General features: G+C 36.6%; 2 protein-coding genes and 1 long non-coding RNA gene across 3 annotated transcripts; 2 read left to right on the top strand and 1 right to left on the bottom strand.

Annotated features, from left to right (window-relative positions):
* The first annotated feature begins 4168 nt into the window (after positions 1-4168).
* On the top strand, positions 4169-5655 carry LOC111880207 (uncharacterized). The gene is made up of 4 exons (XR_002846400.3): positions 4169-4506; positions 4614-4674; positions 4877-5306; positions 5459-5655. It is a non-coding gene; the product is annotated as an uncharacterized LOC111880207 (long non-coding RNA).
* Positions 5656-35453: 29798 nt separating this feature from the next.
* On the top strand, positions 35454-42780 carry LOC111880191 (alpha-1,4 glucan phosphorylase L-1 isozyme, chloroplastic/amyloplastic). The gene is made up of 15 exons (XM_023876597.3): positions 35454-35957; positions 36496-36737; positions 37051-37152; positions 37262-37438; positions 37513-37788; positions 37883-38154; positions 38337-38454; positions 38847-39194; positions 39925-40077; positions 40416-40544; positions 40659-40895; positions 40978-41054; positions 41162-41348; positions 41447-41647; positions 42528-42780. Exons 1-15 carry the CDS (start codon positions 35741-35743, stop codon positions 42642-42644), a joined length of 2853 nt encoding a protein of 950 aa, XP_023732365.1. The 5' UTR covers positions 35454-35740; the 3' UTR covers positions 42645-42780.
* Positions 42781-44391: 1611 nt separating this feature from the next.
* LOC111880196 (uncharacterized) lies at positions 44392-44865 on the bottom strand. The gene has a single exon (XM_023876601.1). The coding sequence runs from the start codon at positions 44863-44865 to the stop codon at positions 44392-44394; it is 474 nt and encodes a 157-aa protein (XP_023732369.1).
* Between the last annotated feature and the right edge of the window lie 27224 nt (positions 44866-72089).

Here is a 72089-nt window from a genome sequence, read left to right as displayed (position 1 = left end):
GTATAACTCAGTTTCCCCCTGTTTTCATGCTTATAGTCCCTTAGAGCTCCATTAAAGTCCTTCTTGATCCATTTCCAAGCTTGGGTATGATTTAGGGTCCGTAATAAGCTGATTAACCTTTAGATCTAGCCATGATTGAGCTCTAGGAGCTCGGATCCACTGCCTTTATGAAGCCATATTGCATGAAAGCCCTAGATCTACTCTTTTAATGCATTTTGAGCCCTAAAACCTTCATTGGTGTTTATTTACATGTAAAGTTGGAAACTTTACGTGTTAATCAAGCCCTAAGAACCTATATCTATGTAGGGCATGAGCTGGATTCAAGCAAAATCGAGTAAATAGTATTTGCATGTGAAAGACTCAACGAGTCGTTCATCGGACTCGGCGAGTTGAGTTGCGAGTCCGCGAGTTTTCCCCCTTTTTGTGTTTGTTAGGTGGAGTAGTGAGTCATGGGGTGTAACTCAGTGGGTCGGAACCCAGACTTACTCATGAAGGAACTCGGAGAGTTCAAGACAAGCTTCTTGCCTCAAGAACAGACTCGGTGAGTTGTTCATGCAACTCGGCGAGTCTCAGCATAGAATGTTATTCGGATGAAGATGAACTCGATGAGTTGTTCATACAACTCGGCGAGTAGGATGAAGGACTATTGGACATCGCTTTAGAAGGAAAACTCGTCAAGTCAATGCCTAACTCGACGGGTAGAGACGGGATTATGGTCAATCGAATGAATAGGGACTCGATGAGTTGGCGAGCCAACTCGGCGAGTCGGGTCAACTGGAAGTTGACTTTGACTTTGACTCTTGGTTTGGTTAGGGGTAAATGGTCGTTTTACCCTGAGGTCGGTTAGCAGTATTTGACTGAGTGTTTTGTGGGAATTATAGCCGGAGGATTTCCAGGGCAGCAGCAGAAGAAGACAGTCAGTTCCCACGCAGATCAGCAGCTACTTCGAGGTGAGTTACCTTCTAGTAGCGGTGGGTCTACGGCCACAATGTCGGCCCACCAGTAGGAGTTGTATGTTAGATGATTGTCTTTGTGATGTCATCTAGGTTTGTTACTACCTGATATGTTTATACGCTGGCATGATATGTATATGTGATAGTAGTAGAGTTCGGTTGTTAGGACCGAAGGGTAGGTTAGACACCCTAGATATGTCTGACAGTATGCAATGATATGTTTATATGCTGGCATGATATATTATATGTGATAGTGGTAGTAGGAGGGGAATAGTTCCCAAGTTCGGTCGTTAGGACCGAAGGGTAGATCGGACACCCCATATATGTCTGATAATATGTTATGTTATGATATATGTGATAGTAGCAGTAGGGGGTGAAATAGTCTCTGAGGATCGGTTGTTAGGACCGATGGGTAGTCAGCACCCCAGAATGGCTTGACATGGGTAGTCAGCACCCCAGAACGGCTTGACACAGGTAGGTCGGCACCCTATAATGGTTGTACTGGGTAGGTCAGGCACCCCAAAATTGCCCGGCAGTATGTATGATATGTGATTGCATGGTATGTGGTATGATGGGGGAACTCACTAAGCTTCGTTCTAACAGTTTTCAGTTTTGGTTTCAGGTACCTCTTCTTCGAAGGGGAAGGAGCTGGCGCGGTAGCGGCACATCACATACACGCTTTGTATTCCGCATTATGAGATCTTACTGGGGGTTTGTACTCTGCATTATTATGTTTTATAAACTGGTTCTCAGACACGCGACATCTTTTATGAAATGATGTCATCGGTGAATGTTTTATTTTTAACGTTTTGCTAAGTATATGTTTTGAAAATGAAATTTTTGGCTCGTATTTTTGGGATGTTACAATTTTATTAGTCTCTCCATATTCAATTCGAGGAGGAAAATATGTAGTTGTAATAGGGGCAAGAAGAGAATTGTTTTGAAAAAGAAGATAATCTTTTGAAATTATCAGAGCACCATGGTCTTTCAAAACAAACTTAAACTAATAAAAAAATCAATGTTTCTTAGGTTTTGTTTATTAACCCATGTCTTGGGTGACAAAGTATATACTTTACTATAACCACAATTTGTATCAAAACATATTTTAGATATAGGTTTTAATATATTTTGATAAATATATTCCTCCATCCATTTGTTGGGCTTAAATAGGATCATTAATTTGGGTAACATAACTTTTTGGTAATAAAATTTTATCTATGGTGCAATTAGTACATCATGTATCAACAAAAGCTAAATAGTCTATTATATGTGTATTTATTCTTATTTTACATTTTACTTTTAAAGACGTTAAATTATCTGTATTACATATAGCTTGTGTATAAGAAGGTAATGTATAGTTTTGTTCTACAAGTATGTTTTCTTGAATAATATTTTTTCCTTTGATACTTTTTTCAAACACATCAAATGTTTTCTACATTAATGATAAATTATCTTCTATAACTTCAATTATTTTTCTTAAAATTTTTATTTCTTGTTTTTCAAATTCTATAAAATTTGGTTTTCCAATTTTCTCTTCTGTCTCAATAAGTTTTTTTTTTGTCTCTAAACAGTTTATATAGGCTTCTTAAAAATATGTTTCACATCGGGCTCTTAGATTTTTATGAGGATAAAATTTACAAATAAAAAATGAGATATTATCTTATCCTAAACTCTTTTGCCAATTATGGTTACATTCTTCTATATTCATTAATTCATATCCTTCTTCACTGGTTCAATCTTCATATTTTATATTTTCTGTTAAAAATTCTTTAATGGTATTACATCCTGTACTCTTCTTTTGTACCGGAATGGTTTCATCTATTGAGACTATACTATAATTGATTCATTATCACTAATACTTTCATCTACAGGTGTTAAATCTTCATTTACACATTCTATTAGTATACTATTTTTCTCATGAGTATTTTGTCTTTTTGGAAAAGTTCTAGCTAGATGTTCAGTACTATTGCAAACAAAACAACTAAGTTTGTTTTTATAATTTCTTTCTTGTTTGAATTTCTAAAATGTATTTTTTTCATCTAAATATGGGTTCCTTCAGTTAGATTTTCTTAAATAATATTTCTTTTAGTTAGTTTTCTTCTACTTTACATAATTATTGCTTTTATGTGGTCTGTTTCTTAATCCATAAGTTTGGGGTGTATATATTTCACTATAAAATTGTAATCAATCTGTTTTAGTTGTTTTTGTATTTGTAAATCTATGCATTTTTCTTCTAATATTTTTATTATAAATGGATCTCGTTGTGTTATAGTCCATAAATTAGTTGGATTATTTTTATCCTCTGGAAATTCATTCCATTTTGTATGAATTTCTAGTCCTAAGGGTACATGTAATTTATGAAATAATTCTTTTCCTATTTCTTTGTTACAAGTGTTTCCTGCAATAGTAGTTAGATAAACATAATGATTTACAAATTTTTTTTACATATAAGCTACTAGTCCAATTTTTTAAACTTAATTGTTTTAAGTCTCGCATAGCCTTTTTCTAGACTTTTACATGTCTTGAATTTAGATCTGCTGTAGTTGTTAAAGCAACTATTTTGTTAACAAAATTATAAGGATTACTTCCTAAATTTTTTAATTTTATATGTTCTTCTGTTTGTTCAATTTTATAAGCTTCATATATTGGTTTTACACTTTCTCCTAAAAATGTTTCTAAATATTTATATATTTCTTCTTATTCTAATTCTTGAAAATTTCTATAGTAATTTCCCATTAGAGTACTCTTCCAAACATTTATAACATTTGTCCATGTCTTGGGATCATGTGTTATTAGATTTTAAATATATCATGTCTTGGGATCATGTGTTATTAGATTTTAAATATATCATTTATGGTCTACTTGATACATTATTGGTTGTTCTAGGGGTCTTTCTACCCCTTTTGCTACATATTCAAAGTATTTTGGTGGATTTTTATATTTAGTATAATTTAACTAAAAACTTAAAATAGAATTTTTGTATTTAGTATAAGTTTTATATTTAGTATAATTTTTATATTTACAACGTAAATGTTCAAATATAATTTTTAAAATGTTAGAATATTCTAGTATTCTACTTGAATTGTTAGATATGTTAAAATATTCTAATATTTTACTAGAATTGTTAGAATATTCTAATATTCTATTGGAATTGTTTCAATATTTATAGTCTTTCTAGTAGAATATTTAAATATTCTAACAATAGGATTTTTCCACTGTTTTTTTCTAGATCCCTCCACCACCATTCCTACCATCTCAGACCTTACCTTCTGCTTTACCCCTGTCCTCCACTTCTTTTCTTCCACTAATTTGGACCGTCATTTGGTCGTCTCTGGTGAATCCGACCACATAATGTATTGGCTTCACATAATTCTCTACAAAAATCGAATTGTCGTCATCTCCATATGGAACTACCTCGACTGAAGCACCGTTTCATACTCTCTTATCTCCCATGCCCTAGTTGTTGAGGAAATCACCTCTTCCTTCCTTACTAATTTCGACCCATCAAATTATCTTGCTCTCTCCATCATCTTTGACAAAAGACAGTAACTAGGTATCCCCATCTTTCATTGTTTTCTGATTCCTCCTCTTACCTGTAAACAGTAGGTGTAATAGATTTATATGATATTTGACTTTATTCTTTTATGTACTTCGATCTAGGAAGGATTAGAGAAACATATGTTTCTTTTTCTATCCCCCAACTGCTCGGTATAATGTCAAGGTGAGTTATATTTTAATGTTTTGACTTTTTACCCAATAGATTGAAGATCATTAACCATAGCTGGTATATTCAATGAACAACTGATCATTTGAAGATAATATAAGAGATTGGTGTCATGTTTTATTACTAATTGGAATTTTAATGATTGGATCAACATATGTATTTGATATATGAAAATATGCTCTCACTTGCATATCCATAGGTACATCTGTTGCACGTGGACAGAAACAGAGAAGACGAATATGGGGAGCTACTGATAATGGGGGTGGTGATAAGGTGGCAGACGAGCTTTAGAATTTGGAGGAAAGATCGTTGGATTTTGGGGAATCTAGTTAAGATGTAGGGAATTTTAATGTTATGGCATTCAATGTTCTTTTCAAGATTGTTATTAATAGTTCACATGCTCCATCATCTTTCAATGGATTTAAAAGCAACTGTGACTCATCATGAACCTGTTAGCTCCTATTTTTTCTTCAAAAATGAAAACTGGAATCGTTGTAGTGAACTTGGACCATTTCTTTATCCAATTGTGATAAATTAATAACAATGTTTACTACATCAACCTCCCCTAAGATGAAGGCTTGCTCCCTAACTGTTGGTCACAACTATGATCACCATGATCCAAAACCCAGGTAATTAATGTCATTCTTTAAGTACAACACTTTAATAAGACAAAAAAACATAAAAGTACAATGTTGCAATAAAAAAATGAAAGTATGTTGCTATTTGTCGCATTTAAACCCTAAAAGAAATGTCTAAATTTGGTTGATAACATTTTTTGTAGGAACTGAGGAAACTAGTTCCTGGTCAAAATGAAGTTCGCTTCTTTTATGCCTTCATTTGGTAACTGAATGCTAAAAACAGACTTACAATAATGAAATAATTAATACTTTGAAATTAACATACCTATGGTTAAATCCATTAACTTCTATTTGTTTAAATGTATCATTTTCATATATCTTATGTAACGTCCTAAAAATACTGAGTAAAAGTTTCATTTTTAGTTAGTCAAAATCATTCATTCATCAACCCAAAGGATAGTCAGAGTAAAATTATTCTAGAAAACATCATAGTAAAATCATAAATAGACAATGCGGAATAAATCTCCAGGGAATGAAGTGCGATCAAGTTAGACCCATCCTTTTGAAACCAATATTACCTGAAAACATTTTAAACATAAATTGTAAGCATAAAACTTATTGAGTTCCCCAAAACACCACATATCATACATCATACATCCATATCATACTAAAGCATATAACGGGTCTATTTCACCTATGAGCCCCTTCCGACTCTTTGAGTCCCTTCCGACTCCTTTAGTATCTTTCAACCAGTACGGATCTATTTCACCCCTATAAATAGGCATACAATCATACTAGCAAGAGTCACAAAGACAACAAGCACATACAAGCATATCAGTAAGTGTCACAAAGATCACTACTATCCTACAACATAATCCAATGGGCTGACATTGATGCCTTCGACCTGAATCACAGGTTCCTATGACCCATTATTTCGAAACCATAAATTTGAACATCTCGATGATCCTCCAAGCATAATACCTAGTTCTCACCCATTTAGGTTTTGAACTACTACCAATTGGCATTGCAAACAAACCACATCTCAAACCGGTTCAACCAGGTACAAACCGGTTCAACCAGGTATAACATTACGCAAGATGATATTTCAGATAAAGGCCAAACAAACTCCAAGAGATACTGAGTCTCAGATGGAGACCTCAGAAACTCCCCAATCATAACCGCCTTTAACATCAAGAATCCCTTGCACATGTACAAGCAGTAATTTTGACAATCTATTCATAGCACCGGTCCTCTATCTAGAAACAAATGGGCTATCCCACACCTCGTCTACAAATCCATAGCCATTAATTCATTGAGAGAATCATTCATAAAACAAGAGGCATCATTCTCATATTTAGGATACATTAGAGACAAAAAAAAGTTGTCATTCCCAATCCACCTCCCTGATCACCAGAAACCATCAACTAGCACCTGACCTGTCTATATCCAAAGAAAACGGACCCTTGATCTCACCTCAAGATAACCATACCACAAGAATCCTCTTTGTGCATTCTCATACTGCCATACTTTCCGCCAAAACTGCCACCGTCTAACCCCATGTTGGGTCTACATCCCAACTCTGAAAATCACATGTATGCTCTCCCTTTCCTCAAAACATGGAAAACTGAAAGAACATAATGTCACACCTTCCCTTTGCTGCTGGCAAAAATGTCGAATGGTGACGGTACATAGATTACCCAAATCACAGAGCAGAAATGATGATTATCTATTAAACAAAACCTTTCTATCTTCGAGTTGATAATACTTCATTTCCTTATTCCTTACTCTATCCTAGGAACACATGTGATTTTGAAAACGTCAACTTGATGTTGGTGAGTTCACACGTTTTGAGATAAACATATAATAAACTTTTTCTGAAAACTTTCTAGAAATTTTTACGATTCTTAAATTTCTGGTTTTCTATGCTTTATTATATTATCTCTTGTCTTTTTATCTTTTCAAAATATTATGCTAATCCTATCTTATTATCTCTATAGGGTGCTTTACGAGTCCTAACTTACTATCTTTATAGGATACTTATCAATCCTAATTTACTATATTTGTAGAAAATTTAACGATCCTATCTTATTATCTTTTAGGATATTTTATTAATCTTAACGTGTTTTAACTACCACTCTAATGCATCCCTCTTAGTAGTCAGATCTCTAAGGTGTTTGTAATGTATTACCATGAGCCCCCATAATCGACACTGTTTGACTAGTGATTCCCTGCCACGACGCTTCATCGGAAGTCGAATAGTGATTAACAAGAAAGTTATCCTGTCGGGATTGTAGCTAGCAAATCATAGGTGGGGATGTCAATACCCATATATATATATATATATATATATATATATATATATATATATATATATATATATATGTACATTGTTGGGTTTTTTATACTACAACATCCGATGGTGCACATACAACTCTAAATGCCTTGGATCTATGTTTTCTCTAATTATACATGTAATAGTGTTTCCAAAAGCATTAAGCCTATAACTAGCATGCAAATAACATATGTATAATAAAAACAAGTTTTAGACATACCTCTTGATGTTGTTGATGTTGCTAGAAAGACTTTGGCCTTTAAGAACTTAGTACCCCAAGTGTTTCACCTCAAATGGAATCACAACACATCTAGGACAAAGGTGACTCTTGAGAGAGAATTTCCATGCACTAAAAAACACCTCCATGAACTCCAAGAACTAGAAGTAGTCATTTTTAGGTTTAGGAGCTTATATTTATATGTAGGATTCCAAGGGTCATGGGTATAACCCAAATCCATACCCATTGTTTATGATCCATGGTTCATGTGGCCCAACTCTTTATGTATCCATACATAAACTTAGTCCAATATGGATCATAAGCCCAACACATATAAATATAACCGATTACCATAATTAGTTCCCATAGATTTAATTAGTCTCGTTTGATCACTAAATTAATTCCAAACTAATTCTTTATCAATAGTAATTAAATCATATGATTTCATATTAATATATTAGAACTTATAATATATTAATAAATCATATATAACCTCTTCTCAAAAGTCCATCCTAACAAATTGTCTTGATGATATGCAACCCAAATGGACCATGCTACTCTCGGGTCGAGTACATACCAATAATATTTATGGGCTTAGACATCTAATCCAGCAGTCTCCCACTTGGATAAGTCTAAAACTATTATTGAAAATACGACTCCAAAATCCCGACTAGTAATCGTAGCTCTTAAAAGCCGTTGTCGAACTCTGACCTAGTCAATGAGGTATCCATTAGATAAGGGATCATATATTCCTCCATTGTAGATATCATATGGACAGAGACATGGATTATAATCCTTCTCTTTGTCCATCTATTGTTTTCCATATTTCCGATTTATGATGACCGACTAATTGAACAAATCAAATCAGTCCAGGCCCGACCGAGCACTTAGGGTTGTCATCAATAAATCATCGAGGGGCCCAGAGATATCGCTTTTATCCCTCCAAGGGTAAAAGGAATGGATAAACTTCGACTCATATACTTGCTCTATTTACTCATCAAATCACACACAACAATATGTTTTATAACACCAAGTAACTGGTGTTTTTTCACATTATCAATGTGCAACTGACTTGTAGACTGCAACTCATATCTCTTCGTTTGAAGAATATAAGATATTATCATTTCATGATCACTCGTGATAAAATCCATGAAGTGATTCAAATAAGCATGGGTTTAATCCAATACTCGAATCTTATTCCAGGAGCACTCATGAATACTGCAGCTATGTCTAAAACACCTAGACATACTACAGACCCATTCATGAAAGTATTACCTCAATACCTACTTCCAAAGTATGATCGACTGTGGATGGTTTCAGTAACCTAGTTATTCGGGAAGTCAAAACATGCAAAGTGAACACAAGAATAATACTAATCCTATATGGCCCCAAAACTTTTGAGTCATATTGATTACTCATTATTCATTGTATAATGTTTCAACTAATCAACTTAATACTTGAACTAAAACAAAAATTGCCCCATGCTACAAGCATGCACACTATGTTTACCTATGGTCCTTTCTTTGTGGAATAGATCAATTGAAAACATTTCAATGATGCTCATTTCATAATTCCAAATCCTTATGATAAATGTAAAAATACAAGATTCTTTTCCATTTACTAAAATTTGTTAGACTCTAAACTTATATGCAATGATCCTCGTGAAATGGCTATGCACAAAAGTCACAAAGACTTGGCAATAGACACTACAAAGTATTCCAATGGAGAGCTATTCCATGGAAATGAAGTCTCATATTCAAAGTACATTCCTTTGAACATCCTTCTTGCATTAAGTTTTCTAATCTTACACAGATTTAATGAATAACTTCCACCTATGGAAACATTTCCATATTCCCATTTTGACTATCACTTCTGAACAAGTATTGCCTCTTTTCAGAATATGTCAATATGGTCCTTTCAAAATTGACACTATACCTTCAACTGTCCATGAGCAACCAATCTTTGGAAAGCCTCAGATTGTCCTCGACAATTGCTTAATCATTTTAGTCATATCCAATTCTATTCCTTTTTCCCTCTAAATTCCCTAAGCATTTGGAAAAATTAGAACACATAGAAATATTATAGCATATTCAATTGATCCTATGCCCGAAGCATATGGGATATGATTCATAATGTCTCACATAAATACATGATCCTAGACCAGTCTTTTACTATAACTTTTCTATTTGCCATGTTCTCAAAATTGAGACTATGAAGAGGGATGCTGTAATCATAATCAAAATTTGAGAATGCAATTAATATTTGCATATACAGAATTTCCTTATGTTGAACCATTCCAACATAACATTCATATATACACTTGACTAAATTTGATTAAAATCTCAATCTAAGCTTTTAGAATTGGAATGAAGTATAATTTCCTCTCCCTTAATTATAGCAAAACAACTTTTCAAACCCTGCAACTTTGCAAATTGAAACTTTTTTTTTCTATAATTAACATTGCTAACTTGCAACACTTAACATAATAATCATTCTCCCACTAACAAGATAATTATATCCTTATCAGCATAACACTTATGCTCCCACCAGCTTTGACATGTATCCAAAAATCAGCTGGACTTCTAGAAATCAAGAATTTATTGACTTTCAATACCAAAGTTCAGGTTTCTGATACGAGAGGCTTCGAGAATACTTTATCTAAGCTTCTCAAACTCATACACCTTTCCTTAGACAACTTACTTGTGTGTCTAAACAGTTTTAAGAACTTACAGCAATAACTCTCAAATGTTTAGACTTTTTGCCATTCATCACAATTCGAATTATGAAAAGGGATGTCGTAATCATAATCGAATTTGAGAATGTAAATATCACAACTGCTATCTCCTTAAAATCTACTTAGTGAAAGCGTTTCCTCACCATCATTTTCATGGATCGAAGAGAATCCTTATGAAACTTAGATTTTGTGGTGTATGTGTTCCTATCCATGTGAGTTTGTCATAACCATAATCATAAGACAAGGTTAGTGACAAATCCAAACTCATATGAACTGAACTTGTTCAAGCTTAATTTCTTGTCGCTGGCAGCACAAGGGCCTACCATGTCTTCCAATTTGTTATGCAAACAATTGAGAACTCATAGAACTCACATGCATAGTCAACTTTTAACTGGAATGAGCACGGAAATAAGAATATGTCAACACGACAGGTTACAAACCTCAAGTCTTGTGCTAGTGATAAACAACAAGTTTTATTCTTGATTAGTTCTTGAGACCCTTTTCAAGATCATTAAGACTCCCACTGACTCCTTGACATATAAGATTCACTTTGTCAAGGAACATTACTTGACAAACAAATATTCAAGAGTTAGTGCGGATTCTAATCAAGACAAACACTTCACTCAATTGGCCTTAGTTGGTCTTTGTTTTATCCAAAACATCACAACTTACCAATTTCAAATGTACAAGAGTAGAAAACATTTTACTCTACATTTTACAAGTGTTATAAACCTTTCTTAAGATTATGTCACTCGAGTTACAATCTTAAAGTATGACTCTAAGACTTGTTTTTGGAACGAAGTATGACTCATCTTCTAACCATTTCAACAATTAACGATTCCTATTCTTAGCCAAAAAAATGCACCAAGATGTCCTTAGAGGATCAATTGTGATATGGCTTTCCATAATCTTTAAAATAATCATAAAACATGATACCGAAGTACTCTCCCATCTTTTCAGATTAGAGAAACTTTTATCTTTCTGTCACACCCCAAAACCGGAACGGCAGAAACGTTCTAGGGTGGATGACGTCATGTCAAGTATCACAACATATGCAGTATAGTAATCAAAGTACAACAACCATTGCATTAATAGTAATAATTTTACATAGGTTACATGTCATAGTAATATCAAGGTAATTACATAACATAACATATATGCAGCTCGGTACTAGGCTGACTTCGCAAAAGCTCCCGGGATGTACCTGTCTATCGATGACCTGTGAATACAAGTTATTTTGAAAGCGACTATTAGCATTTTATAATGCTGGTGAGTTCATAAGTATTTAATGACGTTAGTATAAATACACATTGATATTCAAAATAACTTCATGAAAATGGTAGTTTAGAATCTACAGAGTATTAGAATTCTTTCCAGAAAATCCTATATTTTTTAAATAAAAGCAATCTTCTACCAAGACCCGACAGATTTATGTTCTAAGGAGTAATTTTCCCCAAAATACTATAATTACCAAAATACGGTATTGACTTTAAAGAAAATATGAGAATATCACAAGTAAAAATACTAGGGGAAAAATAACATATACCTCAGCAGTAATACTGCTGACTAAGGCAAAAGAAATCATAGACTCCAGGAGAGTATCGAATGAATGATATGCCTGGCTCAGTCTAACGAAAGGAAGCACAGACTCCAGACATTATTGAATGAACAACACAGCTAGCAAAGTCTAAAACAAGGAAATACATACTCCAAACAGTATCGAATGAACGAAACAGCTAGCAAAGTCTAAAACAAGGAAATACAGACGCCAGGCAGTATCGAATGAACGACACAACTAGCAAAGTCTAAAACAAGGAAATACAGACTCCAGACAGTATCGAATGAACGACACAACTAGCAAAGTCTAAAACAAGGAAATACAGACTCCAGACAGTATCGAATGAACGACACAACTAGCAAAGTCTAAAACATCCGGTAATCCTAAGTGGGTTGTTTCAAAAATACCATGTTAATTCTTGTTACCTTAAGGCCATGAATTATAAGGTAAACATAGAGATACTCGTAACCATACTGATTGACAATCGAATACTTGACGCCCTGCAAGCGTCGGAATGAATGTGACATTTGTCACCCCTTGGCTTGGTCGGTCGGGGACTGTAGCTAGCAGTCAGGGTGTGGGAGTGTCTGTCTCGTATAGATCTATACACACAATGCCCGCTCTCTCTCCAGGAGACTCTGGTTACCAACTTGACAACGGTGAAATCCGTGTCCTGAAGATGCATCTCGTATTTCGAATTCTATTATAAGTATTGGAATAATGATATAGACTCACGAATGAACTGACTCCTTTGGAATTCTCCGTACTGGAAAGAGTACATAGAATCTCCTAACTATTCCTATAATAGTTACTAATGTTTCAGGTCTATGAATGATGAATGGAAGGACGCCCTTGCTACTCAAGGGAAATTAACTGGTCGATGGAAACCTTTATGTCTATACATGTATACATGATATATAGTTAATGTTTAAACGATCTTTGGACAGATAACCGATACCCACCAGACCACATCCCAACGAGGAAAAGGAAATAGGGCGAACTAGCCTTCCTAAGTCCTTTAAACATTATTTATATAACTATACAAATATAGGCATGCATTTAACGAAATAAAAGCATAGAAGAAAACTTTGATGAAAACTTTGGAAAACCTTTATACATAAGAGATTTACGACTTGGTGTCATTTTTTAAAACACGTTTTGAAAATCTTTGGAATCCTTTGAAAAACCTTTCATAACCGCTTTGAAAATGATTTTTATAAAACAATTTAAGTGAAGAAAACCTTTGATAAGAAATTACGACTGGATGTCTCTTTATTAAACAAACTTTGAAAAACTTTGGATAACCTTTAATGATCTAAAAAGGGATATTCATACTTTAACAAGATTTGAAAACATGATTTGGAAATCTTTAGCTGGATAAACAGTTTAATATGCAAAATCTATTTTGCTATACAGTTATTAATCACATGTAATTTATCTAATAACTGTACGGTTCAACTTGTAATCACCCCCTATAAAAGCAGTTAAAATCATTTAAAAGGTTATTTCAGGGGTATGAACTCACCAACTGCAAGTGGATCAGATGGAGGTGTCGGTTGGGTGCTCGGTGTCAAGTAAAGAATTGAACACACTTAATGACCTAATAACATATGAAGACATATGTTCACATATAATTAGTGATTATAACACTAATTAAACACGTATAAGCATCCTAATGTGCGGAAAAACACTTTGGTCAAGGGCTAGGAGGCTACTGGGTTACAATAAGGGGGTGTATAGCCTAGTTAGGGAGTTTACTCTTCAAGAGTAAACTCTTAAAGGAGATTTCGGCCCAATGACCATATCCCCATGAGTTTACGGTCGTAAACTAATGGGTGGTGTGTTCTTGGTTGCTCAAAGGTCTTATAACACTTGTGGAATTAGGCTAGGTTCAATTCTAGGGCATAGGAAGTGACTAAGTCCTCAAATGGACCATTTATGGGAGTTTACGGCTGTAAACATAGAGTTTACGGCCGTAAACTCTCACTTGTCTCCTCACTTCATGTTTTAAGGTCTTAAATGAAAGAATACAAGGCTCTATGCATTATTCCAAGCCATATGGGGAAGTTAGGGCATCATTTGACCTCCTTAAGGGAGTTTACGGCCCAGGGACCAATCCTTGGGGGGTTTACGGCTGTAATCTCCTAAGGTCATGGTTTCCTTGGTAGTTAAGGGTCCTACTTCGATGGTGGTTGGTTTAGACATTACCTCAAACCATAGGAGGTGTTTAAGGGGCAATTTAACACCTTAAAGGGTGTTCACAGCCTATGAAGAGGGGTTTACGGTCCAAGAATGTTCTTGGGTCGTAAACTCATGTTTACTCCTCAAATGACAAGGTTTTGGTGTTCTAAACTCGGACATGCAAGCCCTTAAGTCGTAGCTAAGCACTAGGAGTGATTTGGAAGGGTTTTGGGGCTTCAAAACCCCATTTATGGGTGTTTGCGGTCCAAGAGTGTTCTTGGGCTGTAAACACATAACTTTGAGGCTTTTGGATGATTTAAACACGAATTTGCATGTATAACAAGCTAAACAACAAACTAGGATAGATTACTTACGATTATGGAGCTTGAAAGGGGCGTTTTGGATCGAAATCGGCTTTGAAGAGAGGGAGTAGAGAGGGTGGAAAGGGTGTAAATAAGGTTCCCTCACCCTTATATAGGGGTTTGAGTTTGTAGCCTGGTGGAAATCTACCCGATACTGACGTTAAACGGGGCTTATGGTCGTACCCGATTAAGTGGTCGTAACTCGACGTGGTTGTAAACTAAAAACTTTTCAATTTAAATAACCTAATCCAAATGTTAACGGAAAGGTTTATAAGAACGAGTTTTATTAACGAAAGAAGAGGTTACAATGACGGGATAAATTTCAGGTTGTCACACTTTCTGCCTAATTTGATTCTTCACATTCGTCCTGCCATGCATTGAAACTTTTCCAATGTTTCATAATTATACTTAAATTTGTAAGCACTACCAAATTTACTAAACTTTAGTAAATCATGACAAGTAGCCTTATTGTTCTTTGTGGTGGACCTGATTAGCACACAACCAAGTGTACCCGATCTCCTAGTCCTTCACTTGACTCACATATACATGTGAACAAGGAATTAGTCTTAATTTCCCAAAGATGAAGATTCTCATTCATCATACAATACAAGTTGCATGATTCCAAGTTTCTATCCAACTGAAACATGGGTGATGAGAATCTTTCCTTATTTGGTAAATTATGACACTACCACAAACGAAAGAATCAAATCCATTTTCCAGTATTTCTATCAATGGAATCATATAAACAACAATTTTCACAAATGCCATTGTAAGGATACTTAAAATAAATAAAAACCTTTCTTTATAAAATTTGCAGAAAAGCTTTTCCTTATAATGCAATGAAAACTATGTTGTTATCTATTCCTAAGAAATCTATCATAACTCTTAAGCAGCAACTCAAAATTCTGATCTTCGAATCATGCGATCGAAATCCATCTTTGCGATTAAATTCAACATACTCTTCTTCTAAGCTTCCTCTCTTTTTTCCGATTCTACAAAACATCAAAATGTGACCTAGTCACATCATGTAATAAGAATCTCCAAATAGGAACTTAATAGATTTAGATAGTGGACTTACCTAAAGTAGAGTCAAACTTTTTGACTTTACCATCCTTATGATCTCTCAGGTAAATAGGGAAGCTTCGCAATCAATGCCCCATCTTTTGGCAATAGGAACATATGGACTGTTTAGGAATGGTACACATGACTATCTAAGACTTAGCCTTTCTCTTTACCATTTGGTCAACCGGGTTGACTATGACCGATCCCTTTCCATTGGGAAGAGAAGACTTTTATGGGCTTCTAATGTTTCCATTGTTAATGTCCATGTAAGTTTGGGAAGTAGATCTTCCAATCAAATTTGCTTTACCAGTGCTCCAAATCATTGCTGATTCAGCAACATCAAGCAAACAGGTAAGATTATTAAGGATCATGTCGTGATCTGTCATCAAGGAATGACTGAAGAACCAAGTCAACAACCAACTTCCTTGAGACTGCGACACCCAACTCTCCCAACTTGTCAATATGTGACTTCATCTCCAAGATGTGAGCACATATAGACATTGCTTGTCAGTAGGGATTGGGTGACCTTGAACTTTTCAAGAACTTGTGGGCTAGCGAGAATAATTGGAGGAAGTGGAGGAAGTGAAATATGATTTGTAGTTCCCATTAATGCACAACAAATGGATTAATCTTTCAACTTGATCTCCATTTGGGATATATTCAAAAGGATATGGAAGACCATAGTTGTCATAACTAGACATCTATGAGGGAGAAATTCAAGTTTAGTTGATTTAAGTCCTTAATATAACACCCAATATGAAATATTAAGGCTAGGACCCAACACAATATTTTATAACTTGGAAGAAGGATGCCGCAATCCAAGCTACACAATATTTGAAGATAGGTAAATGACGATTTACCAATTTACACCATGAAAAACGAAATTTAACATTAGGTTTTAAATGAATTGAAACTCCTAGATCTTTTGAGATTCATTGAACTATTCAAAGGCATGTTTAAATCTCGATTGTGCCATTCAAGTTTGTGACTGGGATGTCGAGGATCACAAACAAGGAGTGAATAACCATGCAAATTAACTTGGTACACTTAATGTTTCAACCACCTAATCAATGTGCCGGTTAACCACACACGCTCCATTGATCTATGATTAACATCGAGCTACCCTTTGCCACAAATTGTCAGTCCCAGATTAGTGTGTCGGTTAACCACACACACTCCACTAACGACTTAAAAAGGTGCAAAGTGCAATTTCATGGGTTAGCACCAAATTCACATTTTCCTAAAGTAAGTAAGATTGGGAATTTAATAAAGTTTAGTTACTTTATATTTATCATTATACTTTTAATGAAGGGATAATTAATGTCATGTCCTGCCCATTCGGCTAACGACCCTCCACCAGTTAAGGAAGCGGTGGGTGAGAGTGGACACCCATTAAACCACCATTTTATAGACAGTAACCTTATACCCCCCCCCCCCCTTATAGACCGGCTTCGTAAATGAGGCCTACTAACGGTAAGACTGATTTATTCTTATACATATATATAAATATTAAACCAATAATATTATAATAGTATAAGGATTGGATTTTAAACTATTAAAATTCTAAGGGTTTGAATTAAAGTATACATGGGAGGGTAACTTTACAAATTCCAAAACTTGAGGGCAAGTTTTGAACAATTTAAAAATTTTTGGTTTCCATAACTTATGAGTTTAATATGGTTTTTATGGAAGACTTTTCAAGTTCCATAACTTGAGGACAAGTTATGGAAGACATAAAACTATTTTATGATGACATTTAAAACAATATCTTTCATTTTTTTCATAACTTATGAACTTTAATGAATCTTTTTAAAAGAAAAACTCTTCATTTTCCATAACCTGAGGACAAGTTATGGAGTTCATAAAAACCATTAAGATCAATTATTCCAATTAACACAATAATCAAATAATTTTTCTATGATCTAGATTAAACTCATAAGTAAAGATAATTCACATTAACAATTTTCAAGAAATTAGCTAATCACATAAACTAATACAAATCTTGAAACTTTGACAATTATCCTATATTTAGATGAGGATAATCACTACCATAGCATCAAAATCAAATTTTATGAACAAAAACATTTTGTGGTAATGATATTAATCCAAAACAAGCCAAAAAACTCAAAAATCTGCACTCAGGACAGCCAACTCATCGAGTCCCTTGATGTACTCGACGAGTCCAAAAGTATCTTCAAGCAACTCGTCGAGTCACCCAGTAAACTCGGCGAGTCCTGCTGACAGAATGCAGAAAATACGATTTATTTTCTTCGAAAACCAATAATAACATCAAATATAATAGAAAACAACCTATGGCTCTGATACCACTATTGGGTTTTGTATACTACAACATCCTATGGTGCACATACAACCCTAAATGCCTTGGATATATGTTTTCTCTAATTATACATGTAATAGTATTTCCAAAGCATTAAGTCTATAACTAGCATGCAAATAACATATGTATAACAAAAACAAGTTTTAGACATACCTCTTGATGTTGTTGATGTTGCTAGAAAGACTTTGACCTTTAAGAACTTAGTGCCCCAAGTGTTTCACCTCAAATGGAATCACAACACATCTAGGACAAAGGTGACTCTTGAGAGAGAATTTTCATGCACTAAAAAACACCTCCATGAACCCCAAGAACTAGAAGTAGTCGTTTTTAGGTTATGGAGCTTATATTTATATGTAGGATTCCAACACATATAAATATAACCAATTACCATAATTAGTCCCCATAGATTTAATTAGTCTCTTTTGATCACTAAATTAATTCCAAACTAATTCTTGATCAATACTAATTAAATCATATGATTTCATATTAATATATTAGAACTTATAATATATTAATAAATCATATATAACGTCTTCTCAAAAGTTCATCCTAACAAATTATCCTGATGATATGCAACCTAAATGGACCATGCTACTCTCGGGTCGAGTACATACCAGTAATAGTTATGGGCTTAGACATCTAATCCAACATACATATCTTTCTAACTCTAGCAAGATTAACGATTACATGTTCGGGGTAGCAAAATTTAATAAGGATAAGGATGAATAATATCAGCTCACGAATGCATTAACCTTAGGTGTTTTATCTTTTATCTTTCTTACTTAGCGATCTGCTATAATTATCAAAATATAATCCCCTTTAATTTTATATTTGATAATTATATCTTTTAGATCTAATAATTATCTTGTTGATATATGTATATAGTTTGTTTTTTGATACATGTAGATAACCTAATTATGGTTAACATGATATTTAGGCAGAGTAACGATTAGGTACCATGCATATCCTTATATTTGACCAGGATTACTTCTAGGTACTATGTTATCCTAGGGAGTTGGCAATTATAACATCTAGGTAATATATCTTCCTAGACTATCGGGCATCATATCTCTTAGGCATAATATTGTAGCTTACAACTAGGTATAGTATTTATAACTACTTTATTCTAAGGTTTCAAGCTTTATAAAATGATTAATATTTACAAATATAAATATATATTCATAAAGCAGTTTGATAAGCATGTATTCTCCCTCGTAAAACTTATAAAACACTAAAATAGGGTCATGAACTCACTCTAGTAGTGAAATTTGAAGCATGCATCCGAAGGTTCGTGTCATTAAGAAGGCATTGAAATAGCCTGAGAGACATAGAGAGAGTTTTATGTGTGAAGAAATAAAAAAAAGTGATCACTTCTATTTATAGTGGTTATGCGGACGCATACTTCATGCATTTACATGCACTCGACTCGTGGCTCCATCCAAATTTTGCCACGTGTCACGCTTCTGATAGTCCACGTCTCTCTAATCTCAACGAATCTAAGTGTCAGATGTGCGCGTTGAGCATGGTGCGCACTTGGCGTATACCTATAAATATTTTATAAAAATTCATATCTTCCTTATATTAATCTTGTTTCTTACCCTCTTTATATATTTGTGTAGATCTCTACTAGTACTACAACTTTCCTTAAGGTTGCGTTGCCAAATTTTAGCTTTCATTTTTAATCGATATTTTATATTTTTCCAAAATCATATCTCCTTCATACGAACTTTGTTTTTGACCTTTTACCTTTCAAAGTCCTTATCTCTCAAAGTACTATGATTTTCCTTTTAGTGACGTTAGCCGAAACTCAACCGATTTATTTATACCATTTTGACGGTAATAACATTATTAAGGTGGTTAATTTTTATCTTCTATAAAATCATAACTCCTCCAATCTGAGTCAGATTTGTGCGAACTAAAAAAAACATGTGAACTTGTGAACTCATAATCAACTCATCATTTTTCAAAACCAAAACATCAATCTTCTCTAAATGGTGCGTCTAAGCTATACCTAAGATCAAAAAAGAAGATTTGACAATTTTATTTTTATATTTTCAAAATTTGTATGTATGCACAATCAGTTGTCATATGGACTGCTGATGAGCACAATCAACAGTCATATGGACTGTGAATGTGTAACATCATGATAATGAGGTATTTCCATTTTAAACCCTATGTATGACAAGTATTTTCATTTTTGACCTTAAATGATAATTAATTGCTAAATTGGACGAAATGGCATTTTCGTAATTATTGGGGCCTGCTTGCAAACGACGGGCATACGTGTCACGACCCCAAACCCTAATATTTAGGGTTTGGACCCTATTTAAGCTTCCTTAAGTCCCCAACATGCTTTCTTTCATCATCCTCCAACCCACTTTCGTCCCCAAACAAACTGTAATATATTGTAGACCCCTCTTGAGCATTTTGTGTGTGTGTTTTGGTAACCTTGAAGGAGAGAGGAAGAAGAGAAGATCATCTTGGAGGAGTGGGACTATTTAGATCTAGAATAGCAACATCATTTGACACCATTTGAAGGTATAAATCCCTGAACTCGATAAAGCATTGATTAGATCTTGTTTAACCATGAAAAATGTGTTCTTTTATTCCCATAAGCTTGGTATTATGATTATGGATTACTCTAATCCATACAAGCTACCCTTTCAGACGTTTTGGAGCATCTAGAAGCATAAAAATGTAATCTTGATTATTAGGTTCCTTCCATGCATGAGTTGTGGTGTCTTAATGAGTTAAGAAGTTAGGGTTTTTGTTGTTGGGCACTTCCTAGCCATGATATACCATAAAGTTAGAAACGTTATGGTTAAGGACGTAAGTTAAGACCTAGATCTAGAATATAAGCTAAAGAGCTTAAGGATTAAGCTCTTAATAGGAAGGAAGGTGGCCAGACGCGTATGTTAGGCGTACCAAAATGGTACGATGCACGTACGGCTAATGCCTCGCTTTTTGGTCTAGATGAGTACTCCCCACGTACAACAGAGTACGCCCACCATACTCAGCTAAGTTGACTCGACTGGTTTGTTGAATTTTGACCTTGACTAAGGTTTGATTAATTTTGACCAAAGGGTATTTTGGGTATTTTGATACTAAGTTAAGTTAGGAAATGATTTCATTAATAGGTGACGAACAGAGCCTATATTCGGAGCAGAGATTTATTCAGCTATCGTTCGAATTGAGAGATGAGTTTTCCTCAATGTACTTGTGGGTTGAAGGCACCAATGTTGGCCCACTAGGTTATGTATCCTGGTTTATAAGATGAGGTTATGCTAGTTAGACGAACATTTGTGTGAATCCAGACTCAAACTAAGGAACTGCAAAAATTTTAAAATGGATTTCAAAATTGTTTTCAAAAGTAACTAAGGAAGGATGCATTGTGTACGATCAGCCGAAGCAAGAAAGTATACCCTAAGTTACCCACACTATTATTTGATATAATGTTTATGGTATAACATCATGCTAGTGGTAGGATAGGGATCTTTAGGAATTGCATTATAGAATTCCTAATGTATGATGCCTGATAGCCTAGGAATACTTCTTATATGAAATTGGCATCATTACTTTAGTTGCTTACTGTGTGCATCATAGTTGTACATAACTAAGATTTTATAGCCTGAGAATGTTTGGTTTAGCCTTATTTCCATTTCTTGTCTGATTAAGGGCTTAGGGTATGATCAAGTATTCGACTATCTATAAGATCCAATGTTATGTATGAGTAGCATGCACAAGTGGTTGCAGGGTTGGTGGAAGTTTCATGGGTGAGTAGGTGTGAGCAATCGGTCAGGTGAGGCGTAATTAGCCACTCTCTAGGAAGTGAGGGTAGGATGTATGTGTGTCCTAGTTTTTGTATATATTTTGGGCAGTTGTGATGATCTTTGAGACAAATACAATTAGGTGTGGAAGGCAGTATCAGCCCGTACTACTGAAAGCACAGGACTCGTATGCATAGTAAAGAAGTCACAAACCCAAGGGTTTGTATGTCTGGAATGGCTTTTATGTTATGAATTATGAAATCTCTCATATATTATGGTTTATTTTCATTATGGTGTTCATGAGGGGATCAGGTTTAGGAGCCAGAGCGGGTGGCCAGGACAAGCCAAGATTGATTGATGAGTAGTTTCGATAGATGAATGATGCTGAGGTGGCTATTGCTGTCCGAGGATCGATTTCATAGTTGTTTGGGTCTATCAAGACCACCATGATTGAGCTTTTCGACAATCGACATGTTGTACTTTCTAAGGATGTTGTTTCTGCAACTACCATGACTGTTGCTACTATAGGGGTTCGAGGGGAAAGAACTTTCCAATACTGGTACTTCGACAATATGAAGCCTCTGTGGTTTGATGGGGTCTGGGACCTAATTGTGGAGATAAGGTGGTTGTGTGATGTGGAGGGTTGTTTCTTCACATGTTCATTCCCTACTAACCAGAAGGTCAAGTGCGCCTGAACCTTCTCTGGTTAGGTGCGATGGATTTGTGGAGATTGGTGACTAGCTGTTACACTCCTTAACAGAGGGCTATTGTTACTTGGGTGCAGTTCTCTGAGATGTTCCGCATGAGGTATACTCCATTATTAGAGAGGGAGACGTTGGCTTAGGAGTATGTGGATCTGAGACAGGGGACTAAGATGGTGACAAACATTGCCAAGATATTTACTGAGGGGGCTCCTTTTTGTCCTGAGTTTGCTCCTTTTGAGTGAGCTCAGATGACCAGGTACTTGAGCATGCTCAAGACGGATATCCGCCAGTTTGCGTCCACCCAGTGTTATGGTACTCTCACTGAGCTATAGGAGGTCATGAGGAGGCGGGAGATTGAGATAGAGCTCTAGGCAAGGGAGTTGGGGCAGGCTACTATAGTCACAGCCTGCGGCAAAGCGGTTCAAGCTCGATGATTCGAGATATGAGAGACAGAGGGGTCGCACTTGTGTCAAGTGTGGCAAGGTTCAAGATGGTGCTTTTCAATCTTCATCCAGATGCCACAAATGTGGCAAGGAGGGGCATTATGTCAAGGATTATTGTTAGCAGGCCCCAATACCGATCACCATGATTTGTTTCCACTGTGAGCAGGTTGGCCATATTAAGACCAACTATTCCTTGCTCACTGTGAGGCTGGAACAGGCTCCTGCATCAGCTACCTTGAGCATCACATATGGGCGCCAGGGTAGGTCGAGCCCCTGAGGGCTCAGGTTCGTGCTTTCCAGCTCATAACAGAGGAGGCCAGGGCGACACCAGATGTTGAACTGGTATGTTTCTATTTATTATTCTGTCAATTATTTTTAGTATGCTTATGTTTATGATTATTCTAGGTACCTTCTTAGTGAATACCTTGTCTGCTCTTGTGCCTTTTGACTCGACTGCAAGTCGGTCCTTTATATCTCAGTCTTTTAGTAGGGGTTTTGATATGACTCTTGGATAACTGGAGTGTCCATTACGGGTTTCTATCGCCAACGAACACGGGATTTCTGCATCGAGTGTTTTCCAAGGTTGTGTCTTGGAAATTTTTGGGGTGCCTTACTCGATTGATCAAATCCTTATTCCCATGGGAGATGTGTGTGTGACTGTAGGGATGGTCTGACTGAGTAGATTCAGGGCTATGATCGATTGCGAGAGTCAGTGAGTAGTAGTTCAAACCCTAGATGGGGGAGAACTGGTTATTTATGGAGAGGGAGAATGGGGTCAGCTTTTTGTTCTGCTGTCAGGGCTCGGCAATATATTCAACATGGTTGTATGGGTTATCTTTCCTATCTTTCATATTACGTGATGATGGTCATTTTTACACACACACACACACATGACACCAGAGCACATTGGGTGGAGGAATTTCAAAGGTTTTTGCGAGGATTTAATCGGTTATCATTTGGAAACATTATTTCCCTTAATTATAAGGTGTAATTGCACATCATTTCCATCTTTACAACTTGTGATTTTGTTCTGGCCATGTGTGGCTAGAACCCTAGTTTCTCCAACTTCATGTCTTGACTTCTTAGTTGTGATTTTAATCATATGACTTGATGTTTGCTTTTAATTTCTATCTAGTGAATTTGATTTTGCTTTAATCGAATGTTTGATTCCAATTGTGATTCTTATTGGCCATTTGAATTAGGATTAGGTCATTCAAGTTATCTCTTTTACAAAATCTGTAACTGTTTTGTGAAATTGAACAAGTAACAAGCACTAAACTGATTTCCATTGAATGAATTTAGTATAAATCTTATTCACACACTCTTACGCTCCCGAGCTTGTGAGGAGTATTGGGTGTTGTTGGGAACATTCACATAAAGTTTAATGCAATCTTTCAATCTAATTCTAAGAGCTTGTTTAGATTAGGTTAGTAAGGTTAGGTTTAATCAAAGAACTTGTTTTGGTTAATTAATGTGGTGAATGGGAAGTGTTAGAGCTTGTTAACACTTTCAAGTACCAACTTAGATAGAATTGAGCAAATATCATGTTATCTTGGAATCGCATTGCTAAGTTGTCATACATAGAGTTGGAGTCCTTACAAATTTTGAATTTAATTCACTCATTTAGTTGATTACTTATGTTTTTAATTGTTTGTTTAATCATAACATTCTAAACCCCCATCTATTTACTATTGGTGACCATAGTACCTTGTGCAAAGAGGTATAGACCAATTGTCCCGTGTCTCTATGGATCGACCCTACTTGCCTTGTACTACCTTTTAGTGCAATATAGTAGTGTTATAAAGGAGTATATCGTACCCCTTTATTTGTTGGGTCTGACACGCCTAACAGGGGGTGTGACAGATTGGTATCAAAGCATGGTTTATAGTGAACTAGTATATCAAACCATACAAGATATACAACTATAAATATAATGGGACTAAAACACTCTAACTAAAAGTATACTTTAAAAATATAAGTATTTCATAAAACTGTACATACATTCATGCATATTAGAAAAATAATGTTATAATAAGAAGTTTTTAGAAGAGTTGGACATCGCGATTAAATATGGATAGTTATGTAATCATATATAGGATAAATATAGCCTGATTAACTATATTTATTCAAGATATGACCAACATGTGTTTATGAGTGGTCGAGGTGGACAACAAATCTGAAACTTACCAACCTTATATTAAAAAGCCCTAAGAAACAAACATAAAAGAATTAAAATACTATAGGAGTATTTTGGCACATTATAAAACTTTCATGTACTTCTCATACTTATATTCTCGTACAGACACAATGGCAGGTTTCCATGCTCTAGGAGATCCCTACTTCCCCAACCAGGGGAATGGAGGATGGATAGAGGAGGATCCCGAGGAAATCGTAGAAGAAGAGCCGGAGGAAGAGTTTAAGGAGGAGGCAGAGGAAGAGAAGGCGGAGGAGGATGAATCAGACGCGGAGTCCGAAGTCATCGATCCTCCCAACATTGCTAGAGTACCCGCACATCGTTGGGGCTATAATGGCCCTACACCCCGATGGGCAGAGGACCTCAAGAGACGGAGCCGACATCAGAGGTAGCGCCCACCATTTGGTATGGAGCGAGGTTTTTATGACCTCAGAAATGGAGGACCTGCTGACCGAGCCCTTCCCGTCATGATCCTGTGGATTTTGGACATTGATGATCAGACGCAGGCAACAACCAACCGAGTTTTGGAGATGAGAGCTGCTGTAGAGGTCACAGATGCACACACTCGAGACCTCGAGAGGGATTACTATCCCATGGACCGACTCATCGAGGACCTTACCACCACCCGAGCATAGGTAAGGGAATATTAGGAGAGGCATGCAACACTAGAGGAGAGAGTGCTCGTCGCCAAGCGTCAATTAGCTGAACAACAGGGAGCCTTTACTTCATCCCAAGGACCACAGTGGACTACCTGTCATGAGTAGGATACATCCTACTAGCCAATTGTCATAGACTAGGTTTATGGGTATGCGTTGGTGCTACCCCTTTTCTATTTCCTGTATGTAGGATCGACCCTATATCTAAGTGACTACAATATTCGGAGGATCGTTATGCTGCAAAAAAATTCTTTTGATGTACTATAGACCTCCTTAGAGGTCAGTTTTCCCCAAAACATACGTACTAGCACCTTGTATTCAATGAAACATATATGTATTTCATTTTCTTGGATGTTGTTATCTGCTATGTCTTTTCTTTTCATTTTTATTTGGTATGGTCAAATTTCAATTATAAAGTACCAATGACTCCCAATAACAACTAGATTCAATACAAGCGAGGTGTTCCATTACAGTAGTGTATGTACCATAATTCATATCAAAAACTTATCATCATTTCACCTTGTGGCAGAAAATGTCTCCCCCGAAGATACAATAGGCGCAAGAACAATACATTGGCACCACCACCATCGCCGCCTCCCCCGCAAATGGATATTGCAGTGTTCCAAGCTGTAGTGACCACTGTCGTGGCTCAAATAAGTAGTAGCAAAAATGGAGGAGGAAATGGAACAAACAATTCCAATCAAAGTGAAAACCAAGGGCACCCAAGGGAATGCACTTATAAAGACTTTGCAAAATGCAAGCCCAAGCCCTTCAATGGAAGTGGAGGCGTCATTGCTCTGACGTGGTGGTTAGAAAATACAGAATCAATATTTGAAATTTGTGTCTGTATCGAGGAAAGAAAAGTAAAGTTTGCAGCTTGCACTTTTTCTGATAGGGCCCTTTCATGGTGGAATAGCCATGTCAAGGCTCTAACGCTCCCGGTGGCGAATCCGATGACATGGGAGGATCTCAAAACTTTGATACTTGAAGAGTACTGCCTAAGGGGCGAGGTATATAAACTCAAATAGGAGTTATGGAATCTTACTATGAATGGCTCGGATATTAAAGCCTGCACCGCCCGATTCAGCGTCTTGGCAATCCTGTGCCCTGGAATGATCATACTGGAAAGTAATAAAGTATAACGTTTTATCTGGGGGTTGTCTCCCCAAATTTCGGGGAATGTAATTGCTGCCAACCCGACGACCTTCGACAGCGCTAAACGTCTTGCCTAAAGGCTCATTGATCATGGGGTTCGACAAGGCGTAATGACTCGCATCCTTGAGCAGGCGAAAGAAGGTGGTAACAAGAGAAAGTTTGGAAACAAAAAGAAGGTCCAACCAACTCAGGAGCCCTCTAAGAAGCAACAGATTGTTGCAGTTCACGCCGCTACCGCCCCTGCCGCACCAGCACCCACTAAGTCGTATGTCGGTAATTTCCCAAAGTACGACAAGTGCCCCTTTCATCACCACGGAGCCTGCCGGGAGATGCAATGTACAACCTACAATAAGAAAGGGCACACTACCCGATACTACAAGGCACCAACACAACAGGCCACCCAACCCACTAATGTTGAGGTGAGACAAGCGTGTTATGGTTGTGGGGAAACGGGCCACTACGAAAGGAACTGCCCAAAGAAAAACAACCGAAATGTTGGGGGAACATGAAAAGTCCTAGCAATAGGACATGGGAGGTGATTAAAGATCTTGCATTGGTCACTGGTACGTTCCTCCTCAATAACATTTATACATGCATACTTTTTGATAGCGGGGCGGAGAGAAGCTTTATGAGTCATAAGTTTAAACGTCTAATCAAACAAAACCCTCAAACACTAAACGAAACATATACTATGGAAATGGCTAACAGAAAAACTGAAACAACAAACGATGTATTCATAGGATGCATACTAACTTTGAATAACCACTCCTTTCAAATCAACTTAATGCCGGTTACCTAAGGAGTTTTGATGTGATCATCGGCATGGATTGGCTAAGTCCTCACTATGCCGACATTATGTGCTATGAGAAGGTCGTTCGCCTTCACCTTCCAAACAGCGAAACCTTGGTCATATACGGTGACAAACCCAGTATGAAACTTCGCCTCATCTCGTGTATTAAGGCACATAAGTGTTTACACAAGAAGAACCACACCTTCATAGCCCATGTGGTCGACAAAAAGAAGGGAGAAAAGAACATTAAAGACATCCCGGAGGTATGTAATTTCCCCGACATGTTTCCCAAAGACCTCCCGGGAGTACCTCCCAAACGACAAGTCGAGTTTAGGATCGACTTGATACCTGGAGCTACACCAGTCGCCATACAGATTAGCTCTTGTTGAGATGCAAGAACTCTCTAGTCAATTGAGCGAATTACTAGACAAAGGATTTATAAGGCCAAGCTTCTCACCATGGGGAGCTCCAGTCTTATTCGTAAAGAAGAAGGATGGGTTGTTTCGCATGTGCATCGATTACCGAGAACTAAACAAGTTTATCGTAAAAAACCAATACCCTCTTCCTCAGATCGACGATCTATTCTACGAGGAGAAAGCAACTTTTCAAAGATAGATTTAAGATCCAGGTACCACTAACTACGATTCCGAGAAGAAGATATTCCCAAGACCACCTTCCGAACTCGCTACGGTCATTATGAATTCGTAGTAATGCCCTTTGGTCCAACAAATTCGCCCGCGACATTTATGGACCTGATGAACCGAGTCTCCCGAACCTATCTTGACAACTTCGTGATAGTATTTATCGATGATATACTAGTCTATTCACGAAGTAAAGAAGAACACAACCAACATATGTGGCAAGTTCTAGAATCATTAAGGGCGGAGAAGATGTATGCAAAATTCTCCAAATGCGAGTTCTGGATCTGAAGGGTGGAGTTTCTAGGTCACGTGGTTAGTGAAGAGGGGATACATGTGGACCCTTCCAAAATCAAATCAATTGAAGGTTGGGAAACCCCAAGAACCCCAACGGAGATCAGGCAATTCTTAGGCCTCGCTGGTTACTACAGGAGGTTCATACAAAATTTCTCCAAAATAGCTAAACCACTCACCGCCTTAACATAGAAAGGTGTAACTTTAATCTGGGAGAGGAAACAAGAGGCTACTTTCCAAACCTTGAAACAAGGTCTATACAGCACCCCATTCTTGTCTCTCCCAGAAGGGACAGAAGACTTCGTGGTCTATTGTGATGCATCCAATCAAGGATTAGGCTATGTACTCATGCAATAAGGGATTTTCATAGCCTATGCGTTAAGACAACTAAAGAATCATGAGGTGAACTACACTACACATGATCTTGAGTTGGGAGCAGTCGTGTTTGCACTGAAAATCTGGAGGCATTACCTCTACGGTACAAAGTGCATCATTTTCACGGATCACATAAGCCTTTGGTACATTCTAAACCAGAAAGATCTCAACATGAGGCAACAACGATGGGGTAGAACTACTGAACGACTACGAGTGCGAGATCTGATACCATCCGGGCAAAGCCAACGTGGTAGTCGATGCCTTGAGTCGGAAAGAATACTCGGGATGCCGAGTAAGAACACTAAAAATGACCATCCATTCCCACTTGTATTCGCAAATCAAGGAGGCTCAACTAGAAGCCTTGAAACCAGAAAATATCACAAACGAAGCCTTGCGAGGGATGGACAAGAACCTTACAGTCAAAGATGACGGATCCTACTACTTCATGGATCGAATATGGACACCGAAGTTCGGTCGGTACAGAGACGTGATCATGAATGAAGCCCACAAGACAAAGTACTCCGTCCATCCAGGTTCGGAAAAAATGTACCTGGATCTCAAGAAACATTATTAGTGGCCGAACATGAAAGCCGGAATCGCTACTTATGTGGGCAAGTGCTTGACTTGCTCCAAAGTTAAAGTAGAGTACCAGAAGCCCTCGGTTCTACTATAAAAACCAAACATACCCGAGTGGAAGTGGGAACGGATAACTATGAATTTCATAACCAAGTTGCCCAAGACAGCTGACAGCCTAGACTCTATCTGGGTAATCGTCGACATGTTAACTAAATCCACACATTTCCTGCCAATAAAGGAGACGTACAAGATGGAAAAGCTGACCAAGACCTACATAAAAGAAATCGTGAGATTACACAGCGTGCCAAAATCTATTATCTTCGATAGAGGTAGTAGATTTACCTCACAGTTTTCGCAGTCACTTCAAAAGTCCTTGGGAACTAAGTTCGAAATGAGTACAACTTACCATCCTCAAACAAACAGGAAAAGTGAGAGGACCATCCAGACATTAGAAGATATGCTAAGAGCATGTGTGATAGACTTCGGCAAGGCGTGGGATAACCATTTGCCATTGATTGAATTCTCATACAACAATAGCTATCACACGAGCATCAAGGTCGCTCCATTTGAGGCCCTATACGGACGCAAATGCAGATCACCCCTGTGTTGGGCTGAGGTGGGAGACACACAACTAGCAAAAGGGAAAATACCCAACAACACTCTCACTGACCACGAGATCATAAAAGAGACAACCGAGAAGATCGTTCAAATTCGGTAACGACTAAAGGCCTCTAGGGTCCAACAAAAGAGCTACGCGGATAAACAACGGAAGCCCTTGGAGTTTCAAGTCGGTGATCGTGTGCTGCTAAAGGTCTCTCCTTGGAAAGGGATGGTACGCTTTGGGAAGCGAGGAAAATTGAATCCAAGATACATCGGACCATTCGAGATCCTTGCCAGGATTGGTCCGGTGGCTTACAAGCTACAATTACCACCAGAGCTCAGCAATGTACACCCTGTCTTTCATGTGTCCAACCTGAAGAAATGCCTATCTGACGAAACTCTTGTTGTCCCGCTTGATGAGATTGCAGTAAATGAGAACCTTCATTTCGTCGAGGAACCTGTAGAAAGAATGGACAAGGAAGTAAAACGGATAAAACAAAGCCACTTCCCCATTGTGAAGGTTCGATGGAACGCCAAATGAGGGCCCGAGTTCACCTGGGAATGCGAAGATCAAATTAAACAAAAGTACCCACATCTCTTCCCCAGTTCATGAGTGCCTACTCTAATCTAATTCCGGGACGAAATTCCCTTTAACATGGGGATGATGTCACAACTAGAAATTTTGGGTCAAACCAAGCCTAAGGAGTCTTGTATATAAGTATATATATATATATATATATATATATATATATATGTAACTTTGATGCAATAATGTTATTTGAAAGCCAAGAGGACACCATTTGTATAACTAAAGATAATATACACTTGGAAATTCATGTTGAATTAAGCCTCGAAAATTTCATGCAAAGCAAACAAGAATCAAATGGTTATAACATAACAACATGTAGTTATGTAAGGACCTTGAATTATTGAGTTTTAAGGCCATCATATTTGTGATCTATATTACTCAAGACCGAAATCGTAATGCCTAGGAAGTATTAAGACCAAAATCAATCCCAAGCAAACCCACTAGGGCTGAAAACACACATTAAAGATCCACTAAGGCCGAAAACACCATGGGGGAAAGGTCTAGGATCGAAATCAATTAGTGGAATCAAGTCTAGGACCGAAATCATGTATGATTAAGGTCATGCTAAAGTAATTAGAAGTGTTTGCGGCCATGGATGAGGATAAGACAAGAAAGGTTGACTTTATGAGTTGAAAGCTCACCCATTTCCATCACAATCACAGTAAACCATGTAATAACCACCAAATAACAATGCTTTAACCTCCAGTTAACCAAGCACCCATCTTATCATATCCATCCTTTTATTATGGACGAAAACCACTCCCTCACATATCAAAATTCCATTCTACTTACTGTGAAAACTCCATTGCTCTCAATAGGTCAACTTCCAAGCATTAAAGAGGCTTATTTCTTCAAACATTCTTCTTAGATTTGGTAAGTAAATTCGAGACTTCTTAGCATCCTTTACACTCTTATGTTTAGATCATTCCATTTACACACTTTAAATGTGTTAAAACCTTCGGATAACATTATTCTCAAGGAAGATCATCAACTCCATTCAAGTATTTAGGCTTGAAAAACTTCTCAACACCCCTTTGAATCCACACATCAAAACCACTCAAGGTGAGTTCATAACCCCCACATTTTCAAGCTTTTTCATGTTTTAGGGGGGGGGGGGGATACAAGCTAAAAATCTATTTACTACATGATATTTGTTGTTAATTCTTGATGTTGAAGTATAAACCATTATTTGTTCAAGATAAGATTATCACTACTTTTATACAACATTTGTGATAAAATAGTTTTGATATGCAAAGTTAACCAAAAACATAACTTATATTAGGTTACAAATATCATCAAGAAAATATGATTGTAAAATTTCAAGGTTTTGGAAACTTTTCACCTAAAAGATAGTTTTTCTAGCAAAAATAGTTACTTTGTAGTCACTTACTATTTTGGTGGGTTTCATCCCAAAGATATCAAGTTTTACCTTCATATTTTGACACTAGATAAGTTAACATCTTTATATTTATATAAAAGATTATATAAATGGTCTCAACAAACATACAAGATAAACTATAATTGGTATAGTTTGGAGAATCACAAAACTACACTTTCATTTCAAAGGAAACATTTAGTTTTCAAAGGTATAATTATTTTTACAAGAAACAGGGGTCATAGTTCATGTAAATCTGTTGATGCTCTTGTGAGACATTCCTTCACCGTACTTTACCTAAAGTACACCTTAAGTCCTGCATTGTAACCAGAGTCTCCTGGAGGGAGAGCGAGACCGTTGTGTATAGATCTATACGGGATTGACAACCCCACACATCAGCTGTTCGTTACAGTTAGACCGGTAAGTCTAGGGTGACAAAATTCTATCAATTCTGACGCCAGAAGAACGTCGTTCAGGCATATCAATCATATTAAGCATGATTATAATAACTCACATAGGGATTAACGAAACGACTTGGTTTGCAGAGTAACTTACACCTCATTTGTTTTATATAAAAATAAAACTACATACTATTTTCCCGGTTCAGTATAACTTACATTTTTGGTCTTAGAGTTTAAGACTACATCTTACATTTAAGAAAATATTGGATTTTTTGGAAAACTCTACGCTATCCATTACAATGAAACATTACTGATTTTTGCATACAAAAATGCTTATGAACTCACCAACTTTAATGTTGATGCTTTTCAAAACTACTTTGTATTCTCAGGAAACCAGTGAGCATGTATAACAAAAACATTTTTGAGGGCAGGCGTAACAACATCATGATTTCTACTTTTCAATTGTTTGTACTTAACTTTTTAGTAAACAAAGTTTGTAAATAATGTAAACTTGTATTCTCAATGTATGAATGTTTATGATGCTATGATTCATTTATATCCAACTATTATGATATTATACATGAAGTCACTCCATCCGCCCCCAGACGTTTCTGCCGTTCTGGTTTGGGGGTGTGAAAGAAAGGGTAGGCATGCACCCATATATGCTTGGTTGTATGTTTGTATGGTATGTGGTATCTTGGGGAACTCACTAAGCTTTGTGCTTACGGTTTTCAATCTATGTTTCAGGTGCCTCAATTTCAAAAAGGAAGAGCTTGTGATAATTGCATTACACACACCACATTGTTTCACATTTTATAAAGTCTGATGTATTTGGATGTTTATTGGCATACTTTAAGTTCACTATAATTTTATGATATTGTTTTGGATAATGGTTTTATTAATATAAAAAATCGATTTTTTTGGTTGTAATTTTTGGGACATTATATATATATATATATATATATATATATATATATATATATATAGTCTCCAAATCTATTTCAGTCCTAGCTTTTACATGATTCTACCACCATGGATGTGTTTGAGTATTCCAATTGGGTTCACTGTCATCAAACATAATATAGGTCATTGAATCTATTCCAATCTAACATACAAACATGAAATCCCCAATTTGAATTTCTATGGTTCATGAGGATTTTCACCTAAATCCTTAAATCTATCAATGGGATGATTGGATTGAGGCTGGGATCATCAAAGCAACTCATGGGAGGTTAGAAAACCAAACCCAAATCATTATAAGAGGCTAATTTCGAGATTGGGTTTTTCTCCATACCATGAATTCGAAAAATAGAGTTAGAGGTGAAGATTTTATACCTTTTTAACATTAGATTGCTTCTGTTCTTGCTTGGATGTTCCAATCTCCACTTGAATCAAATCCTAGAAGTTGAAGGAGGTGAAAATCGCCATTAGATCTCCCCTGGAATCTCAAAAGTTGAAGGAGGTGAAAATCGCCATTAGATCTCCCTTGGAATCTCAAAACACGATATGGGAGAATGAATGGGGCGTTTGCATCTTATTTCTAAATATTTTCATAATTGGTCCCTCTAGTTCATTCATTTTTTCCATTTTTACCAAACTCAAGTTTTTGACATAGTAGTCCTCCCTCATACATTTTTATAAACTTGTTGGTCCCTTCCATTAATTCAACCCTTTGGTCAACTCACTTTGCCAACTTGATAATATTGGTCCTTTAATTTTTTAAATGTTATTATTTTCACTTCTAGCTTTCCAAACTTCATCCCACTAAATATATGATTAATCATTGATGATTTACCTATATAAATCATCTTTCATTTATTTATTTTATTAATTTAATATCAGGCTTAAATTTTAGGATGTTACAAAAACGGAGATTAAGAAATTATGTTTCTTGTTAATCAAGTGTTAGATGTTTGGTAAGGTGGTGGAGTCAATTTGGACTCGGGAAACCACAATCGTTGTAGCAAGTGTAGGAGGACGAATGAAAGTACATGTAGTGGGTCTAGAATCTTCAAGTTTGGACATGAGGGTCGTTACAGTTGAAGTTATTAAACAATAAAAAAGTGTGGATTATCTCAGAACTAGCAGGAGAGGCTGTATGGCCCCAATACCTGTAATTTTTATGACTGCTTGAAGACGTCAAGGAAACTTGGGGTCGAGTCATTCATTCCTATTGCGTGGGGTACACGAATTCAGAAGTGAGATAATCCAAGAATATAAACACTTCAAATTACGAGCCTAATTTGAATCAAGAAACACATAATACTTTGCTTTGATGTATTTTCAGAGAGACACAAAATACAAATAATCGAATTTTTGAGTATCAAGTATGTAACCTTTACATGGAACATCCGTCTTCCTTTTATAGAAGGAAGATGACGGTTAGAAGTTGGTTACTTCCTTCTTGACGCCAAAAATTTGGTTAGGATGGTTGTTATACACCAAAAATGACTTGTAAGACATAACCAACTATTACATCATCACGATGTCATAGCCCCTTGGACTCCCGTATTATTAAGTTTATATTTATCACTCCGAATATACACCTATCTCTAGTCTCAAATAATAAATTGAACTCAACTAATCTTGATTACACTAAAATATATTAATAATATTAAATCACCAAAATTCAACTTTCTCGTTGTAAACAAAAAAGTGATAATAAACCGACTTGTTTAAAACGACAGGGTAATCAAGTTTGATATGATAGATTAGATATAATAAAAAATAATGAAATTTTAAGATGATTTTATTAGATCAAACTGAACTAGTTAAACACAAAATAACTAAAATATACGTAATAGTGAACGTTTTTTCGGCCATTTTCTATTCAAGACGTCTGTCATGTGGCATTTCCGTTAATCCTTCCAGGAATAAGGATGTTCTTGTTAATGCTTGGATTTGCTTGTAAAGCACTCGAGCCACATGTGACTGCAACTCATCGATTTTGGCGCCCAGCACATGACTCTCGGGATTTGATCACTTCCAATGCTCAGCAACACACGTAAATGGCGATAAAGTGAATACAGACACACGGATAATCGATTTCTCTGCCTGTAAAAACCGGTCATTACTGGAAATTTAGCAAGAGAAGCTTTACTGCTAGTAGCAAGGGTTTCACTGATCTCTACAGTGTGTGTGGAAATGGCGTACTGTGCTGCTACTGCTTCAAGCCCTGGTGGCGGAGGAGCACTGACGATACCGCATTGTTCTTCAATTTCAAGGTTGATCAATTTTAATCTCAGCAAGAAGACGTCGAACCATCTGTTCTTCACCACCGCTGCGGATTTCAGAAAACGGCGTTTTTATGTGAGGAGTGAGGCAAAGCCTACGCTCAAGGATCCGGTCACCGTCGAACAAGGTCCGGTTCTACATCCTACATTTCTCCAGTTATAATTCGTGGTCTGTGTATGTTTACTGTGTGTTTTTTTGAACTTGAATCCCAATTTCTGGAATTCTCATCAATGGAGGCTTGTGTGGGAGCTGAATGGCTCCACAAATGTTATGTTTGTATGTGAATTCTTGATCAATCTGGTAAATGTTAAGTTCTTTGATTCGTGATATGTGAACATGTATTTATATATCTTGTGAAGCATTCATGTCATTTTCTAGCACTAGATGAGCTAAAATTTAAGATATAGAACTGTGGATCTAAAGAAGATATAAGATATTCAGTGTGTGTATGAACATATTACAGGGTAATGTGTGCTTTCTAGCAAACTGGATTCATCAATATGGACAGGGTAATACTAGTATATTTATATGATGTTTGAGTTCTGAATTGACAACCTGTAGATTCACTACTTTAATTCTCATATTTAAATCCTATCAAACTTGTTTGAAATTGTGATCTTCAATGAAACATAATCCAACTGGTTGTTGTTTGCTTGATTGATCAGGAGATGCAGGGAGTAATATTGAAACATCAAAATCTGATGCTGAAGCTGTGGCATCAAGAATTACTTACCATGCAGAGTTCACACCATCATTTTCTCCTGATGGATTTGATCTCCCCAAGGCATACTTTGCAACTGCACAAAGCATACGTGACTCACTCATCATCAATTGGAATGCAACTTATGATATGTACGAAAGGATGAATGTAAAGCAAGCTTACTATTTGTCTATGGAGTTTCTACAGGTTTGTCGCAGTGATTCCTCAACATAATCTAATATAAATCCCTATCATTCAACCTAATTACCTTTTATTTACATTTCATCTTTCACATATCAGAAAATAACACAACGAAAATACATTACATTATCATTCAAACCTAAATCTGAGATGCTTTCTTGAACCATCATTCAAATTTCAGTCATCCTCTTTCTTTGTCAACTCTTTTTAGAACAATAACTAGTCTCTTTTATAAATGCAAAGTATGAAAGCCCAAAATTAATTTAATCTTAGAGTATGTGGTTAATTTATATTTGTACTATAATGACATACTTTGTAGGGAAGAGCTCTACTGAATGCCATTGGTAACCTAGAGCTAACTGGTGCTTATGGAGAAGCTTTGAGCAAACTTGGCCACAAACTTGAGAATGTGGTTTCACAGGTGAAAAGTTTATACTTTATACACTCGTATACAAACTTAAATTCTATTTTTTCTTTTTCTTAAATGACATATATACTTAATACTAAACTTTTGTGTCAAACATTCACAGGAACCAGATGCTGCTCTTGGAAATGGAGGACTTGGTAGGCTTGCTTCATGTTTTCTTGACTCTTTAGCAACATTAAATTATCCAGCATGGGGTTATGGGCTCAGATACAAATATGGTTTGTTCAAACAGCTAATCACAAAAGAAGGGCAGGAGGAGGTTGCTGAAAACTGGCTTGAGGTATGTTGACATGTTGTCCTTTTGTTTTCCATGTGAGATTATGAGCTTATGAAAACTTAATTTTGTGATTATAGATGGGAAATCCATGGGAGATTGTGAGAAATGACATCTCATATCCCATTAAATTCTATGGGAAAGTTGTCAAAGGTTCTGATGGAAAGAAACGTTGGATAGGAGGAGAAGATATAGTTGCAGTTGCAAATGATATTCCAATTCCAGGATACAAAACAAAAACTACAATTAACCTTCGTTTATGGGACACTAAAGTTCCACCTTCAGACTTTGATTTATCTGCTTTTAACTCTGGAGACCACACTAAAGCATGTGAAACCCAAGCAAATGCAGAAAAGGTTGATGAAATTATTTGTACATTTCATATGTTTTACATGGTATTGAATATTGATTTAAAATTTAAATATATATTTATATATTTCCTTCCACCAGATATGTTATATATTATATCCAGGGGATGATTCTTTGGAAGGGAAAACTCTTAGACTGAAACAACAATATACATTATGCTCTGCTTCTCTTCAAGATATTATCACACGTTTTGAAAAGAGGTCTGGGGTGAATGTGATGTGGAATGAGTTTCCAGAAAAAGTTGCTGTTCAAATGAATGATACCCATCCTACCCTTTGCATTCCTGAGCTGATGAGGATATTGATGGATTTGAAGGGCATTAGCTGGAAAGAAGCTTGGGATATTACCCAAAGGTATTTCTTACATTCACAATCTTCTAGATGCATCTTTCTTTTTGTCTTTTGTCATATATAATAAATGCTTAGATGGTTTTTTCTACAAATAGAGACCAATATTGATATATTTTCTATAATCTTAAAAAAACATTATATAATCAAGTTTTGATAATGCTGACATACTCTTGGAAAATTGTCAGAACTGTGGCTTACACCAATCATACTGTTCTACCAGAAGCATTAGAGAAATGGAGTTTAGAACTCATGCAGAAACTTCTCCCTAGACATGTTGAAATCATAGAGATGATTGATGAGGAGGTAAAGCAAAATGGGTTTACAAAATGACCAAAATGGGTTTTGGATAATCACAAAGTTTACCAAAAATGAGTGGGTCCCATACTCCCGTTTAACAAATTGATCACTTTTTACCCTTTCAACAAACTGAACGCCTATTTCCAATAGGTCAATTGCAAAATTACTTTTTATTAACAGAACACTGCAAAAAAAAAAAAATAAATAAAATAAACTTTTTTTTTGCGAAATGACATCATCATTTGGCAATACAAAATTGACCCCATTATGAAATTGATGGTCATTTTGTTAAAAGGGTAAAAAGTTGTTCAATTTATTAAACAAGAACACGCAATTTGGTCATTTTTGTGATTATCCCTTTATTAAAATTGTATAATAATGCTAATATATTCTTACAGTTAGTGAATAGGATAGTAGCAGAATTTGGTAAATCAGATCCTGAATTGTTGGAAAGAAAGTTGAATGCCATGAGAATTCTTGAAAATGTTGAGCTGCCATCTTCCATAGCTGATCTGTTTATCAAACCAAAAGACGTTTCTGCCCTTGATACAAGTGAAGTGTCTGATGATGAAGAAGATGATATTGTTGGAGAAAAGGAGAAACTGATGGATTTGGAAGAAGCTCCAATTCCACCAAAATTGGTGAGAATGGCTAATTTATGTGTTGTTGGTGGCCATGTTGTCAATGGGGTTGCTGCAATTCACAGTGAAATTGTAAAACAGGATGTTTTCAACGACTTTTATAAGGTAAACATATTCTTTCAAATAAATTACAAAAATGTCCCTGAGTATCGCTGTTTTTTGAAAATTTGGTATAAAATGTTTCCTTATGCAACTTTGGTCCTTATTTTAATGGATCATAACGATTTTGCTCCTTGTCTCAAGTAAAACAACTATATAGCCCTTTATCTGATGATGTTTAAATAAATATTTGTTATTTATTTTAATTTTATAGTATTATTATAAGTTTATAATGAATTGGAACAGGGACCAAAACATTACAAAAACCTCAAGTACTGACCATAATTGCAACAGGAAAGATTTTGGACCAAAATTGCCAAAAAAAAACATCAGTACTCAGGGATCGTTTTTGTAATTTACTCTATGGTCTAATTTCCAAGAGTAAATTGCAAAATTGGTCCCTGTGGTATCCCAAAACGTGCAATTTGAGTCCATTTTTTTTTCATTCGCATGGTCAGTCCAAAATTGAAACTTTCATGCGGATTTGGTCCCTGTGGTATCCCAAAAAATGCAGTTTGATTCCTTTTTTTAGACAGAAGTCAATCTCAAACAACCAAATCTGCATGGAACTTTCAATTGTGGATTGACCATGCGAATGAAAAAAAAAAGGACTCAAACTGCACTTTTTAGGATACTACAGGGGCCATTTTTGCAATTTACTCAATTTCTAATAATGTCACAAACATCTTAATGCCATTGTTGTTGCATTCTTACATATAAAATGAAACAAATGCAGCTATGGCCTGAGAAATTTCAAAACAAAACAAATGGAGTGACACCAAGAAGATGGATATATTACTGCAATCCTGCCCTCAGTAAAATCATAACCAAATGGACTGGTGGAGAAGATTGGGTTCTCAACACTGAAAAATTGGCAGAATTGCGTAAGGTAATCAATTTAATTTTATCTTTTTCCTTTTTTCTATATATTCATCACTATTCATATCATTATAAATTTTTTATCAGTAGCTTTAAAACAAGTCCACTATTAATTATGATATTTCAAATCTTGATTTTAGAATTACGAAATGACTAATTACACATTGTAAATGTTATAATTTTTTAAAACAGTACAACAATAATAATAAAATATATGTTAGTTTTATTTCTAGAATATTGATATTTTTTTGATGTGATTATGAATAAATGATGCCCATTTGGATAAAGACAAAGTCTGTGATCTGGAACTATTGACCCTTTTTTTTTTTTTTTTTTTTTTTTTAAAAGTTTGCAGATGATGAGGATCTCCAAAGTGAGTGGAAAGCTGCAAAAAGGAGCAACAAAATCAAAGTTGTGTCATTTCTTAAAGAGAAAACAGGATATTCTGTTAGTCCTGATGCAATGTTTGACATCCAGGTTTGCCATTTTCATTTTGTACTTTTAAATTCTTTTTATCAAGACATTGTATTTTAACTAACCTTTTTTCCTTTTTAGCTCCTTTCTTATTCAAAGTTTTGATTATTATTTTAGGTGAAACGTATTCATGAATACAAGAGACAGTTGTTAAACATCTTGGGAATCGTTTACCAATACAAGAAGATGAAAGAAATGACCCCCATTGAGAGAAAAGACAAATTTACCCCTCGGGTTTGTATATTTGGAGGGAAAGCATTCGCCACATATGCACAAGCCAAAAGAATTGTGAAACTCATCACAGATGTTGGGGCCACCATAAACCATGATGCTGACATTGGGGACTTACTCAAGGTATGGTTTAGGTAGTTTTTGCTAATGCTCTGATGGAATCGAAGAAGGAATGGAATTACTCATTCCATTCCATTCCTTACAGGTTGTGTTCGTCCCTGATTACAATGTCAGTGTTGCGGAATTGCTGATTCCCGCAAGTGAGCTTTCACAGCATATAAGGTAATATTCCAATTCCAAGTTTCCAGCTCTCATCAGATCAATTCCACTATATATAAAGCTTTACAATTACAATTACAATTACTTACTCTGATCTGATTCCATTCCAGTACTGCTGGAATGGAAGCCAGTGGAACTAGCAACATGAAATTCTCCATGAATGGTTGCATCTTAATTGGGACATTAGATGGGGCAAATGTGGAAATTAGGGAAGAAGTTGGAGAAGACAACTTTTTCCTTTTTGGTGCTCGAGCACATGAGATATCAGGGTTACGAAAGGAAAGAGCTGAGGGAAAGGTATTTGATTTCTACTTCATAATTTCATTTCCTCCTATTATAATAATAAAATATTATTATTTATTATCAGTTTTAAAGTATGTTGCTATTTCTTGCAGTTTGTGCCTGATCCTTGCTTTGAAGAAGTGAAGGAATACATAAGAAGTGGTGTATTTGGGGCTTACAATTATGATGAATTAATGGGATCTTTAGAAGGCAATGAAGGATTTGGTTGTGGAGACTACTTCCTTGTAGGGAAAGACTTCCCAAGTTACATAGAATGCCAAGAGAAGGTCGATAAGGCTTATAGAGACCAAAAGGTTAGCATTTAATGTCACAAACTTACTATTTTTAGTAAATTTTTACATTATATCTCAAGTTTGTTACATTAAATGATTAAGGGGATGTTTGGTATGTCTCTTACTGGGTCTGGTAGAAGCCTCTTCTTCGGTCTGTAGCCTTTGATATGCTTCTTACAGGGTCTGATAAGAATTTATGTCTGACTCAATCAGACATTGACTCAATAATGCTACAAACTTACAGTTTTTAGTAAACTTTATATAATATAGTAAGTTTGTTACATTAAATGGTTAAAAAAAGTATGTTGCATAGATTGGTAAAGTTTACCAAAAATGGTGAACTTTATGTAAACTTTATATTAAAGGTAAAATGGTAAGTTTGTAGCATTAAATGGTTAAGAGTATGGTGAAAGTATCAAAGAAATGTTACAAAAGTATGTTGTATAGAGTGATAAAATGGTGAAAGTAACATAGAAATGCAAAAAATTGCTAGACACTTTCGCCATTTTACCAATCTATGCAACATTGCTTTTAACCATTTAATGTTACAAATTTACCATTTTTAGTAAATTTGACATTAAATGGTTATATAGAGTATGTTGTATAGATTGGTAAAATAATGAAAGTATCATAGAAATATCCAAAGTGCTTAGTGCAAAATTTTACTAATCTATATGGGACATACATTTTAACCATTTAATGTTACAAACTAACCATTTTTAGTAAATAATACATTTTGTGATAAGTTTGTTACATTATAAGTCTAGAAAAGTTTCACCCTTTTGCCAATCTATATCCAACATACTTGTTTTAACCATTTAATTATGCATTATTGTTTACCATTTTTGGTAAATTTTTATATAAAATGGTAAGTTTTTTTTACATTAATTATGTTTTTTAGAGATGGACAAGGATGTCGATTTTGAACACAGCTGGGTCCTACAAGTTTAGTAGTGATCGAACAATTCATGAGTATGCTCGAGACATATGGAACATTCAACCTCTTCAACACAACTAGGTAACCATGCCATACGTCATTTGTTGATGTCAATAAAAACAATATGTTATTTGGGTTTAAGTTTTCTTAAATAGTTTGTAACTAGTTAAATAATTTATTAGCAAATAATAATAATTACAAAAGTAATTAAATTTTATGAGAGGTAAACTTGAACAACCAGCTAGTTTGTTTAATGATTTGATAATAATAGGTGTGATTGTTTTTTCGTATATATCAATATCACAAGAGGTGGGTAATAGATGGATTGAACGATGATGAGTAACAATTATCAAAATGAGTTTTAGTTAAAAAAAAAAAAAATAAATAAATAAAAAATAAGTAGCTTTTAGTATGAATCAAGAAATGGATCGGGTTGGTTGACCACTTGACTATTTCTATGTTTCTTTTGAATTGTATTAATAATCAAGGTGTTAAAAACTTAAAAAGTGATTATAAAAAATAAACTATTACAATAATAATAATATAATTATTTTCAAAGGGAAGACAGGTAAGAAAGCACTATAGTTTGGTTAATTTTTCAATTTTTTTTAGCACAATAACAATCATCGTTTCTACTTTTTTTTTTTTTTCAAACTTGACCATTTACTAGGTCATCCAGTAAATTTTTTAGTACGAATCAAGATGAGTCTGATCGTTGATGATTTACACGTTCTTAGTCTTCCAAAACACTGATAAAACGCTTTGGACAATTGGCAACTTCTTCTCTTTTGGGACCATGGTTATCATTTTACCCATTTGGTAAAATTTATTGCGGTGATTCGTTGTTTTGGTTTTGAGAGATGAGTTACATTACGTCGGATGATTCTTCGTCATCGAGCACATGAAAATACAATGTGTCGGAAACATAATATGGCATAGGGGTTTGGGTTTCGGGAGTTGACATTGGGTAATATTGTGAACCCCTTTCACTTTGATGTTTTCTTTGTTGGGTAGAACTGGTTTTTTAAATTTGTCACAATTAGAATCCATTTGAAACTGAAAAGAAAAAATGTTGGAATGGAATTAAAGAGAGTGTAGAATGTTTGTGTGGTTTATGAAATGATTGAGAGTGGTTTATATAGGTAAACAAATTGAAAATATAGTCGACCAACGGCTAGTTTGTGTGGGTTGGGAGAGACCAGCAAATCGGCGAACCCGCTCATAGATGGAATGGTGGTACTGTCGGTACCCGCCAGGTCTAGTGCCAAAAAAACCACATGTTTGTCCACCCTAAAGCTACCGAGTGTGGGGTGATATCATCATCTTAGTCATATATGAGTGTTATAACACCCAAGGTGGAAATGAGCAACATCAAATAACATGTGATAACATCATTTATTTTCTATTTTATTTTTTAATTTTATTTTTTTTATGTTTTTAATTTCTATATTTCCAATTTTTTTTTTATTTATGTCATAGTATTTAACCTATAAATTAAATCATAAATTAAAAATAAAATTTAAAAAGTAAAAATAAAATTTTAATAAATCCTAAATTAAAAACAACATTAAAAAAATTGCAATTGAATGTGTCCAGGTTCCGTAGGCAAGTATCCCGCAATGTTTCGTTGGTCTTAAATGTCAAAGACTATATGTAAGTATTCTGCTGTCCCTGGTTGAAATTCAATGTGTCAAGGTTCCGTAGGCGAATACTCCGCAATGTTTCGTCCTTTATCTTTAATCACCATGTTATGCATTATGATACATGCATAAATAATATATCGTAAAGTCTCCAAGTGATATGGTCGTGCCACATGTTCAACTATGTGTCATTTTGTTTTTAGAACTCCGAAAGCATGTTCCACGTCCTTATGTGTTTCTTCTTGTCTTCTCTTGAAAAATTTGTTTCTTTCTTCTATCGGGTGTCGAAACGCCTTCATAAACGTGGAATATGGTAGATATATTCTATCCGTGAGGTAATACCTAAATGTATACTCATGAACATTCACTGTGAAAGGAGCATCTGATGCCTTTCCTGTCAAAAAGTCATGAAATATTGATGAGTGATCATGAACATTTATTTCGCTGTTAGAACTCGCAACTCCGAAAAAAGCATGCCAAATCCATAAGTCTTGTGAAGCAACAACCTCTAATACCAACGAAGGGGCTCCAAGATGATCACTTGTGTATTGACCTTTCCATGCCATAAAACAATTTCTCCATATCCATTTTGTGTAATCAATGCTTCCAAGCATACTTGGAAAACCATGTCGTTCTTCATGCGCCGCATATAGTTGTTGCATGTCATTCAATGAAGGTTTGAGCTAGTATTTGTCACTGAAGGTTTCGATAATACCTCTCGCCAATCTATACAAACTTTCTCATGCAGTTCGCTCCGACATTCTCATATAATCATCAATGGAATCGGGCGACTCCCCCATAGCCATAAGCTTGATTGCAGCAACATATTTTTGCAACCCTGTAAAACCTCGTTTACCTCTCGCATCATACCTCATTTGGAAAAATTCGTACCTAAACATATATTTAATTTGTAAAAAATGTGTACTTATGTTATCTAAAAAACATTTATCTAAAAGGTATACTTATGTTATCTAAAAAACAATTGTCTAAAAGGTATAGTTTTAAATTCCCTGTTATATAGCTAGTTAGTTGTATATGTATATCTATAATTCATTATATATACTTAATAATAATGAGAAGCATATTCAAGGGAAAGTAATTGTTACATGGTATCAGACTGGCCACGATAAACCCTAGTCATCTCCCCTTCACCTCTCTTCTTTTTCATCAATTTGCTTCTCCGATGTCTACCTCTGAATCTCTAATCTCTCTCAACACCATTCTATATCTTCTCACCATCAAACTCTTCTCCACAAACTACTTATTATGGAAGAATCAGATTCAACACCTTTTATCCTACCAAGATCTGTTGGGTCATATTGATGACACCACTCCAGAGCCTTCAAGCACCATTGAAGCTGAAGGTAAATCTATTCCCAATCCTCTTCATCCATCATGGCAGAAAGCCGATCAACAAGCTCTTCTTCTGATCCAATCATCTCTTTTTGAAGAAGCCATGGCAGAAACCCTTGGTTTAAAAACTGCTCACGCCATATGGAAGGCACTTGAAGATGCCTACAGTTTGGATTCGATGGAACGAATGCACAGTCTTCGTGATTCATTGAGACAACTTCAGAAGGGTTCCTCTGCTGTTACCGAGTATGGCCGCAAGTTTAAGGCCATATGCGACCAATTATCTGCCATTGGACAGCCCATAGATGAACAAGACAAGGCCCATTGGTTTTTGCTTGGCTTAGGGCCTAGTTATGAGTCTTTTTCTACCACACATCGAGCCCTCAAACCTCTACCGTTTCGCAGCCTTCTTTCACAAGCTGAAAGTCACGAGTTATTTATCAACTCGATCCATCAATCCTCTAACCCTCCTGCTGTTGCTTTCAAATCTCAATAGTACCGATCCTCGCAGTCATCATCTCGTGGTGGAACTTTAAATATGGGCAATTTCTCAGGGGGTGGGGGTGGGGGGCAGAAACAATTCTTCTGGTGGCAGAGGACATGGGCGCAGACCCCCACATTGCCAGCTGTGCCGCATCAATGGGCATTACGCCTTTGTATGCCCCGATCTTGCTACCTATCAGCAAAACACTCCCATCAGTGCTAATCTAGTCCATGATTTTCAAAATTAGTGCAATCTTACTCAGTCTCAACCAGACTGGTATGTCGACTTAGGTTCATCGGCTCACATGACAAACTCCTCAGCAAATCATGATCACTCATCTTCCTACACTGGGAAAGATCAAGTCATGTTTGGCAATGGTAATGTTTTAGATATCTCTCATATTGGTACATCAACTGTTAACAAGAAAATTAAACTACTGGATGTTCTTGTTGTTCCTCACCTCATTAAGAATCTTCTTTCTATTAGCAAACTAACAGATGATTCTCCAGTTGATATTCTTTTCTCTAATAAATGTTTTTCCATTCAGAACCGCCACACCAAGGACATAATAACAAAGGGAAAATGTGAGGATGGGCTTTACGTGCGTGAACAAGGAAACAAGGCATTTGTTGCAACTTTAAGGAATAAGAGAACCATTGCATCTTTTGAAATTTGGCATAGTAGATTAGGACATGTAGCTTTTGACACTGTTTCTTTGTTAAATAAATATGGTTCTTTGTCTATTTCTTCTCTTTTGCCCAAACCTGGTATATGCACTGCTTGTCAAATGTCCAAAAGCATACGTTTACCTTTCAGTGATAATCCAAAAAGAGCTATACATGTTCTCGATCTCATTCATTGTGATTTGTGGGGTTTGGCTCCTATTGAATCAACTGATGGATATTTATACTATGCTATCTTTGTGGATGACTACTCGAGATTTACATGGTTTTATACATTGAAGCTCAAATCTGATTTTGCATCAACTCTTTCTACTTTCCTTACATTTGTGCAAACACAGTTTAGTTGCAAAGTCAAAGAATTCCAAAGTGATGGAGGCACTGAGTTTCTTAATAAACGAGTCGTTCAACTATTCAGTACCAATGGCACACATCATCGCATCTCATGCCCTTATATACCTTAGCAAAATGGTCGTGCTGAGCGCAAACATAGACACGTAACTGAAACTGGCCTTGCTATGCTTTTTAATGCCCACGCACCAGCAAATCTTTGGGTTCATGCATTCAGTTCTGCAGTTTATATAATCAACAGGTTGCCTACCCCAATCCTCTCTAATAAAAGTCCATTTGAGGTCCTCTTTCATACCGTACCTAACTATGAGGTTTTCCGGATTTTTGGGTGTAGGGTCTTTCCATACTTACTAGATTATTCACCTTATAAGCTTGCTCCTCGTAGTACTCCGTGTATTTTCCTCGGTTACTGCACTCAATACAAAGGTTATAAATGCTTAGATCCTACTTCACAATGCATTTACACCACTGGCATGCTCAATTCGATGAAAGTATTTTTCCCTATACCGGTGTCACATCTTTATCAGATCTTGCCACCATGGCTTTCACAACCTTTGATGATCAAGGTACTCCATCTATGCCGACAGTCCCTAACATCAATAACAGCTCATCATCTGTTGTTGTACCTTCTACAACATCGTCTCCATGTAAACTGTGCGCGACCCTTCCTTTGCCGGTGCCTCAACATCAGTCGGTTGCCACTGCTGCTCCATTCCAGCTTCCACCAGAGCAGCCCATAGTTGGTCCCACACCATTCACCACAACTTCTGTCTCTATGCATCCTATGGTCACACGCTTATGAGATGGAATTTCTAAAAAGAAACATTTTGCTGATTTAGCTTCTCTTGGGAATACGTGTCTCATCAGCACTCTTTTTTCTTCAACAGTCCCCAAAGGGTTCAAATCAGCTTCTAAACACCCATAGTGGCTCATGGAAATGGAGGAAGAAATGTCAGCATTAAAATCAAATGACACATGGACTTGGTGCCTAGACCTAAAAATTCAAATGTTGTAGGTTCCAAGTGGATTTTTCGAACTAAATTTAATTCTGATGGCACTATCGAACGGTACAAGGCGAGGCTTGTCGCTCAAGGCTTCACTCAAATTCTTGGACTTGATTTTTCTCATACATTTAGTCCCGTTGTTAAAGCCTCCACTGTACGTATTGTGTTATCAATAGCAGTCATGCAACGGTGGCCTCTACATCAACTGGATGTCAAAAATGCCTTCCTAAATGGCTGTCTCACTGACACGGTGTTCATGGAACAAACCCCGGTGTTCATTAATGATCAGTTTCCGCTTCATGTGCAGGTTAAAGAAAGCTCTATATGGTCTTAAGCAGGCCCCTCGTGCGTGGTTTCAACGGTTTAGTACATTATTGGTCACTCTTGGCCTTTATTGTAGCCGTGCCGACACTTCATTATTTGTACTCAAACGAGGATCAACACTTCTATATCTCTTGGTATATGTCGATGATATTATCCTCACAGGTAATGATCCTGCTATCATTCGCACGTTTATCTCTCTTTTGAACAATGAGTTTGCTACTAAGGATCTTGGAACATTGAGTTACTTCCTTGGTCTTGAAGCTTCATATACCGATGATGGACTCTTTCTTACACAAGCCAATTATGCACATGACATTCTTACCCGTTCCGGGCTGCTTGATGCCAAACCCACCACCACACCACTTTCTCCAACCGACCAATTTTTAACAGCTGGCAATCTTTATTCCGACCCCACTCTTTATCGCTCCTTGGTTGGTGCTCTTCAGTATCTTACCATCACTAGACCTGACCTTTCTTATGCGGTTAATCAGGTCAGCCAGTTTCTTCAAGCACCAACTGATGATCATTTTCAGGCTGTTAAACGAATTATGCGTTATGTAAAAGGCACACTCTCTTATGGCTTACACTTTCGTCGACCACCATCCGCATCTATTTTGGGCTATTCTGACGCTGACTAGGCTCGTTGCATTGAAACACGTAGATCCACGTATGGCTACTCTATTTTTTTAGACGGTAACTTGGTTTCTTGGAGTGCCAAGAAGCAACCTACAGTCTCTCGCTTCATTTGTGAATCCGAATATCGGGCTATGGCGAATACCACAGCAGAAATCATATGGGTTACTCACTTGCTACGTGAGCTACATGCCTTACCTTCATCTGTTCCCACTCTCTTATGTGATAACAAGAGTGCGTTGTTCTTGAGCCAAAATCCGATCTCTCATAAGAGGGCAAAGCATATTGATATCGACTATCACTTCGTCCGTGAATTAGTCTCCTCTGGCAAACTTCAAACCAAACACATTCCCACTCATTTACAGCTAGTAGACATTTTTACAAAGAGTCTACCTCGACCTCTTTTTGAAACTTTTCGAGCCATGCTTCGTGTTGGACCTCCACCGCTCCGCTTGAAGGGGGGTATTGGCGATAATAACAGCTCATCATAATTAGATAATTGTGTAGTTTTAAATTCCCTGTTATATAGCTAGTTAGTTGTATATGTATATCTGTAATAAATTATATATACTTAATAATAATGAGAAGCATATTCAAGGGAAAGTAATTGTTACACTTCTTTTGAAATCGCTGGGTTGGTAGACACAATTATCCGCAAAATAATCGTATACAAGACGTCTATGCCCTTCTTAGCGATCTTTGTTTGATGCCGCATGACTTGTCAGTAGTGGATCTGGCTCTCGCGGTGGCATGTCCGTAGAATATCGGTACATCATACTCACGAATATATCATCGTCGTCGTTATCTTCATTATATCACGTATCGACCATTTATGTAGTTTATTGCAAGTTTACTTCCTATAGTAAATGCCAAATTTATGCATATACTATGGTTTTATTGGTAGTATTGTGGTCATTAAACTATAGTTTTTTGCAATGTTTGACTCTGCCTCCCTGCACTAACGGGGTGATTAAAATGCAGACGTTAAGTCCAGTTTAAATGATTATTTGCCTCTATATTTACCTTCCTCGTCTTCTCGGGTAGACCTTAAAATGTTCTTTCCATTCACCTTAAAACCAAAAATCAAATAAAATTTAACCAAAGCCCTAATGTCAATATATATATATATATATATATATATATATATATATATATATATATATATATATATATTAGTAGTATACACACACGATGCATTGGACGGAGAGTAGTGTCATTCTGGCGATTGTTTTTTTTCATGAACGACGAATTGTTTGGTTTCGATCTATTTTGGGAGATCTTAGCTGCTCTTTTTCATATCGGTATTTTTTGATCCGGTCTTTCTCCTGACTTGTCTTTCTTTCCGATTTTATTTTGTCCTAGATCATTTTGGTATTGTGGTCTTTTCTATTTGCTTTTTTTGGTCGAATTCTAGTTTTTTTTTTTTTTTTTTTAATTTTTTTTAATTTTTTATAGTTTGGTTTCATTTTTTCCGTTTCAGTTATAACTTTATGACAAATGGTTTTGAGCACAATTTAGTTTCCATTTTGCATGAGACGAATAGTTATCTTTAGATTTTAGGGTTTAAGAGGTGGGGTGTGCAACAAATATAACTAACATCTATTTGATTTTTCTAGGGGTGGTTGACTTATGATTTTAGTTGTGTATTCATGGGTTGTAGAAACTTAGATGAAATGTGATAATTTTTAACTATGATTAAGACATTTCAAGAATAGGTTGCATGACTTTGTTTTTATTTTAGACAATGTCATGTAATCATTACTCATATTTGCTGATAAAAATAACAATAATCGTAATATAAGTGAAGGTGAGTATCGATCAGATACACTTCAAGTACGAATAACAAAGAACTAACTAACTAAGCAAAGGTTAAACAGAAAAACAAAGAACACAAGTAATCACAAAGATGCTTTCACTAAGAAAGAATGTTCTCACCAAGAGAACAAAGGTCACAAAGACTTACATTAGGGTTTCACCCTAATGTTGAATATATACGATTACAATAATTGATATTCCACTAATTAAGGGATGTATATCTATCTAAGTAAAGGTCTGATTCTAATCACAAAGATTATAGATCATATATCTATTCTATATATATATATATATATATATATATATATATATATATATGTATGTATAACTACGTAGTATACAAATATCATCGGGATCATTAACTTTACGTTGACGATGATAAGATCTTGTGTTGGCGATGATGTTGGTGTTGACGCTGGTGTTGGTGGTTAGCGGGAAGTGTTTGACGCATCAGGTCATAAGGTGATATCTTACAATCTCCACTATCTGATGATGTCGAAACTAATATTCAACAAATTCTTCAAGTTATGCTCCCCATGTGAATAAGATTGAAACTTTAAGTTCTTCAGCTTTTGCTTCTACTGAGAGTAAGAATTTCCTTGTGTTTTTGAGGCTCTCCCCCTGAGATAAACAACAACTGAGTTTTGCTCCCCCTTGGATGAGTAATGATAAACTTTTATCCCCCTTGGACGAGTAACCTTCTTCTTTTAAGAGTGTATGCTATTGAATGAATGATAAACTTTTCTTCCCCCTTTTGGCATCATCAGACTACCAGAATCATGATGATAATAGTAGAATTAGTGAGACATAAGGGCAACGAAAACAATCAGCGTATCATGAGTTGAATTATCAGAGGATCAAAGTTGCAGCTGACGAATGAGTGATATTGAGATGTCTCCTGATATCATGGTTGTGAACTATCATTCACCGACATAGTATTGTGAGGTCTCATCCGCGTGTGGTTTTATACGTTGAATCATTGATGTGCACGGAAGTACCCACTAATTTTAATATTTATAACCTAACAAATTTAGACTAACTATGCACCTATGGCAGTGTACCTAGTCAGATTACAGTATAGCTTGGGTAAGTCGGGTATCGATATAGGGAACAGTGTTATTAATTAATCTAATTGCTACTAAATTAATCTAATTATTAACAAGTTTAAAAAGGGTTTTATCTGATTTTACAAGATCAGACGAACTTAACTCAAATTGAATCAATAAGTAAAAACACTCTTGTTTAGTTCGAATCCACTTCGTCCTTATGGCCAGCTAAAAATTATGGATTATCAAGTTGGTTATAATTATATTAGTAATTTAACTCTAACTTTACCAATAATTAATTAATTCATGTAAAACTATGTATGGTCACGCACAATTAAACACCGAACCAATTATGGTTATGAATATGTTGTGTAAGATTTATTATGTAAACGCAATTATAGTCATAATCTACATTCTCTAGCACAACTAAGTTTAATTACTTTAATTACTAACTAAGATTGTCCAATCCCAGCTCTAACAATTTAATGTTCACTAAATCATTAGGTAAACAAGTTCATGCAGTTACTGGTCACTAAGCTACACAGAACATGAAATTAAGCAACTAAAGAAACAAACATAAGCATGCTAGGTAACTATAAATCAAACACAAACAATTTACCAACTAAATAAATCCATAAAAATTAAGCTATTCATAAGTTAGAAGGTTCATCTAGCTAAACAAGAGTAGCTAGATTCAGTTGCTCATAATAGCAACTAACATACTATCACAAATCAAAGTATAAGGAAACATATTCATAAGTATCAAATAAGTAAATTAAATTATGAAACTTCACTCTTTCGGTGGTGAAACCCTTTTTCCAGGACCTTTCTTCTGCTAGAAATCGTCTTCTGGAACCTCTTTCTTCAGCCAAAAAGTCCTCAAGTCGTAATGATCAAGGATATATATAGTTTTTTTGATTTCCCAAGTTCACGTCGTGAACCTTATAGATTCACGTCATGAATATGAGATAACAGTGTTCGGCAAGGACTCTTCCACCCGCATGCATATCTTCTAGAACTCTCTATTCTCGTCGTGAACCATGACTTGTTCACGTCGTGAATATGTCTTTTGGGTGATTTTCTATTCTTCCTTTCTTCAATCCTCCAAAATTCCATATCTTGTCAATTTCAGTCCCTATCTTCGAAGATGCTTCTATTTGGCTACAATATAACAATTAAAACTCATAAGTACCATTATTCTATGCAAACAATCAAAATATCAATAGAAATGTAAATAAATATTGCTTAAAAATATATATAAATATAGCAATATCAATCATCAACTTCTTTTATTTAGAAGAATAAAAGGCAAGAATGGAATGATGCGTTTAATAGATTTTGGTATGAAATGTATCCATTGGCAAAGAGTGTCAAAGTTTTATCAGTGTATGGTTGATACATTAAATCATTAACTTCTTGGATAGAAGATTTGTTGGGAGAGAATGGGTAAGTGCGTGTAATACATCACAGACAATGATATACCCATCGGCACAGATTATTCGAATTCTCATCAGCGTCTGGTTTCATATGTTGAATCCTAAAATTATAAATAACAATGTAAGGCGAGAATGGATTGGTGCGTGTGATAAGCTACAGTACATAGCCTAACCATCGACACATAGTTTTCAAGCTCTCATAAGCGTATGGTATGTTATGCTAAATCACAAGGCTTTTAAGAAGAATTTAAGGGCAAGAATGGGTTAGTGCGTGTGATAGCCTACGGTACATAGACTAAACGTACACATAGAGTTTCAAACTTTTATTAGTGTGTGGTATGTCAATGAATCGTTAAGTTTAATCAAGAAGAAGTTGAGGAGAGAATGAAATGTTTCAATCACGCTGACATGGAATCAACGTGAATCATTAACAATGTAAACTTATCAACAAGAAGTGGTTTATCTTCTGTATCATAAAGTTAAGTTTCAGTCTAGAATTTTGTAACATCCGGACTCCCAGGTGTATTATTACGTATTTAATTTTTTAAGATTTATTGAGTGAATCGATGAGTTGTGAGCCCAATTCGTCGAGTAGAGTCGAGTTGACCGCGTGGGATTAATGAATGGACTCGACGAGTTAGAGAGCCGACTCACCGAGTTGGTGTTGTGTTGTGAAACCCTAATTTCCTGGGGTTGGGGCCTATATAAGGGAATTTATGCCCCCATTTCTGCCTCACTAGCTGCCTAACCTTCCTGTGTAAAACCCTAAATGTGTGTAGTGAGCTAAGAGAGCCTTAGAAGTTAAACTTGGAGTAACCTAGTGCATCTTTTGAGGAGAATAGGAGATTATCCAACAAGGAATCCAGATAATCGATGGGATATAAAGTATCCTCATGCTAGGGCTTCAGTGGGAGGTAAAATCTTGCACCTTTCTCATTTATTTGCCTAGATCTCATTATATTGGAAGATAAAATATACTTGTAATACAAATAACTTGATGATTCATCCATCTTATGCTCTCGCGCCACTACCTGTAATACAAATAAAAGTGAGTGGGTCAGGCTTGGGAGCCTGGTGAGCATATAGGGTTTTCAACCCATAAAAAATAATTATATTTAATTTCAACAACCAACAATAACCCGATTACCCATTCTCGTTATCCTCACTTTACGTTCCTAAAACAACATCTATTGCTAGGGACCTAATCTGGGATTTTCATCGGGGATGGACATTACTGCAAAGGGGTTTCCTCAACGATAGATGTCCTAAAGGAAACCATGAGGGGGATAGAGTACATCGGTGAACACATCGTTCACAACACCTACAGGTTATGAACCTGCCGGCGTTCCACTGGACAGTCTAGAAAGAGTCCGTGGTTGTCATCCATACTCCGCTAGATGACTAGATTAACAACAACATCAAGGCATCTCATCATTTTTATTTCATCACACATCACTATCTACCCATGTTCCACCCAACATATTTGTAGATAAAATATACTTGTTTTATACATAGTTTAAAACCTGTATTGCATGCTCATTCATACTCAATCCAAATAACAGAGGATACATAAACACATAACACGTATTTCATAGAGAATAAATCATATCTATGCGTTTAGAAGATAACAATAATACACTCACATAAAACATATACCTAATACATTCAGTCGATACTTGTATTAAATCGTGTATATGAAAGGGACTATGCAGTTACTTGATAAGATGATGCTCGGACAACACTACCGCTCTTTAAAACAATATTCTTCGGTGAAACCGGGATGCTTCACAAAAACCGGACTTCTCACGGGCAGAGCTTCGGCTCAAAACTTTTTTCTTCTCGAGATCTTTGGAGCTTCGGGACTTGCTTCGGGTCGCAAGATGATACCGGGGCTTCGGGGGGTTAAAAGTAGGCTTAAAGATGAGCAGAGTAGGAGAGAGGTTAAGGAATTAGCAGCCAAACCCAACTGCCTTCGGTTTCTATTTATAGGGCTGAAATACTAAATTCACGTCGTGAATCTCAGAATTCACGTCGTGAGTTCAGTAGTCATCAGGTGTGTCATCGCAACTTGCGTCTGTCAGGCTCCAGAAGGCATTATTACTGATTCACGTCATGAACACTGTGTTCACATCGTGAACTCTAAAAAAGTGTCAGGGTTCGCGCCCCGAACTTCGAGTAACTCGAGCTTGTAAGCTTGGTTCCCAATCCTCTGAAGAACTTTAAACGGTCCAATAAGCACTGGACTTAACTATCCCCTTTTTACAAATCTTATAAGTCCCTTTCACGGCGAGACTTTAAGCAAAACTAAATCCCCAACTTCAAAAGTCATCGGTCTTCGCTTGTTGTCACCATATCTCTTTTGACGATCCTGAGCTGCTAACATTCTCTCCCTAATAATTTTCAACTTTTCAGCAGTTTGATGGACTATCTCGGGTTCCATAAACTGCTTTTACCCAGCCTCAAGCCAACAAGACGGCGTACGACATTTTTGTCCGTACATAGCTTGATAAGGTGTCATCTTTATGCTTGAATGGAAACTATTATTGTAGGAGAATTCTACCAAAGGAAAATGTTCATCCCAGTTACCTTGGAATTCCAGGGTACATGCTCTCAGCATATGTTCAAGCGTTTGTATCGTTCGTTCGCTCTGACCATCAGTCCGTGGATGGTAAGCTGTACTCAAACACAACTTGGTACCCAATTCCTCTTGTAGACTTCTCCAAAATCATGAGGTGAAACGGCTGTCACGATCTGACACAATCGTTAACAGAACACTGTGAAGCCTCACAATTTCCATCATGTAAGAATTCACAAGCTTATCCATAGACCATTTCTCATTGGTTGCTATGAAATGCACACTCTTATTGAAGCGATCAACGACCACCCAAATCATGTCGTGACCATTCTTTGTTCTGGGCAGTTTAGTGACAAAATCCATGGAAATGTCTTCCCACTTACCCATCAGCACAGGTAAAGGTTCTAAACTCCCGTATGGTTTATGATGTTGTGCCTTGAATCTTGCACAGGTCACACACTCGGCCACATAATTTGCAATATCAAGCTTCATCGTCGGCCACCAGTAGTAGGGTTTTAGGTCCCTATACATTTTAGTGATACCGGGATGAATCGAGTACATGGTTTTGTGAGCTTCTTCTATCAGAAGATCTATTATTCCTCCTGACTTAGGTACCCAAATACGATCGTGGAATACCTTCAGTTTGTGACTGTTTGTACCGAACACTAACGTTTTGCCCAAATGTTCTCCCTTTCGGTCATTCTTCTCATAAGCTTCCTCTTGAGCTTTCTCTATACTCTCCATAATTGTCGAGACAACTTCTATTCTCAACACTCTTGGCCTTTTTCTTTCAAGATTGGCTTTCTGACTGAGAGCATCATCGACAACATTGTCACACCCCAAAACCAAGAACGGCGGAAATGTTCTGGGGCGGAGGACGTCATGTATAATATCACAACACAGTATAATAGTAAACAAGTAAACAACATCATCCATTGCATTAATAATGTAATTTTAATACAAGTGTGTTTTGTGGTTTATAAGGCACCAAAATATGAATCAAAATAAAAGATGAATCTTGTATGCGCTCCATCTTCTCAAAAGCTAGCATCGGTACCTGTCTACTGATGACATGAGAATACAAGTTATTTTGAAAGAGTTTATCAGCATTAAAGCTGGTGAGTTCATAAGTATTTAGTGTCGATGATTGTATCAAAATGTTTGAAACAGTGTTTGAGGTACGAGTTTATAAATGTTTGTAGTAAAAGTATGTGAATGTTTGTAAGTGTTTGTAAAGGTTTGTAACTCGTAGAAAACCCTATATTTTCTACTAAAAGTAGCCTTCTACCAAGGCACGACTGTTTTGTATGTTTGTTTCTTGTAAGAGCGTATAATTTTCCCAAGTGTAACTTTCATTATCAAAATATAGTTTGTACATTAACGTTTAAGTGAAGTGATCACCAAATAAATGTAAAGGGTAAATTAATGTAGTACTGTAGTGTTGTATTATAATAACTACTACTGTACTAACTACCTTAAACCGGATTTATATCAAGGTATTATTTGATTAATTGTACCATACTATCGACTATGAACACGACAATGTAAGTCGTCAAAAGAAATGACATTTGGCACCCGAAGACCTGCAGGTCCCACTGTAGCTAGCAACAAGGTGTAGGATAGTCAATCCAGTATAGATTTATACGCAAACTCACGCTCTCCCTCCAGGAGATTCTGGTTACAACTCGGGCCATGGCAATGAAGACATGCCCGATACAATGGATCACATTTATGTTATAGTATACTTGTATATGTAATATATGTACTTGTGTAGTGAGTGTATTGTTTCTCATCATAGTATCGTTGTATAGTTTCTCATAATAGTATCGTTGTATAGTTTCTCATCATAGTATCGTTGTATAGTTTCTCATCATAGTATCGTTGTATAGTTTCTCAACATAGTATAGTTGTATAGTTTCTCATACTAGTAAGTAGTGACTCATGAATGAACTGACTCTTTGTATGCTTCATTGGACTAGAAGTAGTAAGCAGTATAACCCTAAACTATACCTATTATAGTTTACTAGTAGACTTGTTTGTATGACTGAATGTATTGAAATGAGATAAAAGTCTTTATATCTATACATATATACATAATATATAAGTAAGGATTCAACGACACTCGGACAAACAACCGGGTACTCCAAGTCCACAACCAAACAAGGAACAAGAAATAAAGTGAGTTATCAGTCCTAAGTCCTTTAAACCTTATTTATATAACTATATATGTAGTAGACATGGTTTTAACAATATATAAGTTTGTAAACTGTAACAGAAAGGTTTGCTATAAAAAAGTGAATTTGATAAAGAGTTTAATATGTAAAATAGTTTGATAAGCAGTTTGAAGTCATATGTTTGGTAAAACAGTTTGAAAGTATATTAAATCTATCGATTGATAGTTATTAATCACATGTGATTGATATAATAACTATGATATTCAACTTGTATTCTCCCTATAAAAGCATTTAAAATCATTTAAAAGGTTGATTAAGGGGTATGAACTTACTTGTAGTGAATGATGCGAATGTAAGATCGGACTAAAGATGCTAAGTGTCAAGTGAAGACTTGAGCACCCACGGATCCTATTTAGCATATAAAGACACATATATGTATATAATTAGTGTTTATACAATTAATTAAGTAAAGTATTACTCCTTTAGGAATAAGAATTTCTTAAATGGAAGTGTTACAATCTCTTAGGATTGCATAAAAGGAGTGTATAGCTACCAAATGGAGCTTTCGGTCCAAGTGGTATTCGGTTCTTAGGGTCCTCGGTCGAAATGAGTTCTCGGTCCAAATGACCTTTCGGTCATGGAGTTCTCGGTATAAGGAGATTCAACTGAAAGTCATCAACTCTTGTAAAAATGATGCTTTTCAAGAGTCATGCTCAATGGGGTCGGTTTCTAGGGTTCATGCTTTAGCCTTAGGAAAGGTTTAGAGTCATATTGCACCCTTCATGAGGGTTCTAGGTCTAAGGAGATACACTAAACCGAAAATTCCTTTTTTTTTCATGGATAAGTGTCGATTTCAAGTCCTAAATCAAGAGTTTTAACTAGATAACAAGTATAAGAGAGTAATACTTATGATTTAGAGGCTTATAGAGTTGTTTCTGGACCAAAACACTAGTGTGTGTTCTTGGTGTTCTTGAAGAACACTTGAAGATCTAAGAAAATGGAATGATTTCACGGATGAAATCATGTAAGATCACTAGATAATGGAAGAGATCAACTAAACAAGGAAGAAAACACTTACTATCTTGAAGATCTTGACAAAAATTCGGATGATACTTGAGAGAGAATTGTTCTTGACTTGGAAATGGAAAAAGAATGGTAAAAATGACTAAGTGTCATTTATATACCCTTTAGGGTTTTCGGTCCAAACACTAATTGGGCCGAACACTCCTAACTCTTGGAGTTTTGTGACTTAAATGTTGTACCATTAATCCTAAAGTATACTTCCTTTCATTTATTCGTTTGAAGAATAAATATTTAAAAATACCCAAACGGACTTCAAACTGAGCTAAAAATTAGCAGAAATGAATTTGACTTTTAATTGAAGTGTTTGACTGTAGAGTTCGTACAAACGAAAATTTCAGGTTGTCACAAACATTAGCTTTACCGGGGTGGTAAAGTATCCCACAGTCGTAGTCCTTGAGTAACTCTAGCTAGCGTCGTTGCCTCATGTTCAATTCTTTCTGATTAAAGAGATATTGGAGACTCTTATGATCAGTGAAAAGTTTGCACTTTGTGCCATAGAGGTAATGCCTCCATAGCTTTAGAGCGAAAACTACCGTTGCCAGCTCCAAATCGTGAGTGGGGTAGTTCTTTTCATGCTCCTTCATCTATCTAGACGCATATGCTATCACCTTTTCTCTTAGGGTCAAAACACAACACAACCCAACACCAGACGCATCGCTATATACAGCGAAGTCTTCAACTCCATCGGGTAGAGAAAGAATCGGTGCCTTACATAGCTTCTTCTTTAGCAGCTCGAATGCTTCTTTGTGCTTATCACTCCAAGTATAAGTAGCTCCTTTGTGAGTCAAAGTTGTTAAAGGAGTCGCGATCGAAGAAAAGCCTTGGATAAACCTTCGGTAATATCCGGCTAATCCCAAAAAGCTTCGGATCTCCGTGGGACTTTTCGGTTGTTCCCACTTCATCACAGCTTCAATCTTTGCTGGATCAACCATTATCCCTTCTTGGTTGACCATGTGACCCAAGAATTGGACTTCTCGAATCCAAAAATCACATTTGGAGAACTTAGCATACAACTTCTCCTTCTTCAAGACTTCCAACACTTCTCGCAAGCGTCTGCCATGCTCCTCTTGGCTTTTCGAGTAAATCAGAATGTCATCTATGAATACTATCATAGATTTATCAAGGAACGGATTACAAACTCTGTTCATTAAATCCATGAATGCTGTTGGAGCATTGGTTAGTCCAAACGACATAACCAAAAACTCGTTGTGTCCATATCGTGTTCTGAATGCAGTTTTCTCGATATCCTTTTCTCTTACTTTCAGCTGATGATATCTTGACCTTAGGTCGATCTTTGAAAAATAATTTGAACCTTGTAGTTGATCGAACATGTCATCAATCCTTGGCAACGGATATCTATTCTTTATTGTTGCTTGGTTCAACTCTCTGTAATCGATGCACATCCTCATACTCCCGTCCTTTTTTCTTAACGAATAACACTGGAGCTCCCCAGGGTGATGAACTAGGTCTATGAAACCTTTGTCCAATAACTCCTGAAGTAGCATCATCAGCTCCTTCATCTCCGTCGGTGCTAGTCTATAAGGTGCTTTGGCTATTGGTGTCGTCCCTGGTAACAAGTATATTCTGAACTCCACTTGTCTATCAGGCGGTAATCTGGGAAGATCTTCGGGAAATACTTTCGGATAATCACACACGACAGGAATGCTCTGCATCTCCTTTTTCTCCTTCTTAGCATCGATCACGAATGCCAAATATGATGTACATCATTTGGCCAAACACTTTCTGGCTTTCATTAGAGAAATGATTCTAGAATTACTCTGCGTTTGTCCCTATACACCATAAATGACTCTTTTCCTGGTGGGTTTATTTTTACTATCTTCTTCTTGCATAATATCTTGACATCATAGGCACTAAGCCAACCTATTCCCAGCACGATGTCGAAACCATTCAACTCAATAGGCAATAATTCCTCGTGGAACTTATTCCCATTCAAATCAATTCAGATGTTTTTCACATGATGGCTAACAGGTACAAACTAATAAAGCATTATCTAGTCTATCGACAGCCAAACCTAGTTTTCTACCAAATTCATGCGAGATAGAGGAGTAGTTGGCTCCAGAATCAAATAAAATTTGGGCAGGCAATTTGTTTACGAGAAAGGTACCTGAAGCGACATCAACTTCGTCTTTAGCAGCTTCCAGTGTCATCTGGAAGGCTCTCGCCTTCGGCTTTGGTGGAATGTTGGGCTTTGCTGCCTCCTTCTTCTTCAGACATTCCCTCAAGATGTGCCCTTCCTCACTACACCCATAGCAGACTTTCTTGGTAAGGGTGCATTCGTTGGCATAGTGCCCTAGCTTTCCACATTTGAAGCATGTGGCTTCCCCGCCACATTTCCCAAGATGCTTCTTCTTGCATTTTTTGCACCATTTCGCTTCGCCTCCTCCACCTCCTCTCGAACTAGACTTCGAGAATTTACCCTTTTTGCTGGACCTTGAGGGTCCATCGAACTTCCTCTTCTCACCAACCTCTAACCTCTCAAGAACCTTCTCCTTAATCTGAGTCTCAACATTTCTAGCAGCTCAGCTGGTGGCTTTCAATGTGGTTGCTTGCTTAACAATTGGACCATAGTCCGCTGGTAGTCCGAGGGCAAACTTGTTGACCTTAGAGAGTTCAGTTAGAACTAAATATGGGATAAGCTTCATCTTTTCTGTGAAACTAGCAGCATATTCAGTAATGCTCAATTTTCCCTTCTTCAAATTCTGAAACTTATTATTGATTCCAGAAGGTCCTGCTTGGAGCAGTATTGCAATTTGAGTTGCACCACAAAGTCTTCCCAAGACATTTTGCTCGCTTCTCCCTTGAGCATTGAGTCAGCTAACAACTTCCACCAACTCAACATGCCAGATTTTTAACCGAGGGATCGCAAGAGCGGTCTTCTATCGGTTGCTGCATTCGCAACTCTCGAACATTGTCTCCATTTCGGAGACCTAGTTTATAACTTCTACCGGCGTCGGGCTTCCGGATAGACATGGTGGCTTGGATGCCATGAAATCCTTGTACTTGCACCCACACCCATCATTTCCTCCATCCTGGTTGATTTTCCTAACAATCGGTGGGTTGGCTTGACCAACAATCCCACTGAAGTTTCCTCCTTCCGAATGCCCTTCATTCAATTCGGGCTGTTCAATCGGCATTGAAGGTTCTTCACGATTCTGCCGAAGCAGACATCTAGTTTCTTCCATTTGACGATCCAACATCATTTGGATCATCATTTGTACCCCCATCCATTGTCATTGGCTCAGGTGTTGTTGCTACAATAGGTACTCGCTTAATCACAGGTGGTTGATTCCTGTTTTCATCGGTGTTTCCAACGCCACTTCTGGTTCTTGCCATTTTTGATCTATACACCGAATAAGGTGAAATTAGATCCGCATCCATGATAGATAAATAAATCATCCTTATCACTCCTAAACGTTTACATGCTAGTTCTAATACCTTCGTCATACGCTTAAAAACCGAAACATGTAAGGTCTCCAGATCCGGTTGGCAATAAACCGTAGATCTGAACAAATAATATCATATATGGCAAACATATAACATATAGCACATAAAAGAATTTTAGGCATCTTTCCTAAAATAAACTAGTGCTCGTGTCTAAAATATAACAAACACTTATCTCACAATCTTCACTTAGCATTCTAAGTTTAAGTCTAGAAATCCTACAAATTCCTAGTTCGCTTAAAGTAATGCTCTGATACCAACTGTGACATCTCCAAAATCACGGCCAGAAAAAGACTGATTTAATTTATGCTTTTAAAATAATTTTTAAAGTAATCCTTTGATTTAAAAGAGTTGCAGAATTTGTTCCCAAGACAAAATACGATAAATAAAATTTATCAAAGCATTCCTTAAAGAAATGTATTTTCATATATAACAAAACTCGGGATGTCATGTTCCGATACAAACCAAAAGCATAAACGACACATTATAAGCCTTACAATAGTTATATACAACTATTGGCCTATAAACAAAATAACTTGATGATTCATACATCTTATGCTCTCGTGCCACTACCTGTAATACAAATAAAACTGAGTGGGTCAGGCTTGGGATCCTGGTGAGCATATAGGGTTTTCAACCCACAATAAATAATTATATTTAATTTCACCAACCAACAATAACCCGATTACCCATTCCCGTTATCCTCACTTTACGTCCCTAAAACAACATCTATTACCAGGGACCTAACCTAGGATTTTCATCGGGATGGACATTACTGCAAAGGGGTTTCCTCAACGATAGATGTCCTAAAGGCAACCATGAGGGGGATAGAGTACACCGGTGAACACATCGTTCACAACACCTACGGGTTATGAACCTGCCAACATTCCACTAGACAGTCTAGAAAGAGTCCGTGGTCGTCATCCATACTCCGCTAGATGACTAGATTAACAACAACATCGAGGCCTCTCATCATTTTTATTTCATCACACATCACTATCTACCCATGTTCCACCCAACATAGTTGTAGATAAAATATACTTTTTTTATACATAGTTTAAAACCTATATTGCATGTTCATTCATACTCAATCCAAATAACAGATGATACATATACACATAACACGTATTTCATAGAGAATAAATCATACCTATGCGTTTAGAAGATAACAACAATACACTCACATAAAACATATACCTAATACATTCAATCGATACTTGTATTAAATCGTGTATGTGAAAGGGACTATGCAGTTACTTGATAAGACGATGATCGGACAACTCTACCGCTCTTTAAAACAATATTCTTTGGTGAAACCAGGATGCTTAACAAAAACCGGACTTCTCGCGGGCAGAGCTTCGACTCAAAACTCTTTTCTTCTCGAGATCTTTGGAGCTTCAGGACTTGCTTCGGGTTGCAAGATGATACCGGGGCTTCGGGGGGTTAAAAGTAGGCTTAAAGATGAGTAGAGTAGGAGAGAGGTTAAGGAATTAGCAGCCAAACCTGACTGCCTTCGGTTTCTATTTATAGGGCTGAAATACTGAATTCACGTCGTGAGTTCAGTAGTCATCAGGTGCGTCATCGCAACTTGCGTCTGTCAGGCTCCAAAAGGCATTATTACCGAGTTCACGTCGTGAACACTGTGTTCACGTCGTGAACTCTGACAAAGTGTCAGGGTTCGCGCCCCGAACTTCGAGTAACTCGAGCTTGTAAGCTTGGTTCCCATTCCTATGAAGAACTTTAAATGGTCCAATAAACACTGGACTTAACTATCCCCTTTTTCCAAATCTTATAAGTCCCTTCCACGGCAAGACTTTAAGCAAAAAGGAATCCCCAACTTCAAAAGTCATCGGTCTTCACTTGTTGTCATGTGACATCCCCAATTTCATGGCTAGAAAAGACCGATTTGTTTATGCTTTGTTTTATAAATCAGAGTGATCGTTTAAAGAAAACGGTTGCAGAATTTGTTCCCAAAACAAAATATGATAAGAGTTTATCAAAGCATTTCTTTAAAGAAATGTATTTTCATTATATAACAAAATCATGGGATGTCATGTTCAATACATACCAAAAGCATAAACAGAACAAAATAGACCTTACAACAGTTATTTATAACTACTGATCTATAATCCATAACCTCTCGTCAAGTCCACCAACCTATACTCTTGTGCCATTACCTGTAATGCAAAGAAAACTGAGTTGGTCAGGCTTGGGAGCCTGGTGAGCATATAGGGTTTTCAACCCACAATAATATAATTATTATATTTAATCATCAAACAATCAACCCAATTACCCATCCCCATTATCTTCATTTATTCTTAAGTACCTTCCCTAAGGAATTATCCTAAGGGTCATCTCCTACATCGTATTTACCTCTCATCTTCTTACATCGCATTTTCTTTATATATATTCATTCCTAAAGCATGAATACGCAGTCACAACATCGCCTGGACTCGTAACTCATAGTAAGGGTTAGGCTATCATCACATGAATACGTAGTCACAACATCACTTGGACTCGTAATTCATTGTAAGGGTTAGAGTATCATCGCATGAATACGTAGTTACAACATCGCCTGAACTCGTAATTCATCACCTACAGGTTATGAGCATGCTGGTGTTTCCACGGGGTTATCTAGAATAGTCCGTGGTCGCCATCTATAATCTGGTAGATGACTACATCACCAAATTGCGACATCGTCGATCAAGGTTATGGTATCTCCTCTCATCTCACATCCCCTATTTATCATCACCTAATTATCATCACCTTTCTATCATCACATATCTCTCATCACCTAATTATCATCACCTATTTCTCATCACCTAATTATAATTACCTACTTCTCATCACCTAATTATCATCACACCTCATCTAATTCATCTACCCATGTTCTACCCAACATATTCGTAGATATAAAATACATTTACAGATTAACTCATTTAACACCTATATAAAACATCCCTTCCACACTCATCTCAAATAAACAACAATAGATAAACACATAACACATATTTCATAGCAAATACTTAATATATATATATATACATATATATATATATATATATATATATATATATATATATATATATATATATATATATATATATATATATATATATGTTAGAAAAAAGTGAGCACATACTCACCCAAAACATATACTTAATACATTCACACAATACTTGTATTAAATACGTGTTATGAAAGGGACTATACACTCACACATATAAACAACAATATATATACACATAACACATATTTTATAAGATACTTCATATCTATGTGTAAGATGAAAGTGACTATACACTCATTTGATCAGAAGATGATCGGACAGCACTATGGCTCTTCAAATAGTATTCTTCGGTGAAATCGGGATATCTTCACACACCGGGTTTCTCGCGGGCAGAGCTTCGGCTCGGAAACTCTTTTCTTCTCGGGATCTTTGGGCTTCGGGACTTGCTTCGGGTCTCGGGGTTGATACCAGGGCTTCGGGGGTACTTCTTTGCATGTAAATCGAGGTAATATGGGTGAGAGATGAGAGAATGAGCAACCAAACTCGGCTGGCCCTTCAAATCTATTTATAGGGCAAAATTGGCCCTTGCTACGTCGTGACACCTTCTTCCACGTCGTGGGCTTGGTCGTCACTGCATGCGTCATTGCAAGTTGCATCTGGGGGACTCCCGGAGGTGTCAGAAGATTGGCCACATTGTGGCACTGCTTGCCACGTCGTGGTACCTGACAGTTTTGGGGTTTCGCGCCCCGAACTTCAGAAATTCATAACTTTCGCATACAAACTCCGTTTTTGACGTTCTTTATATCGACGCAAAGGTGAGATTATGCTCTACAACTCTCGTTTAGACTCCATTGGCTAATTTTGACTTTATTTTTAATATATTATAATTATATTACTTATATACTATTTTTAGTAGGCCGGGACATGAAAACTCTGTTATAAACTCATAACTCCTTCGTCTGACGTCCGTTTTAGTTTGTCTTTCCGTCGTTGCACTACTATCGATGAGATCTTAAATTCTCATTTAGATTGTTTTGGATAAATATCGCTCTAACGTAAATTCACTATTTACGTGGCGCAGTGTCGTGACGGTTCTGTCGCGAAACTTCGACAACTCATAACTTCTTCGTTATAACTCGGATTTCGGCGTTCTTTATATTTTCGGAAACCTTGAGACATATACTACAACTTGGTTAAGATCAATCCTTCTAAATAATCTTCCATCAAAAAGTCATTTTTGATGCTTATTGTGTCTAAATTGACTAGCCCTAATCTACGGGCGTTACAATTATCTCCCCCTTAGGATGATTACGTCCCGGAATCATCAACGAAACAAGATTCGTATACTGACTCCATACATTATATCTCCATCCTAAGTAATAACCGTGATGCTCAGTCCTTCATCTGCTCTTCTTACTATGATGGACTTTCAGTCGTAACCTTCAAGTTACAAAATAAATCCTTATTGTGAACTCCTTCTTCTTCTTAGGATAAATACATTCCATTATCTATTGTAACAGACCGATGGGTCGTGTTCTAATGACCTCTCAACGTATGATGCAACGCTTAGACTCAAGTCTCTTATAGTCAAATTCCAGAATGGATTATACCTTCCTTCATATTCTAACGTGATATAATCACATTTATGAACCACGTAACAAACGCATCGTAGTCGGACTCAATTTGTCATGACCGCTAGGGTCAGAATAACAACCCTCTTACTAGTCATTACCGAAACAATGGTAATGACATACATGAATAAAACGGAATCACTTCTAGTTTCTTGGTAACCTTGCGACTTTTCCTGATCCAAGCGTGAGTCATGTGCTTCCAGTAGTATAGATCTCTACTATTATTCACACCTACTCATACTCGTCCCAAGTATTGTCCCTCAGTCAACCAAGTCACCATACAAAATCACACAATCACATCAGATAACAAAACCAGGGTTTATATTAAATCTTGAAACAATTACACAAAAGTTCAAGTTCACCCTATACTATGCCTCTAATAGGCTACATCATAAGTTACTATTCGTACTGCTACTTCATAACTTGATCCTTGGATATAAAATCCTCATCCTTGATTCGCTTCGTCGAGGATCATGTGGAATGCCCTTGGTTGTGGCGGTACGTTTTTCTTTGCAGCTTTGTCATTCTTTGGTCAGTTCTTCGAAATATAACCACCATCTCCACATTCGTAACAATTCCTATTGTCGAACATACAATCTTTGGAATAGTGACCGGTCCTACCACACTTATAGCAGGTCACTTCTCCATCACATCTTCCGAAGTGCTTCTTCTTGCACTTTTCATACCACTTGGTTTCATATCTTCCCCCTTCGAACTTCTTCAAACTAGACTTTGATAATTTTCTCTTTTTGTCGGATCTTGGGGATCCCTCAAACTTTCTTTTCTCACCAACTTCAACCTTGTTGGCGGTTCTTCCCTTGATCATGTCCTCAACAGACTTGGCAACCCAGATAGCTGCCTCCAGAGTAGGTGCCTGACGTACTGGCACTGCGTACTCCCATGGAAGTCCCTTTGCGTATCGATCTACCTTTGTCAGCTCATCTGGGACGATGCACAAAGCAAATTCCATTTTGTCTGTAAATGCATTGGTGTATTCATCAACTGACATGCTGCCTTTTGTCAATGTCAGAAATTTGTTCTCCAGTTCTAGAAGATTTTGGGCTGAGCAGAACTTGTGCTTGAATTGCACCAAGAACTCTTCCTAAGTCAGTTGCAGTGGCTCATTAGGGTTTAGGATCTTTCCCAGAGTGTTCCACCATCGAACAACTCCACCCCTGAACTGACGTACTGCGAAAGTGGTCTGCAACTTGCCTCTTCAACCGCACGTCATGAAGGCTAGCTCCATCTCTGAGATCCAATCAATGACTCCAATCGGATCTTCCTTTCCAGTGAAGGTCGATTGTTTGCAAGTCAAGAAATCTTTGTACTTGCATCCAAGTCCATCATTCCCGCCATCGTGGTTATTCTTCCTAACAATTGGTGGGTTGGCTTGACCAACAGTCCCACTGAAGTTACCTCCTTCCGACGGCCCTCCATTCACTTTGGGCTCTTCAACTTGAATTGAAAGTTCTTCACAATCTTGTTGAAGCAGACGTCTAGTTTCTTCCATCTGACGATCCAACATCGTCTGAATCATCAATTGTACACCAGCCATCGTCACCGGCTCAGGTGCAGTAGCTACAACAAGTATTTGCTCGATTACAGGTGGTCGATTCCTATTTTCGTTCGCGTTTCCAACTCCGCTTCTTTTCCTTGCCATTCTTGATCTATACATCGAATAAGGTGAATTTAGATCCTCATCCATGATAGATAATTAAATCATCCTTATCACTACGAAACGTTTACATGCTAGTTCTAATACCGTCGTCATACGTTTAGAATCCTAAACACATAAGGTTTCCAGATCCGGTCGGCAACAGACCATAGATCCGAACAAATAACATCATATATGGCAAACATATAACATTTAGCACATAAAAACATTTTAGGCATCTTTCCTAAAATATACTAGTGCTTGTGTCCAAAATATGGTAGACACTCATCTCACAATCATCGCTTAGCATTCTAAGTTTACGTCTAGAAATCCTACAAATTCCTAGTTCGCTTAAACTAATGCTCTGATACCAACTGTGACATCCCCAATTTCACGGCCAGAAAAGACCGATTTGTTTATGCTTTGTTTTATAAATCAGAGTGATCATTTAAAGAAAACGGTTGCGAAATTTGTTCCCAAAATAAAATATGATAAGAGTTTATCAAAGCATTTCTCTAAAGAAATGTATTTTCATTATATATTAGAAAATCTCGAGATGTCATGTTCAATACAGACCAAAAGCATAAATAGAACAAAATAGACCTTACAACAGTTATTAATAACTACTGATCTATAATCCAAAACCTCTCGTCAAGTCCACCAACCTACACTCTTGTGCCATTACCTGTAATGCAAAGAAAACTGAGTGGGTCAGGCTTGGGAGCCTGATGAGCATATAGGGTTTTCAACCCACAATAATATAATTATTATATTCAATCATCAAACAATCAACCCAATTACCCATCGCCATTATCTTCGTTTATTCTTAAGTACCTTCCCTAAGGAATTATCATAAGGGTCATCTCCTACATCGTATTTACCTCTCATCTTCTTACATCGCATTTCCTTTATATATATTCGTTCTTAAAGCATGAATACGCTGTCACAACATCACCTGGACTCGTAACTCATAGTAAGGGTTAGGCTATCATCGTATGAATACGTAATCACAACATCTCCTGGACTCGTAATTCATTGTAAAGGTTAGAGTATCATCGCATGAATACGTAGTTACAACATCGTCTGAACTCGTAATTCATCACCTACAGGTTATGAGCCTGCTGGTGTTTCAACGGGGTTATCTAGAATAGTCCATGGTCGCCATCTATACTCTGGTAGATGACTATATCGCCAAATTGCCACATCTCCGGTATGGTATCTCCTCTCATCGCACATCCCCTATTTATCATCACCGATCTATCATCACCTAATTATCATCACCTTTCTATCATCACCTATCTCTCATCATCTAATTATCATCACCTAATTATAATTACCTACTTCTCATCACCTAATTATCATCACACCTCATCTAATTCATCTACCCATGTTCTACCTAACATATTTGTAGATATAAAATACATTTACAGATTAACTCATTTAACACCTATATAAAACATCCATTCCACACTCATCTCAAATAAACAACAATATATAAACACATAGCACGTATTTCATAGCAAATACTTAATATATATATATATATATATATATATATATATATATATATATATATATGTTAGAAGAAAGTGATCACATACTCACCCAAAACATATACTGAATACATTCACACAATACTTGTATTAAAATCGTGTTATGAAAGGGACTATACACTCACACATATAAACAAAAATATATTTACACATAAAATGTATTTTATAAATACTTCATATCTATGTGTAAGATGAAAGTGACTATACACTCACTTGATCAGAAGATGATCGGACAACACTACGACTCTTCAAATAGTATTCTTCGGTGAAACTGGGATATCTTCATACACCGGGTTTCTCGCGAGCAGAGCTTCGGCTCGGAAACTCTTTTTTTCTCGGGATCTTCGGGCTTCGGGACTTGCTTCGGGTCTCGGGGTTGATACCGGGGCTTCGGGGGTACTTCTTTGCATGTAAATCGAGGTAATATGGGTGAGAGATGAGAGAATGAGCAACCAAACTCGGATGGCCCTTTAAATCTATTTATAGGGCAAAATTGGCCCTTGCTACGTCGTGGCCCCTTTTTCCACGTCGTGGGCTTGGTTGTCACTGCATGCATCATCGCAAGTTGCATCTGGGGGACTCCCGGAGGTGTTAGAAGACTGGCCACATCGTGGTATCTGACAGTTTTGGGGTTTCGCGCCCCGAACTTCTGAAATTCATAACTTTTGCATACGAACTCCATTTTCGACGTTCTTTATATCGACGCGATGGTGAGATTATGCTCTACAACTCTCGTTTAGACCCGATTGGCTAATTTTGACTTTATTTTTAATATATTATAATTATATTAATTATATATTATGTTTAGTAGGCCGGGACAGGAAAACTCCGTTATAAACTCATAACTCCTTCGTCTGACGTCCGTTTTCGTTTGTCTTTCTGTCGTTGCACTGCTATCGATGAGATCTTAAATTCTCATTTAGATTGTTTTGGATAAATATTGCTCTAATGTAAATTCACTATTTACATCGCGCAGTGTCATGACGGTTCTGTCGCGAAACTTCGACAGGTCATAATTTCTTTGTTATAACTCGGATTTCGGCGTTCTTTATATTTTCGGAAACCTTGAGACATATACTACAACATGGTTAATATTAATCCTTCTAAATAATCTTCCATTATAAATTCATTTTTGATGCTTATTGTCTCTAAATTGACTAGCCCTAATCTACGGGCGTTACATGTCAGCATAGCCCTTTTGACGATCCTGAGCTGCTAACATTCTCTCTCTAATTATTTTCAACTTTTCAGCAGTTTGATGGACTATCTCGGGTCCCATAAACTGCTTTTCCCCAGCCTCAAGCCAACAAGACGACGTACGACATTTTTGTCCGTACATAGCTTGATAATGTGTCATCTTTATGCTCGAGTGGAAACTATTATTGTAGGAGAATTCTACCAAAGGTAAATGTTCATCCTAGTTACCTTGGAATTCCAAGGTACATGCTCTCAGCATATGTTCAAGCGTTTGTATCGTTCGTTCGCTCTGACCATCAGTTTTTAGATGGTAAGCTGTACTCAAACACAACTTGGTACCCAATTCCTCTTGTAGACTTCTCCAAAATCACGAGGTGAAACGGCTGTCACGATCTAACACAATCATTAACAGAACACCGTG

The sequence above is a fragment of the Lactuca sativa genome, chromosome 3 (assembly GCF_002870075.4).
Source record: "Lactuca sativa cultivar Salinas chromosome 3, Lsat_Salinas_v11, whole genome shotgun sequence".
Lineage (NCBI taxonomy): Eukaryota > Viridiplantae > Streptophyta > Magnoliopsida > Asterales > Asteraceae > Lactuca > Lactuca sativa.
The sequence above is the reverse complement of the archived record's forward strand: the minus strand, read 5'-3'. Positions and strand labels throughout refer to the sequence as shown.

Excerpts from the sequence above, each read along its gene's own strand:
- LOC111880191 (XM_023876597.3), top strand. The coding sequence starts at position 35,741 with ATGGCGTACTGTGCTGCTACTGCTTCAAGCCCTGGTGGCGGAGGAGCA. Across the intron at positions 36,738-37,050 it reads TGTCTATGGAGTTTCTACAG|GGAAGAGCTCTACTGAATGC; the intron begins GTTTGTCGCAGT and ends CATACTTTGTAG. Across the intron at positions 41,055-41,161 it reads GAGCTTTCACAGCATATAAG|TACTGCTGGAATGGAAGCCA; the intron begins GTAATATTCCAA and ends ATTCCATTCCAG.
- LOC111880196 (XM_023876601.1), bottom strand. The coding sequence starts at position 44,865 with ATGCAACAACTATATGCGGCGCATGAAGAACGACATGGTTTTCCAAGT.